At 37.9% G+C, this 72,089-nt stretch overlaps 1 protein-coding gene across 1 annotated transcript; it reads left to right on the top strand.

The window, feature by feature from the left end:
- The first annotated feature begins 29,123 nt into the window (after positions 1 to 29,123).
- On the top strand, positions 29,124 to 64,796 carry PWWP2A (PWWP domain containing 2A). Its single transcript, XM_020992360.2, is given in 5 exon segments — positions 29,124 to 29,475; positions 29,477 to 29,856; positions 45,839 to 46,806; positions 58,642 to 58,762; positions 62,370 to 64,796. Coding segments are annotated over 5 exon segments (1,779 nt in total). The 5' UTR covers positions 29,124 to 29,244; the 3' UTR covers positions 62,449 to 64,796.
- The last annotated feature ends 7,293 nt before the right edge of the window (positions 64,797 to 72,089 follow it).

The following is a 72,089-nucleotide window of genomic DNA, read 5'->3' as shown; positions in this document are numbered from 1 at the left end:
CTCCTTTCCCCTTTTATTCCATCTCACATTATAATTTTCGGTGTCCATGTCATGTTTCCAGTTTTCCTCCTTCCATTGGACTACACTATTCTTGAAGGCAGGGACCAGGTAGTTTTTTTTCCTGTTTGTATCACCAGCGCCTAAACGCTCTGCCTTGCATATAAGAAGTTTGTAACAGGATCATAGATAGAACCATAACCTCAGAGTTCAACTCCCTTGTATTGCAGATGAGGAAACTTAATCCCAAGGAGAGTAAGTGACTTGTGCAAAGTCATACAGGTAATAAACACCAGAGGAAAGACATCAACTTGGGTTCTCTCACTCCACTATAAATGTTTGCAGCTGGGTCTCTCTTACTATCTCTTCACTTATCTTTGTTTTCAATTCATTATTAACCACTTTTGTTCTATCCTTTTTCATCTGAAGATCATTCTCCTTGAAAGAGAAAAAAAAGTAAAAGTTAAAAAAATTAAAAACCTCGAAAATGAAGTTAACTAGTAACCGACTCCATTTAGCGAGAAGCTATGTGGTGTAGAATGTAAGTTCTTTGTGGGTAGAGTTAAGTCAAGAGGGAAGGCAAAAACTAAGATAGGGCCAAGGACAGACAGAACCTTATGGCACCCCAGGACAGACTTCTTCCCAGACTAACATCAGTCCATTAATCACTACTTTTGGATTTGATCATTTCATAGTTGAGGAAATTAAAACAAACAAGTTAAGTGACTTGTCCACAGTCACATAGCTAGCAAGTATCTGAGGTCACATTTGAATCAGGAGCTCATTTTCTAGTAGAACTAGACATGGATGAGATAAGCAGGAGGGAATTTTAGAGGGAAGGTATTAGCATTAAGGTACCAAAATTAACTATTCCTTGGTTTCCCCATCTATAAAATGGGGACAATATAACACCTTCCCCTGTGACCTCAGGAGGTAGTCGGAAGTTGATTCTATGCACATGTAAAATGTCAGTCATTATTAAAACAGATTCCTGCTTTTCGAAGGTTGGGAAAGGCTTTACATTTTTAGATGATTTCTTTTTTTTTTTTCTCAAGTAAACCGAGGTGCCCCTTGGAATTGCAGAGAAGATAGCTCTGGGGCATACCTCCTTTGTGTAGAATCGCTAGTGAAGGCTTCTGAAACAAATGCCTTAGGCCCGGAAGTTCCTGGGTCATAAAAAAAAAAAACCTAGCTGAGAACAAAGGACAATGACTACCAGCTGGTCAAGGAGCCCAGGGGCTTATCAAGAGGCTGACTCATCCAGGTGAGTTTCCAGTTTTCTATGGCTCACACAATAGCCACTCAGACTAGATAACTGAAAGTAGGCTTATCTCCCTGTTGGAGGCAGCCTACTGCCTTCTATATATCTCTGAAATCTGTGGTCTCTCAGGACCCTGGAGCTATTACTTGGGTCTTTTTGCATTGTGGGTGTCTCCCAGGCATCTGTGACCTGCTCAAGCTCTGGGGTCCCTGTTTGGGCTGAATAGTCTCTGAGGCCTTCTCCTTCTGTGGTTCTGGTCCTGGGAATGTCAGCTATAGGAAGCCAGGAGCTTGTTATGCTCCTGTGGCATGGCGGCCAGTTTCCCTCCCCAGCCCTACCCCCAGCTTCCACAGTCCTGGCTACGGAACAGAGCAGTTTCATATCTCTTCAGAATGGTTGATACGAGAAAGTAAGATGTTTGGGGAATGTCCCTAACCTTTTCCAGCCTTATTTCTCAATACTCCACTTAATGGGACTTATTCAAGCCAAATTGTACTTACTAGCTATTCTTCCATCTCTTTTTACTTATTATGGCAGTGGAAAGAGTCTTTGGAAATCATCGTACGTGGCACAATGCTACTCCTTCACTACCTGTTCTTTAGTGCCCTTGTAAGAGACCAAGTTCTCTGCTGGTTGGACCAGGGGCCTGCCCCGAGGATGGTATAGTAAGCATTTAATAAATGCTTGTCAACTTGACTTGGCAACACTTGAGTTCTTACAGTTTCATGGATCTACCTGCTTCTTGTGAACTATCCCTCATCTGAGTGTGGAATTTGGTTCTATCAGAGAAATTTTTGCTCACTGGAGGCCAAACTGGGAATGCTGCTCTAGTGAAGTGGTGGGGAAGCCAGCTCTAGCCTAAGGACATGAAGCAGATGTGGAACTGACTCTGGAGTAACTTTAGAGACAGAATCAGAGCTGGAAAGGACCCTAAAAATGACCTACCCCAAACTCCTTCATTTTTACGGCTGAGGAAGCTATGGCCTGGGGAAGATGAGCAATTTACCAAAAGTCACACAATCAGGCCACAAACATTTGTTAAACATTTACCATGTATTAAGCATGGAGATGAGAAAAAGAATGAAATGGACCAGGCCTCAAGGAGGGGAGGAAAATATATGTAAATAAATAAATACTAAATATAGAAAATAAGAATTGGTAAATGAGGGGATACTAGCAATTGAAGAGGCTCAGAAAAGGCTTTCTATAGATGGTGTCACTGAGCAGAGATTTGAAGGGCACAAGGGATCTTCAGAGGTGAGGTGAGAGTGTATTTTAGGCAAGTGGAGAAGCCAGTTTGAAGGCCCATGGAGGTGGGAGATGGAGTGTCATGTGTGAGGAACTATAAGCAAGATCAGTTTGATTGAACATGTATACTTTAAGATTTGTAAATCACTTTCCTTACAACTAGCCTATGAAGTAGATAACATGGAATTATTATCCCCATTTTACAGATCAATCAACTGGGGCTTTGAGGAGTACAGCAACTTGTTCATGGTTACATGGCCAATAAGCGTTCCAGCCAGGATTTGAACCTGCTATCCTAACTCTAGATCAAGTGCTCTTTCCATTATACCACATGGCTCTCAACTACTTGTATTTCTAGTGATGCTACTGACTGAGCTTAGCACAGTACCTGGCACATAATAGACCCTTAATAAATGCTTCTTGACTTGATTTGACTTGACTGGTGCTTATACCCTGGGCTGGAAGCAAATGATGAGGACTAATGACTTTCTCTGTAATCTCACACCACTCCGGAGGATTCCTACAGAGCTGAAAGACACAAATACTAACTTTGATTTAGAACGAACATTTTGGTTTTCAAAAGGCCTCACAACAATCCTTTGAGGTAGGTAATATAAGTGTTATCATCGTCATTTTATAGATAAGCAAACTCAGTCCCAGAAGACAACCTGACTTGTTCATAGTCATGGGGCTAAGGAAGGGTCAGAACTGGGACTTCCACCGAGGTTTTCTGAGTTCACTTTCCACTAAAGCTTGCGCCTGAAAAAATGTTCGGTTCATATTTGAAGTGATAGCAAAGAACTGGAAACAATGAAGATACAGTATCCATAGACTGGGGAATGGCTAAAAAATTGTGGTTCCCGAATGAAATGCAATATTGTTGCACTATAAGAAACAATAAAAACAGAGAGGCATGAGAAGACTTAGAGGAACTGATGAAAGGCTAAGTTTAAAAGAGCCAAGAAAACAATCTACACAATGACTACAACAATGAAATGGAAAAGAACAATAATCACAATGCAGTCAAATATGAATATTTTGAATAATCTTGGCCCCAAAGAGGAGGCAGGAGAAGACATCTCCCCACTCCTTCCTGCCTTCCTTTGCAGAGGTGAGGGGTTCTGCAGGTGAGGAGCATTGCATATAATACCACATTTTAAAAATATATTTATCAATTTTGCTGGCTTTTTTACTCTTTTTCTTTAAAAAAAAATTCTTTGTTAATAAGGGATGACTCTCTGTGGGGACAGGTAGGTGGCCCAGAGGATAGCATGCCAGGCCTGAAATCAAGAAGACTCATCTTCCTGGTTTCAAATCTGGCCTCCGATACTTACTAGCTGTGTGACCCTGGGCAAGTCACTTAACCCTGTTTGCCTCAATTTCTGTAAAATGAGCTGGAGAAGGAAATGATAAACCGCTCCAGTATCTTTGCCAGGAAAACCCTATGTGAGGTCACAGAGAGTCTCATCTGACTCAAAAATGTCTAAACAACAAAAAAACTTGACTCTCTGTAATTGAAGAATAGAGATCACAAGAGGAAATCTGAGTGATATGAAAAACAAAAGATATCAATTAAAAATCTATTTTTTTAAAAATTATTTATTTTGTACTGCAGTATCTTTATATTAATGAAAACATGAAATACAAAAGAATTTTTGCTTGACCCTACAAAATGTATAAGTAATTCCCTTTTATAACTTGCCCTAATCCTAGTCTGAAAATACTCTTAAAAACATCCAGGAATGTCAAGGTTCGTGTTGTTGATGTTATTGAATCTTTTTCAGTTTTGTCTGACTCTCTGTGACTTCATTTGACATTTTCTGGCAAAGATAACAGAAGTGGTTTGCCATTTCCTTCTGGAGCTCATTTGACAGATGAGGAAACTAAGACAAACAGGGTTAAGTGACTTACCCAGGGTCACATAGCTAGGAAGTATCTGAGGCCAGATTTGAACTCAGGGAGATGAGTTTTCCTGACTTTAGGCCCTGCTCTCTATCCACCGCACCACTTAGATGTCCTCTCAAGGTTCACAGGACCTTAAATTCAGAGCCTGGAAAAGGCCTCAGAAGTCATTTAGTCACCCCCTCATTTTATACACCAGAAACTGAGGCCTAGAAGAACTTACCCAATGTCTCACGTGGCAGAGCCAGGATTTGAATCCTCTGGCTCCCAACCTAGCACTTTTTCTTTGGTATTATGCTCAAAACAAAGCCAAATTAAATTCATTTTGATTTTTAAAAATAGTTTTCTGATGTAGAGTCAACACTGAAAATCTAGAATATGTCCAAAGAAGGACCACCAGGAAGGGGAATGGGAGATAATGCCATATGAGGGTCAACTGAAAAAACTAGAGGTAATAGCTTAAAGAGGAGAACATCCGGGGGAGGAGAAAGGTACAAGGAGGATCAGTATGAGGAAATGTCTTTTCTTGCTCTTCTAACCAAGCAGATTGTTCATTCCTTAAGAATGGGGACAGGGTAGCACCAGCCAAGATGGCTGTCTAAACAGGAGGGAGACAGCCCAGCTCCCACATACAAACTCCAAGTAAAACCTTGAGGTCAGACCAAATGCTGACCAGGAAATCCAAGGAGAAATCACAGTAAGTGGCTCTTTCTACCTCAGAGCTACACCAAAAAATCAGACAGAAGCCCAGAGGAAATAAGAAATATAAGAAATAAGAAAGGGTACCCTGCCAGCAAAGTAGACAAGCCAATGAATAACAGCCTCCCAGTGTTTCCAGGGACAAGTAACCTGCAAAGTAATATGTCTAGAGGCAGAGAGAGGGGAAGGGTCCTCTGAGAAAACCCTAGAGTGCCTTGGAAGCCCCAATACACAGTCTGAGACAATGCGCACTAACATGTATAGTCCACAGCCATAGTGCTTGAACTAACAGTGCAGACCTGGGGGCTCTGAGAGTCTTAAAATTCTGTGCTAACATTTCAGGCCAGAGAAGGCCTTGAAAAAACCAGGGATCTGAACCTCAAACATCAGGGTAGGGGCTAACCCAAGAGGCAGAAACTTAGGAGACCCAAGGTAAGACAAAGCAGGACTGACCACTCCACCCAAAAGCTCAACAGAAAGCAAAGCCTGGCCTTAGCACTAAGACCAATTCAAAAACTAAAAGTATAACGAGGAATAAATCAAAGAAACTTCAAGTAGTATAAAAATTATCAGAAATCTAAAGAAATGAGAAATTCTCTTAACACATACAAAAAAGATATTCAAAGGGGGAAAAAATGGATTTTCCAGAAAGACTTACATGAATACCTAGAAGAAATGAAGCAAGAGATTAAAAAGAAAGAAAAAAAAAGCTCTAAAGAAAAGAATTGGAAGAAGAACAAGTAGCTTAGAAGAAGTGGTAAGCCTAGCCTAAGAAATGGACTCCCTGAAAACTAGAACAGGTCAAACAGAAATGAATGACTTCAAGAAATAGTAAGAAATATTATAACAAAATTAAAAGCTTGAAAAAAATTGAAGAAAATGGAAACTACCTGAAAGAAAACACAACCAAACTGTAAAACAGATCAAGGAGAGATCATTTAACAATCATTGGACTCCTTGAAAACCATAATTTTAAAAAATGCCCAGATATTATATTTCAGTCAATCATAAACGGAAAGTGACCAGATCTGTTAGAACCAGGGAGCAAAGTAAAGAGAGAATCTACCAATCACACTGGATAGCAACCTCAAAGTGAAATTCCCAGGAATTTCATAGCCAAAATCCAGAGTTCCTACATAAAAGAAAAAATATTGCAAGCATCCAATTAGTCAGTCTGTCAGTCAGTCAAGTAGTTCAAGCATCAGGGAACTATAATTGGCATCATGCAAAACTTGGCAGATTCTATAAAAGAGAGATTTTAGAACACAGTATTCCAAAAGGCAAAAGAGATAGATTCACAACAAAGAATAATTTATTTTCCCCTACAGGGAAAAAAATGCACATTTATTGGAACAGAGAGCTTTCAAGCATTTTTTGACGAAAATATCAGAGCTGAGTGGGAACTTTAAATACAAACATCCAGAGAAACATAAAAAGGTAAATGTATTTGAATAATTGGATTGAGTTGTACGATGATATAGTTCAAACATTCTAATTGGGGGGAAAACAAGTGTCTCTTCTGAAATTTAATATTTTCAAAGGTTATTGAGCAAGTTAAGAAAAACAAAGATCTTGAGGTTGTATTGGTTCTATTCTGAGGGTTTTAAGATGGGAAAGAGAAGGGAAGATAAAAGGATTAATACATTAGTGTAGAAAGGAGGAAGAAGGGATTGTTATTTGCTATTTGTTATAATAGAGGTGTGTGATGAGAAGAATATACAAACATGAAGGAATGGATGGGGGGAATGGATGTCAGATAAACCTAACTCCTTCCTGAAATCAAAGCAGGGTTGAACGTACACAGAGTTTGTGCTAAGAAAAGAAAGAAAATCTAAGGGGGTGCCTTAGATAGCCTCTTAGACAACTAGGAAGGCTGAATAAATTGTAGTTAATAAATACATCCAAATATTATTACACTGTAAGTAGAAATGATTTCAGAATATCCTGGACAGTATGAACAAATGCAGAGTGAAATGAGAAAATCCAGGAGAACAATTTATACAAGGACAGCAATGTTATAAAGAAAAACAGCTTTGAAAGACAAGAACTCCGACCCACCATGTCTTCAAACCTACGAGGAAGCATGTTACCTCCTAAAGGAGAGGTAATGGACACAAGGTATAGAGACATACATTTTTGGACAAGGTCACTATGTAAAATCATTTTTGCTCTACTATACTTGTTAGGTTTTTTTTTCTCTTTCTATAAATTTTAAGAAGGTGGGGAAGGATAACAAGGGAATGAAAGTAAGCAATAGTAATTCCAAAAACCTTCAACATTTAAAAAACAAACAAATATAAGAGAGTAGAAGGGGAGTTTAGAAGAAAGGAGAGACAAGCAGGGCAGTTTTGAAAGTAGCATGTAGAATTTATTTGATATATCATGTATTATTAAAAGCAAGTGGTAAGAAATGGAGATTCACAGTTTCTTACAGAATCCTCTCCTGCTCTGTGTCTGGAAATGTTCTTTTTTGATGTTTAAGTTCTGAATTTTTAAAAAATTAAAAAAAGAAGTGCTCCCAGCACAGTCATCTGTAATATAAGTGCTTAATAAACATCTGCTGAGAAAAAAAGTAAGAATAGTAAGAGAGTAAGGAATAGGACTTTTACCTGCCTCTGTGTTCTCCACAAGAGCTAGCTAGTGTACACCTAGCACAGAGTAGAGAGTCAAATAATACCTGCTAATTAATATTTCAAAATACTTGGGAATATTCACCTTCCACTGACTAGTTATGTGACCTTGACCAAATCACTTAATCTCTATGTTGTTGTTTTTGTTGTCCTTCAGTGGTTTCAGTCCTGTCTGACTCTTCGAGACCCTGTTTGGGGTTTTCTTGGCAAAAATACTGGAGTAGTTTGCCATTTCCTTCTCCAGCTCATTTTACAGATGAAGAAACTGAGGCAAACAGGATTTAATGACTTGTCTGGGGTCACACAGGTAGTAAGTGTCTGAGGCCGTATTTGAACTCAGGTCTTCCCGACTCCAGGCCCAGTGCTCTATCTATTGCCACCCAGCTGCCCTCATCTCTATAGGTACCCCCCCAACATTTCCTCACTTATAAAAGGAGGGAATTGGGATTATCAAATCACCAAGGTCTCTTTCAATTCTCATTTGGAACACTTCTTCCAAAATCCCTGAGAACAATTGAAGTAGAGGGAGAAGGAGAGAGAGGGCTTTCAGACTTGTTATGGCTCCCACGCATTCCCATACCTGGAAGCCTGACCTTAGGAAAAAGGACCAGTCACAAAAAGAGGCAAGGTTTTACCGGGTAATGGAATTGCCAAAAAGGAAAGCTCACACTCCCCTGGGGGAAGTACAGTCACATTCCTCCCTTAGAACACAGCGACAGTCAGTGCCCCAAGACCTCAGTGCCCAGCTGACCAAGGGTTACCGTCACCATAGTACCTGGGCTCCCTGGTGGATACTGTTTATCCCTCAGGGAACTGGAGAGACAACTAACTTCATGCTGTTCTTTACCTTGGCTATCTCTGGGTGCAGCATTCTTATCCAGGCTTTGCTAGTCTCAAAACTGTTACCAGGAAAGGGTTTGGGGTTTGTGGGTTTTTGTTTTGTTGTTTTTCAGGCCTACAGGAGTTCTCTGGGGCCCAGCCTTAGTCTACACTCTCAGGCTCTATGTTTTTTCCACCGTAGACTTGGTTTCACCTAATCATGGCTGGGATATCCAGGGAATTCAGTGACCAGCTAACAAATCTGTATCCTAGCTACCTCAGGAAAGGGAAAGGACCCGGGCAAAAGAAGAGCTAGAAATAGACAGGAGAAAGTGTTCTGGGAAGGTGAGAGATGAGTCTATGCAGAATCCCACACAGCCCTTTACCTTCCTGAGAAAGCGTTAATTGGATATAGGATGCCAAGTTCAAATACTCCTTTAAATCAAGATAGGTTTAGGGAGAGAGAGAGGGAGAGAGAGAGGGAGAGAGAGAGAGAGAGAGAGAGAGAGGGAGAGAGAGAGAGAGAGAGAGAGAGAGAGAGAGAGAGAGAGAGAGAGAGAGAGAGAGAGAAAGACAAAGAGTACAGGAAAAGGAGAGAAAAAAGAGGAGTAAAGAAAGCAATAAATTGGTTATCTTAAGATTCTTTTTTGTTGGCTGCTGTCACCGAACACCAGTCCAGGAGACGGCTCCTTGCTTATTCACAAGAAGCTGAGGTAGAGAGAATGATTTAAAAAAAAAAAAACCTGCTACCAAGACACACCACTGTTTTTTTGATTGATGTTTGGAAAGAACAATGGGAAATGAACAAGCTCAGTAGCTCCCCGGGAGCATACCCCCCAGGGAGGAATTGGAGATGGGAAGAGAAGAAGGGGGGGCATCACAGTAAAGAAAGAGGAAAGAAGAAAGAGAAGAGAGAAAGGAGAGGGAAGGGAGGAGGAAGGAGAGAAAGCTCAAGAAAGGGAGGGAATTGATGTAAGGTAGGGTTCTGTAAACTTGAACTCGCTATATAAATGTAACCTGTTATTTAGTTTGTGGCAGCCCTGTGATAAGCCTCTGTTTGCAGAGCTCCAGAATTGGAAATGGCAAGGTTTAGCATCCGTGCCTCCAGGTAAGGGAGGGTGAAAAGGGGGGGAGCTGCGGTTGAGGGGAGGTTCTCTTTTTATTGATGTCTTTGTTCCCAGCTGGGCACTGTGGTATTTAGGGATCTGTCCAGGCATTCTCTGAACCTAGCAGGTCTGTCCTCCTAACCCCACTCCCACTCCAGTTAGTGCATTTAAGTCTACAATATTTCTCTAGGGAATAAGGAGGTATAGCCTAGCGACCACATTTAGGCACCAAAAATCTGGAGATGTGCGCTGACAAAAAACATTCCTTTTCAAAAGCCTACTAAAAAAGTACACTTTCTTTTAAATCGGGAGCTTCCTCCAGCTCTTAGGGTCAGAATACGGTCCACACTTTCATACTTTCTACATGGTTACATGCTATGTATCAATCAGCCATCATACATCATAGAGTTTAAGATCTGGAAGGGCTCTCACAGATCACTTGGGATAATTTTATAGTTGAGGAACCTGAAATTCATAGAAATTGTCTTATGCGAGGTCACACAGCCATTGCGTGGTAAAGCTGGGATAATAGGTCAGTATTTTTAGCATTTATACTATAATGGTAGCAATAGCAGCAGCAGTAGCAGCAGCAGTAATAGCTAGCACTTACGCAGTACCTACTGTGGGCCAGCCACTACACCAAATGATTTACACAAATTATCTCATTTGACTCTCATAACAACCCTGGGAGTGAGGTGCTGTTATTACCCTCATTTTATAGTTGAGGAAAGTGAGGCATACCTCTGTATGAAAGTTAAATGACTTTCCCAAGGTCATATAACTAAATGTCAGAGACTGGATTTCAGCTCAGGTTTTCCTTAGTCGGGGCCCAGCTCTCTATTCACTGTATCACAACTTAGATGTATTCATTTCATCTCTGCTTCTATCCAATCCCTTGCTTTTCTTCTTTAAAGGAAAAGTAGACTGATTAAAATTTTAAAAATTTTGAGACCCAATGAAAAAAGATAGAGTAGCTTGGTCATCTCCTTTAGATGGAAATGGAGCGTGGGTGCTCTTTCTTTTATCCATATGTAGCTAGTATTGAGCACCCTGAAGTTTTAGGACAAGGAATCTTTTCCTAAAAGAGAACTTTCCAGAGGATCGGTGCTGAATGCAGGTTGCTGGTAGTGAGGGGGGAGGGAAGAAGAGAAATCGTAGACTATGCTGCCCTCCCAAATGTCAGTGTCCTAAGGGACAATGCATGATAGTCATCTAGGAGATACACTGGGTCAGGTTTCAAGAGTTGTAGACCCCTGTTCTGGTAGCTGTGGAATAAGTGCGAAAATATATGAAAAGATGAATAAAAAATTTACAAAAATAAAAAAGAAGTCCTCAAAGAAAGACTAAATGAGTAGGTATGTCATAATATATATTCCTTTTCAAATATGAGAGAGAGAGAGAGAGAGAGAGAGAGAGAGAGAGAGAGAGAGAGAGAGAGAGAGAGAGAGAGATGATGGGTCTTCTGTTCTTTGAAACAGTTTTCTACCTTAAGACTTGGGTCTTGACCTTCAAATTCTGAAGTGACTTATCTGAAATCCCACAGAATAAGGTGCAACTTGACTTGGTAAATAAAAGTTGGTTAAAAATATCAAATATTTTCATGTTTAGGGTAAAACACAGGCTGCACAGATTCCTTGTCAAGGAAACAGGGAGGATTAGAATTAAATCAGAAGTGTCACATACCAACCCAAAGCAGATTAAAATATAATTTAAGAAAATAAATAAACATACAATAGAACATATGGTTTGCTAAGTCAATATTCAGCCTGCAGGGATCTTGATTTAGAGTTCAATGGTCCATTTTTATTTTAGCTGATATCATTGGTTTATCAGGGCTTCTTAAACTGTGGGTGGCAATCTCCCAGTTTAAGAAGCACTGATGGGGGGTCATGAGTGGAAAAAGTTTAAGAAGCTCTCCTCTGGATCAAAGATTCTTAATCCTTATTGTGTCATGTACTTTTTGGTCAGGGTGGCGAAGCCTGTGGATCCTGCCTCAGAATGATATCTTTTAACCTCACAAAATAATACATAGGATTACAAAACAAATCAATTATGTTGAAATAATTACAAAAATTTTTTATAGAATTCATGCATCCCAGGTTAGACCCTTGTCTAGATGGAGCTAGATGAGGCAACCCAGATCGTCAGGGATTAAATAGGAAATATAATCTGGTGATCTGGGGTTTAAAGTAATCTTGGCAGGGCTTAATTGAGATGCATGGCTGGACTAGCAACCTGTAAGAGATTAAGTGAAATCACTGTCAGCTGAAGCTAAAGTTTTGGTCATAGATGGAGGCTCACAACAGTATTGATTAGGAGGTAGGCTAAGGGTGATCACAGAAACAGATTAAGAGAATCAGCAAAAAAAAAAAACCTGTTTTATGGATTTGGTGATGAAGCAAGGTGAAGGTCAGGGTAAAAACAAAGCATCGTTTGGGCCGTGATTTGGGCAGCAATAATATCTATTATTTATACAGGACATTAAGTTTTTATAAAACATTTTTAAAAACAGCAAGCATTTATTAAGGAACTATTATATGCCAGTCACTGTGCTAGGCTCTGAGGATACAAATACAAAGAATGAAACAATCTCTACTCTTATATTCTATATGTTATTTACAATAACTTTGTGAGGTAATTCATCTTAATACATTTACTAGGGTCAAAGCGCAAGTAGCTTTCTGATTTTGTAGATATACAATCTGAAGCTCAGAGAGGTTAGGTGATTTGTTTAAGATTATACAGCTCTTGGTATACAAATGTAATGCAATACTATTGTGCCATAAGAAAGGATGAGGAGGATTTCAGAAAAACCCGGAAAGACTTAAATGAACTGATGCTGAGTGAAGTGAGCAGAACCAGGAGAACATGGTATACAGTAACAACAAAGCTAGTCATTGACAAGCTTTGATAGACTTAGCTCTTCTCAGCAACTCAAGGAGCTAAGACATCTCCAAAAGTCTCATGATGGAAAATACTATCCACACGCAGAGAAAGAACTATGGAGTTTGAATGCAGATCGAAGCATACTATTTGCTTTTTTTTTCTTCTGTTTTGTTTTGTTTCTTCTTTTTTGTGGTTCCTCTTATTGGTTCTAATTCTTCTTTACAACATGACTAATGTGAAAATATGTTTAATAGGAATGTATATGTAGAGCCTATATCAGATTGTACACCGTTTTGGGGAGGAGGAAGGGGAAGGAGGGGAGAAAATTGGGAAATCAAAAGCTTATAGAGGTGAATGTTGAAAACTAAAAATTAATTAATTTAAGAAAAAAAAAGATTATACAGCTCTAAAGTGTCTGTGCTAGGACTCAAAATCAAGTCTTTTGACTACAGACTAGTGCTCTTATCAGTATACCATTCCCTCACTTGGTCTTCTTGCTCCTTTGGGAACTCAGATACATTGTTGCCTTTTATTTAGGCTACTCAGGTCTTCCCTAGTTATTCCTTTCTTAGAAGTTGTCATTCATTCTAGGTCTTAAAGGCCTCAGCTAATTTGGATGAGTCCTAATCCTTAGGTCAGCCTCTAAGGCGTCCTTTGGTTGGCATATTATAATTCAGCCTCATTACACCTAGTACTTAATGAATTAAATTGAAGATCAGCATAATAACCTGAATTTACTTTGCTTAGCCCAGCCATTTCAATTCCCATCTTTTGCTAATCCTCCATCTTGCAAATTTGCAACTTCAGGATTGAGAAAGGTAGCTACTTCAGGTTCACCTTTAGAAGTTTGACAGCTAGTTCCCTGTGGGCTAAGCATCAGAGGAAACTGGGGAAGTATAAAAGTCAGAAATCAATTGTAGCTTATGCATATGAAACTGGTTTCCTAAATCCCTTGTCAAGCAGGAAAAAGAACTGCAATGTTCTAGTAACTGCCCATGCCCCCATCAAAGCCAGGCCCCTTTGTAGCTGTGCTCCTACCAACACAGTTAAGATCTCTGAGGAGTTTCCTGTACCTTTTGGAAGAATGCATATCTGCAAAATCTTTCTAGCATATAAGAGGAGACATATCTCAAAACCTTAGTACTTAGACTCAAATACTAAGCCTCGGTGTACTGCCCTTCTCTTCAGCAGGATTTTGCCACAGGAGCGTCTGGGTACTTTCTCTCAAGTGCTAGACTTGAGTCAACCTAGTTTGAATGTCCACCTAGATCAAAATCACCTTTCCCTGTTAACGTTCACTGTGGTAGGTACAGTGTGCTGACTTCCTTTTAAGTTTATGAGACATTTCAAGTATGTAATTAAGTTTTCCCAAATTCATTTGCATTCTCATTATTGGGAAAATACAGTTGACTCCCAAATCTACATATCCAGCTACGATTTCCCCGGAGCTCCAGTCCCATATTACCAATTGCCTATTGGACATCTGTACATAGATGCTTCTGTAGGTACTCTAAATTCAACATGGCCAAAACAGAACTCATTTACTTTCCCCCTAGATGCACCCCTCATCCTAACTTCCCTATTCAAGACATGGTTACCACCACCCTTTAAAAGCCTGAATTCTTCTTTGACTCCCCTCACTCCCTCACCATCCATAGCCATTTAGTTCCCAAGTCCCTTGTATCTATTCCTTTTCTCTCCGCTCATAAAGTCACTATCCTACTTCAGGCCCTCATCAACGTTTGCCTGGAATATTGCAGTAGCCTCCTAATTTGCTTCCTGTTGAAAGTTTTTCTCCTGTATAACACTTCCTCCACAGTTTCCAGAGATATTCCTAAAGCACAGATCTGATTATGTTAGTCCCTTGCTCAGAAAAAGCTCCTGTGGCTCCCATAGAATTTCCCTCATTTGGGAGACAGCTTGGTTGTGCAGTGGACAGAGCTCTGACCTTGGAGTTAGGAGGACCTGAGTTCAAACCCAGCCTCAGACGCTTGACATTTACTAGCTGTGTGACCCTGAGTGAGTCACTTGCCTAGCAAAAAACCAAATAAAAACCCAAAATCTCCTTCATTTGGCATTTCAGATCCTTCACATTATGGCTTTAGTCTAACTTTTCAAATTTGCTGTACGTTACTTCCAGGGGCGTGCTGATAAATGTTTAACAACAGGCTTACTGTGGGGAAAAATTTTATCTAGGACACACTCTAAAAACTGCAGTATGTATGAACGGTTTTCTCCATCACTTTCTTAAGCATTGACCAATTACCGAAATAGTCATTAAGCCCTGATTGGTAGCGCTTGCCAATTTCCAAGGTATAAACACTCACATTAAAAATTTAGCAATCTTCTGCTCTCTACTACAACTACCTCCAGCAGGAGCTGACTCCAGCCCGTGGCCAATACTTGCCATTCCAACCAGACTAGCCTGCTGGCTGTTCCCATATGGGGCGTTCCATTGCCTGTCTCTAATCCATTCTCCACACAGTTGCAAATTGATATTCCTAAAGCACAGGTCTGACCATGCCATCCTTCTGCTCCTGAAGTGTGAGTGGCTCCCCATTGCTTCGGAGAGAAAAGGCAGCTCGTCTCAACATATAAAACACTTCACCATTTGGCTCCAACCTGTCTTTCCAGATTGATTTCACATGGCTCCCCCTCATGCATGCTACATTCCACCCAAATTGGCTTAATTGCTATTCCCAAAACATGATATTCTATCTTCTGCCTCTGCATCCTTGTACATCCTGTCCCCAGTGCCTGGATGTCCCCCGTCCTCATTTCTCCCTCTTAGGAAACCGCATCTCCCCTTTAAGGCTCAACCCAAATGCCACTCGCTATAAGATCTTTTTCTGGATTCCCCCAGCTCTTAGTTGCTCTCCCCTACCCCTACCTTCATGGCTTACTATTTATGATGTATTTGTATTGTATACAATAATCTGTGTAGGTGTTATTTCTATCCAAGAGAAATTAAGCTCCTCCGACAGTCAGGTAGCAGGCCACGCCCAGCACTGTGCTCAATGCTGAGCTCTTATTGCTGTGTCTATTAATCTTTTGGCTCCGGTTTTTTTTGGTTCTGTATCACTACAATAATATTCCATCACATTCATACACCACATTTTGTTTAGCCACTCCCCAACAGCTGGGAACATAGATTGTTTCCAGCTTTTTGTTTTTATAAAGAACTTGACTGTGCTATTTTTGTACATGTGGGTCCTTTATTTCTAGCATTGTCTTCCACGAGGTTTTAAATTCAGTAATGGGACCATTGGATCAAAATGTATGATACATTTTTCTTCAGTTATTCCAAATTGTTAACCATGATACTTGAACAAAGTATTGCTCCACCAAGGCTTTCTTCTTCTTTTGGGGTTAAGGAAATAAATAATGAATAATTGATTACTGACTCTATTTTCAACTTAATTTTCAGTGAGCACTTGTTAAGCACCCACTATGTTCCAGATGCTGTGTTGGGATAGGATACAAAGCAAAAATTGTCCTCACCTTCAAAGAGTTTACATTCTACTGGCATTTTTAAGAAATGCTAAAGAAATAATAGTTAAGGTCATTAATGATTGGTTCATTCATTCGGGAAACCTCTGAATCCCCACTAGATTACATGCGTAAGACAGGTTCAATTTTTACCTTGATTGTTCCTTAAATGATCTACTTTTGGCTAGATAAAACTACTGTTCTCAAATCCTTTCTCTTTCCTTTTATCATTTGGATCTCCTTGGTCTTATGAAACAACAGTTCGTGTATAAATAGATGTATATATACATACCCATATAGTTTTGAGGTTTGTAGTACATTCTCTTATTTGCAGATATATTTGTTTTGAAACATTATCAAACCACCCAGAAGGTGTTATCTCCGCTTTACAGAAGAGGAAATTGAAGCTCAGAGAGATTAAGCACATAGATTTGTCAAGAGCCACCAGACTTTGAGTACAGTAAAAGCAATGATTTGATGCAATAGTAAGGCAATTGAGTGGGTAGCATGGAATATTGGATAGACAACTGGCCTTGAATCCAAGAAGACTGGGGTTCAAGTTCTGCCTCACATACACTGACTGTGTGACCCTGGGCAAATTACTTAACTTTGGAGCACTCTGTGCAACTCTCTTTAAGAAAAGGGGCTGACCTGCACGTTGGTAGAGAGTCTCACCTGGGAGTTCCCTGCAGCACTGAAATCACAGCTCCATCCCCAGTCCTTGGTGAGGATATTGTTGACTATTCAGCTAGCTTAATTCAGGTGGTTGATACCCTGTGGACACAAACACTAGTGTCACCATTATTACCGATATTGATCATAACCTGTCCCCTGATTAGGGAATAATTTTCTTGTATTCCATATCTAACATTAGAAACTTCTCTCTGATAGGAATCATAGTGGAATTTCTCTTAATTTTGGCCATTGGCTGCATTTGTACATTGGCCTCCCCACAACAGTGGTAAATGTTTTCTTCTTCCTACCCTTTTTTTCCTGGGGTACTGAGACTTTTAAATAGCAAAATCAAACCATGAAAAAGCCTTTCAAATTCACTTTGCTAGTATTGCCTTAGGAATACCTGGCTTTTGTTTGGCCCTAGATTTCACCAGAGACACAATGGAAGGCTTTAGACTAATAAACCCAACAGGCCTGAAGATTTTTGAAATGTAGATTGAGCTCCTTTATACTTGGTCAAAGATTCACTGACACCATCTTCTAGGGTCAATTATCTGTCTTCTGTGGATTGGAAGGAGAAAACAGGAAGGTGATTTAGAATCATGGCATTATGGAACTGGAAAGGATTTGGAGTATTTTGTAGTCCAACCTCATCCTGAGGAAAACTTGATGAGGAAACTTGATAAGGTAACTTTGGCCCAGAGCGTGACTTGCCCAAGGTCACAATGTCAGTGTAGAGTGAGACTAGAAAATCTCATGTTCTTTCCCCTATACCAGAATCACAGAGCCATAGTGCCACTTAAACGTTACCTTAAATTTGTTACCACATAACAAATCAATTTTTTTGGTTCACTGTATGCCTCATTTTCCTCATTAGCACATGAAACTTATGGCAATTACTGTCTCCTATTTCTTTGTGTTTTCCCCCAATAACATAAAAAAGTAGTGTTGACTGATAAGAACAAGACCTCTTATACCCATTATTTTTTAAAATAAAATTTTATGATATCTTTTGTTTTTAAAGTAACCTAAATTTCTGCCTGTTTCTTATCTTATCCTCTTTCAGAGAGCCATCCAGAGAGCATCTAAGAATTTCGTTAAGAGAAAAAGGAGAAAAAAACCTATCAATACATTAAAAAAAATCTGAAAATGTATTGAGCCTTTATGTTTGTCACCTGGGGACCTAAGTTTACAAAGGAGGGAGGCGGGGCAGGTATCTTCTCATACCTCAAAGAAGGGAGTATGCTTGCTCTTTACAGTTTTGCAGTGTTCATTTTCCATTGTGATTATTGTTCTTTTTACTTACATTGCTCTAAGTTGCTGTGTAGATTGTCTTCTTGACTCCATTTACTTCACTTTGCTTCAATTAATATAAGATTTTTCCATGTTTATCTGTATTCATCATTCAACCCCAAAATTTTTAAAAATCATTCCTTTAAAACCATCTTTTATTGATATCTTTTGTTTCTGTATCACTGTTATTTCTGGATAATACTTCCTTGCCTCCCCCTCTCTTTTTAAATCAACCAATCAACAAGTATTTGTGTGATGACCACAGTAAAAAAACAAACAAAAAGCCAAAGGCTTTGAAAGACCTCAGAATGATGATCAATGGTGTCCAATCTCTAGAAGAAATAATGAAGTATGCTTCTGACTTCTTTTCAGAGAGACAGTGTACTACAGATGAAGATATATATGTATGTATGTATGTCTACACACACACGCACACACACACACACACACACACACACACACACGTGCACATACGCAGAGCCAATGTACCGATTTGTTTTCCCTGACCATAACTTAGAAGGGAGATCACCTGGGTGAGGTAGGGAGGGAGGAGAGAATAGTTTGTAGGTCTTGTCAGAGACACCAAAAAGAAAAAGAAAGCTCTTTACAACTTCACTTTCCTTATATCTAAGCTGAAAGGGTTGGCCAAAGAAATCAAAGAAAAAGGAAAAGAATCTATGTGTACTAAAATATTTATAGCAGCTCTTTTTATAGTAGCCCAAAACAAACAAACAAACAAATCCACCCAACAACAACAACTAGAAACTAAGGGGAGAGAGGAGGAACCTACTTACTGGGGAATGGCTAAACAAAAGGTATATGAATGTAATGAAATATTATTGTGCCATAAGAAGTGATGAAGTGGACAATTTCACAGAAAACTGGGAAGACTTGTATGAACTGATGCAAAGTGAAGCAAGCAAAACCAGGAGAACAATGTATATGACAACAACATTATAGTAATATTTATATAATTCCTGTGTGTGTTTTGGCAGGTAGAGTCCCAAGTATTTTATACATTTTATGGTTATTTTAAATGTGATTTCCTTTTCTATCTCTTCTTACTGGGTTTTATTAACAGTATTCAAAAATGTTGATGATTTATGTAGATTTATTTTATATCTCATAACTTTGCTGAAATTACTTATTTTAATTGATTTTTAGTTGGCTCTCTACAATCCTATAAATAAACCATCATATCATCTGTAAAAAGAGATAATTTTGTTTCTTCTTTGCTTATGCTCATCCCCTCAATTTCTCTTTCTTGTTTGATTGTTACAGCTAACAGTGACAACATTATAAAGAAAAATACATTTGAAAAATTTTAGAATTATGGTCAGTACGATAACAAACCAAGATTCCAGAGGATCAGTGGTGAAGGATGCTACTAATTTCCTGATAAAGAAGTAATGGACTTAAAATAAAGAATGAGACATACATTTTTGTCCATAGCCAATGTAGGTATTTGTTTTGCTTGACTATGCATGTTTGTTATTAGGGTTTTCTTTTTCTTCTTGTAGTGGATGGGGAACAGGAAAGAGAAAAAATAGAAGCTTGTTAATTCTAAAAAATAATTTTTAAAAATGTTAAATAAACTGAAGTGGTTGGAATAGAACTTAGAATCTATCATATTCAAGTAGTGTATATGAAATGACTTCATTATTAAGTTGGCTGACCTTTCAGCACTATTTTTTAGCATACTTATTTGCTTTTGTTGTACTGACATAACTATATACATTAGATTATAAGCCTTTGAGGGCAGGACTGTCTTGCCTCTTTGTGTATCTCCAGCCTTAGCATAGTGCCTGGCATATGGTAGATACTTTATAAATATCGATTGAATGACATGCTTACTTATTGTTTTTGTGTTTCATAATATGCCATGGCCAAAGTATTCCTCAGTGGCCAACATATTAATGATGATTCTCTCTTGACTCTACTAGGCTGGTTCTTGGAAAATGGATACAATCTTCTGTGGGACGAACTTCTAAATCAGCTGTCTATATGCAGTCATATCATTGACTACTTATGATAAAGATCAAAATCAATACCAGATTAGAAGAAAGGATAAAAAGAGGAAGAAAACTCTTAGTACAATTATAATAGCTCCAACCTGACCAATTCAAATAGACAGTGGTAGAAGACAGAAAATGCATAAAGAAAAAGACATTAACTACAATTATAATTTCCTACAGAAATTTAACAAAAGGGATCTCTAGAATTAAGTTGGCAAAAAAGCAGATGTCTCAACAAGCAAATACTTTGGCAAAGGGAGAGATGGTAGCTACGAGCAACAACGTTATTTTGCAAAATGATTCAGAGGAATAAGGTAGATTGTAAGTGGTCAACTCACAAAACAGTAAAGAGAGGTGGATGGCAAAATGAATCTATAGAAATCTTGGCATGAGGCACAGCTAAGCTAGATTATCCAAAGAATATTTGTAGATGATACTGGAAAAACAACAAATAGATTAAAAATGAAATATATCTGTCAATGCTTCTATGGAATCACTAAATTTGAGCTCCAATATTTTGATCCCAAATGCCACATACAAAGAACAGAAAATGTAACTTAAGAAAACAGAGTTAGGAAGAACTAGACCAGACTGAATACACAGTGAAGGAAATCATCTTGGAGGGAAAACAATTTTCAAAACCCTTAAATGACTCATTTTCAAAATACCTAAAAGAAGGAAAAGGTACCCAATTATGGGGGGGGGGAAATTAATAGATGTGAAAAGGCTATAAGAGGACATAAGAATACTTGGAGCAATATGCATAGTTTTTATCTCGACAAAATCTTTATGAGAATGAGCTGTATATAGATCTATGGTACCCTTTATGTAAATTAAAAGCAGGGAGGATATGCAGGCTTTCCTAACCATTTTCTTCACTAGACCACATTTTCAGTCATACAGTTGATTATACAGTATAGGAAGTACAAGATCTGTGTTTACTGTTTGTGGACTTTCTAAAAATTGATTTGGTAAAACAAAACATACCTTAAAGACCTTCTTCCATCAAGATGTTAAGATTATACAAGATTGCTTGATATAATTAGTAGAATAGATACATAAGGTCATTTTGGTTTTTGCCTTTTTACAAAAAGACAGTGCCTAGCAGAGTTCTTTACACATAGTAAATATAGTAAAGCCTTATTAAAGTGAGTTTGTTCAATGTGCCTCTCTCTATCAATATGAATCAGCATACAAAAGAGAGTTTTGTATGTTTGTCAAGTTTGCCACTGTCATGGAGAATATTCTGTGTATAGCTCATGTAAAAGATAAATGTTCTATAATGAAAAGGTCCTTAAGATGGTCTCATCTGCAGGTAATATTGTATTAGGTGTATCAAATCTCAGAATGCCATTGGGCCCTCTTAGTGAGATTTATGGCCACTCAAAATAGTTTGGCCAAATAATCTGTAAGCCAAAGAAATTGTGAATGATTGTTGTCCAAAATACAGCATCCTTTCAGATGGGAGATCCACTGAATTAGTTCTTATGGATTAACTCAACATATGTTTTTTTGAACAGGCAATATAGATGGCCATCAATCTGGGTCCAGAGTTAAGAAGAATGAGGATTAGGGAGAAGAAAGCAGTCTGGACATCTCCAAAAGTCTCATGATGGAAAATATTATCCACATCCAGAGAAAGAACTATAGAGTTTGAATGCAGATTGAAACGTACTATTTGCTCTTTTTTTCCTTCTGTTTTGTTTTGTTTCTTCTTTCTTGTTCCTCCTATTGGTTCTAATTCTTCTTTACAACATGACTAATGTGAAAATATGTTTAATCAGAACATATATGTAGAGCTTGTATCAGATTGCACACTATCTTGGGGAGGTGAGGAGGGAGGAGGAGAAAATTTGAAACTCAAAAGCTTATGGAAGTGAATGTCGAAAACTAAAAATAAATAAATAAATAAAAGAAAGCAGTCGGGATTGTATTTGGAAAATTATATATCTTATAGTCCAGTTAAGGATCTGAAGTAACAGCAACATATACGTTCACAGGGAACTCACCTAGGTATAATTTATTCATATCAAAAAAGAGGTCACAACAAGGCTATAAGCCAGTTAAATAGATAGCCATCTCATGGACCCCTCTTATCCTGAAATGGGACAAGCCTAATCAAATCTAAGATCTACCCATGGAGAGTGATCTGCGTGCTTCCTAATATGAATTTGAGGCTTATATGTCCTTCTCCTTGGCTATAAAGAAAGGGAGCCACTATTTTTTATAAATACATCAGTCTAGAGTATGCAGAACCTTGGTAGCTCTAAATGTACTAATCAAAAGTAAACTAGATGAAGATAAGCATTTGGATTGATATCGTTTCTCTGGTACTTAGTGATTATACTTAGGTTCCAGGACTTGAAGTTAAAAGATACCTTAAGGGCCATCTAGTACTCTTCATTTTAAAGATGAGGAAATTATGCATAATACAAGTCATTCATTGATAAATGGTTAAAGGATATGAATAGGCAGTTTTCAGAGGAAGAAATTAAAGCTATCTATAGTCATGAAAAAATGCTCTAAATCACTATCGACCAGAGAAATGCAAATCAAAATGACTCTGATGTACCACATCACACCTATTAGATTGGCTAACATGACAAAACAGGAAAATGAGAAATGTTGGAGAAGATGTGGGAAAATTGGAACACTAATGCATTGTTGGTGGAGTTGTGAACTGATCCAGCCATTCTGGAGAGCAATTTGGAATTATTCCCAAAGGGCTATAGAATTGTGCTTACCCTTTGACCCAGCAATACCACTTCTAGGTCTGTATCCCAAAGCGATCATAAAAATGGGAAAAGGACCCACATGTACAAAAATATTCATAGCAGCTCTTTTTGTGGTGGCAAAGAATTGGAAATTGAGAGGATGCCCATCAATTGGAGAATGGCTGAGCAAGTTGTGGTATATGAATATAATGGAATACTACTGTTCTATAAGAAATGATGAACAGGCTGACTTCAGAAAAACCTGGGAAGACTTGTATGGTCTGATGCTGAGTGAAGTGAGCAGAACCAAGAGAACTTTGTATATAGTAACAGCTACATTGTGTGATCACTTTGATAGACTTTGATAGACTTGGCTCTTCTCAGCAATGCAAGGACCTAAGACAGTTCCAAAAGACTCATGATTGAAAATGCTATCCACATACAGAGAAAGAACTATGGAGTCTGTATGCAGTTGGAAGCATACTATTAGCTCTCCTTTTCTTTTGTTGGTTTGTTTTATTTCTTCTTTCTTGTGGTTCCTCCTATTAGTTCTAATTCTTCTATACATCATGACTAGTGTGAAAATATGCTTAATAGGACCATATAAGCACAGCCTATATCAGATTGCACGCTGTCTTGGGGAGGGGAGAAGAAGGGAGAGAAGATTTAAAACTCAAAGTCTTATGGAAGTGAATATGGAAAACAAAATAAATATAGTATTTTTTTTAATGAGGTAATTAAGGTCTAGAGAAGTTACATGACTTGCCTAATGTCACATAAGTAGTGACAGAGCCAAGATTTGAATCCAGGTCCTCTGTCTCCAAATTTAGCACTCTTTTCATTGACCTATGATTGCCAGAGTACTTCAGCACAACACTTTCAGTAGTGTCAAGTCACAGCCTGACACAAAGCCCAATTTTAAGGTCAATATTTTTCCAATGATGCCATGTGCTGAGAATCATGGAACATCACTTCCTCTTCTGAATCAAAATTGTGAGTGACCAAAAGGGCAATGGACAGACTCCCTGTAGGCATGAGTAAGCTATAGCTTGTAATCAAAGATGACTTTAGGTCAAAATTGCATCTCCCCCAAAAAAGGTACTATCTAGGAAATGCATAATCAGAAAAAGAGGTCGTCCAGCCATACAATAAAATCCTGGGGCACCCAGTGGATAAGCACAGGCCTTAGAGTCAGGAGGACTTGAATTCAAATCTGGCTTCAGATACTTCCTAGTTGTGTGACTCGAGGCACGTCACTTAATGCTGTTTGCCTCAGTTTCCTCCTCTGTAAAATGAGCTGGAGAAGGAAATGGCAAAGCACTCCAGTATCTTTGGCAAGAAAACCCCAAACGGGATCATGGAGAGTTGGACATGAGTGAAATGACTGACGACAACAATTAGAGCCAAAGATAAGAGATGAGGAGCAACTAAGGTAGACTATCCTGAAACTGTTTACAGGTAAGTGGAGGGATAACAGGACACTCAGCTGGTAGCCTTAGAATGTTAAAAGACCTAGGGAAAGGTCTCACAGGCCTTAAGTAGCTCATAAGGATAGAACATGGATAGAAATGAAAAGTTTGGGTTTTTTTAATTAAATTTTATTTTTTTTTAATTAATGAAAAACCATCTCCCTTCCTCCTTGCCATTAAGAAAAACAAAACTGGTTACAAATATTTATTGTCAAGCAAAACAAATTCCCAAATTGTCTAACAACATATACATATACATATATATATATATATATATATATATATATATATATAAAATTTACCCCCACACACATACATACAAAAACACAGAGAGATCATATGGGGATAGAGAGAGAGATCATAAGTTCTCTGGAATCTTGGGTGGTCATTAGGTCTCCTCTGTCTCAGTTTATACAAGAGGATGAAGTGTTTTCATCTGCAACATGAAGGGAGTATTCACATTAAGGCTATCACTGACTTTTTACCTTTTATTACGTCTACTCATTAGGTGGCTCAAGCCAATGCTGTGAGTCAGGTATTACCATTATCAACAATATATATTTGTTGGGGACAAATAAAGTACGATTTCTGTATAAAACATTGAAGTAGATCAAGTCCTTGATAAACAGATGAATATTTTGCTTCCAAAAACAGCTGTATTCCTTAATTACTCCATTGCAGACATTTCAGTGTTGTTTCTGGCTGTTATTCACTGTGAATCAATACAACCCAGCAATTGGTCAAAAAAGGGAAGGTGGGTGGGAAGGAAAGCACCATTAAGTCAGGAAATCTGGACCATAAAACTAGCTAGCTCTGTGTTGTTCTAAACTCTAGATATGTCACTTGATTTCTTCAAGTCTCAGTCTTCCCACGTCCCATATTCACATTCTCTTTAGCTCTACAAGAGTGAGATCTCAGAGGGCTCTGAGCTCCTCAAAGAATGAGAAACCCTAGGTAATGACATTATGAATGAATGGCAAAGAAGGTTAAATTATCGTTTTAGTTTCTTCTAGTTGTGAGATTCCATGATGTTAAGAGCACAGGATTTGGTGACTTCAGAGAGAAGCCACTGTGGCAATTGAACCCAGGGAGGAGCAGCCTCTGGCTCCTAACACTTATTTTCTTGCAATACTGTGAAGACTGCAGAGCCACTTCAAGGTCATTGGAACAAAGAAGCTATGGAGGAACTGGCATCTTTTCCCCTTCACTTCCTTTTTCAGCATCCACAGCATGTACCATCCTGGTTTACTGGGCTGAAGCTACTTGGGAACCAGGTTTTAGTGGAAATGCCACTTCCTAAGCAACAGTCCACCTTCTAGAATTTTCCTCTTCCCATCAAATGAAAAAAGAAAAAAAAAAGAAGAGACCTAGTTCCTGCATCTGTCCTCCTTGAATCTGAAAGCTCTTTATGAATCATTTAGAGTCCTTGCAAAACCTTACAGGAGTAGCTTCTTTCCTTCACTCAGCACGGGCATGCACACACACACACACACACACACACACACACACACACACACACACACACACACACACACACACACCAGAAAGCAATTGGTTGTAAAGCAAAAGAGAGCTGAAAATGCAGTCTTTCCAAAGACTTGTACATTTTGAATGGGGACAGCACATGCCACATCTAATCCTAGGAAACACTCAACTCAGAGGAGCATAACAGTTTCAAAGCTACCCTCACTGAATCGAAGGAAAAGAAATTCAGATCAAGAGGCAGAAATTTGATATAGAAACAAGAACAAATGATTTAAAATAACATTTTATACTCAGTTCCTGTGTTTGCTCTTAGCTGTGCAAATGCACAGGTAGCGAGTGGGGAATATAGGAAATGCAAAGCAAATTTTTATGGAATGGATAAATTCCTGCTATGCTTCAGTTTTCAAGTTCTGTATTTTCATACATCAGACATATTAGACAGAATACCTTTGTTTGCTAAGACACAGAACACAGCCATGTTAAAATAAATCTCAAATTTCTACAGTGCTTTAGAATTTACAAAGCACTTTTAAGTATCACCTTGTAAAACAGATATTGTCCCTATTTTACAAATAAGAAAAATAAAGCTAAGAGAAGTTAAATGCTTTTCCCAGAGAGGTTCACTGATTATATAGAAAGTCAGTAAGTAACAGAGTCAAGAACAACTCAGGTCCTTTGGGTCTTGTATGAGGAAGGCTTTCCATTCTATCACACTACATCTTTGGCTTCAGGTTTATGAGGCTGTCTCCAGCACTATTCACATCTCTTTAACCAAGGCTTCCATTTGTTGCTCAGAAACTTTGGCTTACAGCCCCTGGCGTGCTTAGGTGTCTTTTCAAGAGGCAATGCAGAGCACCTTCCATAAGTTAATGAATATTTAGTGAGTATTTGATACATGCCCATCACTGTACAGAAAGACAAAAATAGAAAAACAAAACAAAAATGTGATCCCTTCTCCAAAGAGGCTTTTAATATAATTAAACCAGAACTAGTCCCCAAAACAGAATAATTGGAGTACATAGAAAGGTTAGCCTGAGAATTGTTGACTAAAATGCTAGGGAAGTTCAGAGAATTATACAATTCAGAAGAGCAGAGGTAGATTTCATGTAGTTTGCTAAAAACAAAAACAAAAACACAACAACTTTATATAGGTCTTTAGGGATAAGATAAGGGAAGAAGAGGAAAGGAATCCCAGGCAAGAGGGAACAGTAGAAGCAAAAACATGGAGGCTGAAATAAGGATAGCCTGTATAGAGGACCATGAAGAGATTTTATGGATTTGCCTGGTCTGTAGTTTGAAAAGTAGGATTTACTACAATAGATCTGTGACCTCATGTGGGTACTGCCTCTAATGCAGTGCAGATGGTAATCAATGTCTTTCCATCCTGTGTGAATACTGCCCATGTTTTTCCAAAAAAACTCCATACCCAATGTACTGGAAGCCTTCTGGTATCCCACTTTTGTGGTACTTGGGTGGCATTGAGCATGTTATTCTTCATCCTTGCTACAGGCCATGAAATAAAGTTGGAAATAAGGTTGGATAATAATAATAACCAATCTATATAGCACTCTTAAAATTTACAAAGCTCTTTCCTTACAAAACAACCCTGTAGAGCATACAGTAAAAATATTACTTATATTTTACTAATGAGGAAATTGGGGCTCAGAGAGGTTAAGTGATTTAACCATGGTAAGATATTTAGTAAATACTGTAGTTGGGATTCCAACTATGATGGATGGGAAAGGATGTTGGATTTCAAGGTAGAGGAAGCAGGTTTGAATCCTGGCTCTGTGACTTACTAGTTGTTGACTTTGGGCATGTAACAAATCTAAGCTGCAGTTTCCTCATCTATAAAATGAGAGGATTGCACTAGATGATCTCAAAGGTCTTTTCCAGCTCTAATAGGTTATGGTTCTAGGGACTGACATAATAATAGTAGTGTTTTGGTGCTCCATTTTATATGTCCTTGGAAAATGATCCAAGTAAAGGCTTCATCACAAAGTAGCTGTTTAGTCACCACAAGGAGGTAACCAGGAAACTGCCTTCTCACCATGGGATACCATGTAGCATGATTCTGAATGGCAGCACAGAAACTTAGCTCTGAAAGCTTTATTAAAGAAAAAAGACAATATTTTATGTACAATTCATTAAGCATCCAGAGTGAAATACAGAATGATCTCACATTTTATCAAATTTAATTGTAAAAAGAACCTTAATTGTAGTAGTGATCTTTTTCAGTATTTCCCAGGGGCTGCAGGCCAAAGAATGAGTTCTCATACAAGTATCATGAAATATTTCTCTTACATAGACCATGATGCTCATTCTGAGTAAATTTTCAATTCAGAATTTTGTTTTCCTTCCCTGGAGATGATCTTCATTCTCTCTTTTCTATTCCTTCAAAGTGTCTGATTTAAACCGCCTCCTTTTTTTGGTGGTGTGTGTCACCTTAAAAAGCAGAGTAGGTTTTGAGGTGGAACTTGGAAGAAAGGAGACTTTTCCAGGCATATCGAACATAGGCAAAGAGAAAGGGGAAAGGGTGGTTAAGACAAGTGGGTACAGGAGACGAGGAATATGAGGTAAAAACTGTACACTTGATGGAGAAAGGAGACTGATGTTTCCATTGTGCTGTGAACCTGGGAAGCAAAAAGATGCCCAAATGCAAAGAACACCGTGTATACTTGGAGACTGAAGCTGGGCTTCTTGGGGACAGTCTTTTCATTCTGAAATGCCCAGGAACATCAGGCCCTACCCAGTTCATTTTTGCCCAAAGATTTGTGCAAAAACCCCCACTTCTTTCTCTGTAGAGAAATAAGACGAAGACATGTGTAGGGAGAAGTCCCTTTTTAAAGGTTTCTTCGCGGTCCTAAGATTACCAAACTTTGGCTCACTCCCCAAACAAGCGCATCGTGCCCCAAATTTGAAGCCACATAGATCCGTGCCTAGAAATAACATTTATTCTAAGGGTGTGGTGCAGTGCATCATGGGAACCGCTCTCCCTCCCCTCTTCTGCTACCCCACCTTGTCCTCCTACCCCTCCCCTCGGCGCCTCTGAAATGACTGGCGAGCCATGTGATTCCCTCCTTTGCCCCTCCGCTTGGACGCAAGCAGAGGAATGGACAGATACAGCGACAAACCACGAGACCCCTAATTTCTCTCCTCCAGCCAATAGAAAACTTGGCAGACCCTCCAGCCCCACGCCTTGCTTCTTTCCTCTCTCTTCTTTTCCCGTTTTGAGCCCGCCTTCCCACTCCATCGCTTAACCCTCGACGTTTGACAACTCGATCGGCCAATGAGAAGTTCCCGCTCCGGGTGGAGACTCGATAAAGTGATGGGCATCCAATCCGACCAATTGATCGCTCTATCTGTGGGCGGGGCGTGAGAGGCAGCCAGTGGCGCAGCGGCATAGAGGAACGGAGACGAAAAGGGGCGGGAAGTGCTTCTCTGAAGGAGGGAGGGGAAGGACCTGGAACCCAGCGCTACCGCTGCCGCCGCCGCCGCCGCCGCCGCCGCCGTCGTCGCCGCTGCCCGAGTCGGAGGAGGAGAAGCCAGAAAGAAAATGGCGGCCGTGGCTGCGGAGGCGGCAGCGACTGCAGCGTCCCCGGGGGAGGGGGGCGCCGGCGAGGCCGAGCCAGAGATGGAGCCCATCCCCGGCAGCGAGGCGGGCGCCGAGGCCGGCACCGATCCCCTGCCTGTGACCGCCACCGAAGCCCTGGTGCTTGACGAGGCGGACGGCAAGCCCGCTCCTCAGGCCGACGAGCCGCCGCTGCCGCTGCCGCCGCCGGGGGAGCCCGCCCGGAGTGCCGGGGCGGCGGGGGCCCGAGCCCGACTCTCCGAGGCTCGAGCCCGAGGAGAAACCTCCCGCCCGTCCTGAGGAAAGAGAACCGACGGAGGAGGGGGAGGCGACGACAGCCCCGCGGGGACCCGAGCCCCTGACGCCGCCGCCGGAGGAGGGGAAGGAGCCGGCTCCCGAGGAGCCGCCGCCGCCACAGCCCCAGCCCGCGGCCCCGGCGCTGCTCCCGCCGGCGGGCGGGGACTCGGCCGTGGCTCAGCTGATCCCGGGCTCGGAGGTGCGGGTCACCCTGGACCACATCATCGAGGACGCGCTCGTGGTGTCCTTCCGCCTCGGGGAGAAGCTGTTCTCGGGGGTCCTCATGGATCTGTCCAAAAGGTACCGCTCCCGGGTGGGGGACCCCCGCGGCGGACCCGTCTCCCGCCCCCTTGTCTGCCCATGCGGCTGCGGGCGCTGCCCGGGGCCGGCCCTCGGGCAACGTGCTCGGAGCGCCGGCGAGGGAGGCTGGGCTGCGAGAGCGCGCCCGGGAGGGAAGGCGGGGGAGCCCACCAAGCTTGGGCTGCCTCTTGGCCCCGGCCCCCGTCCTCGCCGGGGCTCAGCGCCTAGACCTCCTCTCTGCTGGCGCTTTTCACACCCCGCCCGGGGAAGGGGCGGGAGGACGGGGGTGGGGGCGAAAGGGGGGGGCTGGTCAGTGGGGAAGCTGACTCCACAAAGCCACTTTTCTCTAACCCCCTTTCAGGAGGGGCTCAAGAATGTTTCTCTCTCCCCTCCTCCGATTTATTCTGTCTTGGAGGCGTCTGGAATGGGACAGGTACGGCATCTCGCCCTTGGAAGAGGGCATCTCTAGGGGGGTGAAGTTCTGAAGTACCTTCATTTAGATGGTCTTGGGAGGACCTTTGGGTGGGGTAACCCTGGGTATGATTATGATGCAGTTGAGGTGATTTGATAGACAAATATCAAAACCAAATCTCTCCCCTCATCAACCTTAAATTATTTAGGGAACATAAGGTAAAATCCATTTAATAGGCTGGAGATGTTAGCTCGACCGAACCTTGGGTGGGGATTCTTATAAGTTGAACAAGGTACTTCTAGATTTCAAGTGGATGTTTCTGTTAAACTAGATCTAACTACAAGGAAAGGAATTATGCACATGTGTATTTATGATGCAGACTTAACATTTCTGTAAGCACTTTCATTTTATTTGGCCCCAAAGAAAAATTTAAAATGATGGTATTCCTTATGGAAAGATTTAAGAAAAAAGACAAACAGATATGATAAGATTTCTCTGGGCCCTCTAGAAAGCTATCTTGTGAGCCTCCATGAGGGCAGGGATCTCGTATTATTATTTAACCCTTACTACCTCCATCAGTGTCTCACAGTGTTCAAGCACAAAGTTGTGCTTAATAATGTTGAAATTGAAGGAGGAAAAGAGGAAGGATTGGCAGTGGAGTAGTCATGGTAAATGTCTATGCGTGTTGAAAATTGTGGTTAAGGGTGCATATTTTTAAATTGGAAGATTGAAATTTTTGGACCCGTAACTTCAACAAAATCTAACTGTAACCAGAGCTTCTAATTTACATCTGTTTGTATATCTAACTTAAGTATACATTGTAAAGGTGAAATAGGTGATCTATTTACAAGTTCAGTGTTAACTTTTTTATTCCCTTCTTTTGCAGATCTGAAGTACAGAGCCTCTCATTCATGGCTCTCCATTCTATTTCTTTCAACAGCATACATTCTGTTGATGGTATCTCACCTGCTTCTAAATGGCTCATGAGTTTGTCCCTTTTCATTAGAATGTCCATTTCTCCCTGCCCTCCTACCCAAAATCCTCTTCCCCCCCAACAAAAACCTGACATAAAACTGCATTTTAAAAACAGACGTAAATTATGATCTTGAAAATAGCATGAAAAAGCCTCCCGCAATATTAAATTTTAGGTAAAGACCAAGAGGCTTCACAATTATTTGCTGTCTTGTAGTAATTTTAAACTTTTAAAAATGCGACTTTTTACTTTGTTTCTGGTGTTGGAAAGTAGGCATGGTAGAAAAAGAGACTGGAATTGTTGCAGATTGATTTACTAGCTTTTGCAGTAGAAATCAGTCAGCAGTGTGTATGCTATTGAATAAAGCAGAACAGAGGACCAATGATTGTGAGACTCTGGACTTAATATCTGCAAAAGGAAGGTACAAAAAGGTAAGTTGCTCCTGTAAACAGGATCCGTGTGTTTTTAGGCCTGAGATGGTAGTGATTATTTTGGTTTAGTCTTTTTAAAATATTAGGGTAATATATTTTTTAGTTTAAAAAAAATTCTTGAGTATGTGCTTGGGAGAATCACTTTCCACTTCTAGCTTTTGCAGTGGACTATTTTTTTTGAGATTGGTGAATAAATTTTACCAGGAAATGTTGATGTAAAAACAAAAAAGTCCTCTAGCCAATGAACCTGGGGAATTGAACCAACTACGTTTTCAAATGTATTCTTTCAGTAATATTTGGAATGCGTAGTTGGTGCCAGGTTTATAGGATCGAGTTGACTGCCCTCTGGAAGCTTGGTTTGGGGATGGAGGTCAGTGGCAGGGAAATGACATGGTTTCTAGTTAAGAATTGTTCTGAACAATCAGCACCTTGGACAAAGTAGATGTCTGATAAATGAAAATTGAATGAGTCTTGATGCAACCACTAAGAGGGCAGACCCAATCCAATGGGCAGTTATCAAAAGCCTCTTTACTAAAGCTTGGTGTTAGACCCTGGAGGGGGTATTGAAGACTAGCAAAACAGGAGGGTTTTTTTTTTCTGCTGGAGGGAAGCCTATGGATAAGTGAATGTAATATGTTTACTAAGTAAATGGGGGGGGAGAGAATGCTCATTCGTGTAATTTCATAGCGAAAGCCTATAGGATATGGTGTTTGAGCTGAGTTTAGGGGTACAAAATAATCTTGGCTTAAATTCTGTTGGGGGAGAGGTCATCAAACATAGATAAGGATATACAGGATAATTTAAAGATTTAGGAGGTAACATTATAACTTTGAGAATGCACTTGAGCTGAGCCTTTAAAGAAGCTAAGAGGTCAAAGTGAGGAGTGTAGCCCTTTATTTTTTGGGGGGTGAGTTGCTCCATTTAAAAACCAATATGAAAAAGTTTTTTTTCTTAATTGATTTTTTAAATGCTTAAATCCTTTAGCACTTTTATATATAGCCATCTGTGGCTACAGCTATTTTATGTTAGTGAGTTATTTTTCTTTAGTTCCCACCAAGACTATAAACTTTTAGTCAAAATTAAAAACAGTAATTGGGCTTCCAGTAGAAATAAGCATGAAGTAATGGGCATAAGGAACTCTTCTTCAAAATAGCAAACAAAGCAAACGGAAATTCACTGGGGACTGGAAATGGTGAAACGGTCTATTACATGTTGTTTGTTTTGGTGGGGAGGAGACTGGATCTTTTTGTCTCACCTAGGCTAAAAGTATCTTTCCCTATGTCCTTAGGCAGCCACTAGTTGCTCCTTGGAGGGAGAAGGGCTCACCATATTAGTGCTGGACTTAGTGTGAAGACCCATTCTGTTTTGGTCCTACTGTAGCTCAGAACTATAGAAATTGGGTATTCCACTGGTCCCTTCCTCCATGTAGCATGGAATACAGTTAGGCATAAGCCACAGAGCCAGGCCTTTCTGTTCCATTTTGCCATGGCACTAAGGGCCAGATAATGGACAGATTTCCCTTCAGATAGAAGGCAACATGAATGAAGTTAGTTGAATGCCAGTCAGTAAAAGAAATTTCTTGAGTTCATTCAGTGAGTAAAAGCATCAAATTCTGTATGTGTGAGTATTTCTGTTTTTCTCTTTAATCTTCCAAAACCAATGGCTGCCTCATTTTCAGTGAGCTCTTCTCACTGAGTAAATCTGAATAAATAGTTGTGCCAAACTGACCAATCTCTTGTAAGCTACTTTTTGTTTTTTTCTTTTTTAGGAGGGGCTAGGGGAGAGAAAGCGTTTGTTGTAATACTGTTTCATTTCTCATGGACACTTGTCTCTTTGCTTTTTTCCCTTATCCCATCCATTGGAGTACTCTTAATGCAATGGGGCATAATCAGCCGTTGAAAAGCTGAAAATGAAATGTATAAATACGGGGTAATATCTTAATGTTATCTTCCCTAACACAGATATTGAATACTTTGAAGGCAGAATGGGCTGCTTATTGTGTGAAAGAATGATGCTGCTGTGTATCCTTTAGAACTTAAATACTTAGGCTACCTGTGGTCCCAGGTTACTTTTATAGTAATAATTTTTTGAATTTATTTATATGAGGAAACAACTTTCATAGTAGTAAACTCTGCAGGCTTAACCTTGTGAAAGTAAGAGCAAGTAACTTAAACACTTTCTTTTTAAAAATAGCATATATACATGTTGGAATTTTATAGTAACACAGATGTGGTAGAGCAATAGCCTGGTATCCAGAAGTTTGAGTTACAGTTTTATTTATGTAACTAATTTAGTTGTTTAGCTGTTTGATTTTTGGGTGAGTCATAATTAATACATATGGTCCTCAGTTTCCTTCTGTGTGATAAATGGCCTTACCTAGGTAATTAGCAAGTCCTCTTTCAGCTTTTTAAATTAAAAAAAAAATTTCACCTAGCATAAACTAAAGAGTTTACCAAGGCAATTCCTGTCTAAAGAATCTTAATTCCATTATACCTTAAATGAGACCAAAATTTCTACCTTTAGGGAAGATTCAAATTTTGATTGGCAGGTTTTGTATTTTAAAGAGAAGCATTGACATTGTAGATATTTTTAGATATCATTTGTAGCAGACTCAATTTTAACAAGTTTGTTAGGTCACATATATTTCAAAATAATAAATCAAGAAATGATTTTTTTTTTTTTGCAGAGACCATGGTGCACTAGCCTTACTTTTGGTGGGAATTATATGCAGCCAGTCTGGTGAAGCAGTGAGTAGTAGTATCCCTAGTGTAAACTAAGGCAACAGCAAGGTTGAGAACATGGACCTTAGTTTGCTTGAATTTTATCGTTGGGTTTTGTTTTAAACCTTTAAAAAATTACTGTTATTTTGCATCCAGATCTGAAACTCCTAAGTTGTCTTTTGGCATAAAATATAATGGGCACATGCAAAACATTTTCTTGTTCAAAAATAGTCTTAGGACCCACTGCTAAGACACATTGGACATCAATGCGCTTTTCGCATTGAGCATGTAGTCATTTTGTACTATGGATGCTACTATTTTATTATTACATGTGACCATTTGTTGGAGGCGGAATACTCAAAAGTTGCAAGGGCCTCGGCATGTAGGTGAATTCTTGGAATTTTAACAGTATTTTAAAAATCTAAAATAATTTATAAAAGTAAGAAAATGATATTTTATTGTGCCAGGCATAGTACAATGGGATGAGTGCTGGCTTTAGAATCAAAACATGCATTCATGTGCTGGTTTTTGCCCCTGAATGCCTGTGTGACTTTGAGGAAGTCACTTCACTTCTGTGGACCTCAGTTTCTTCATCTATAGTATAAAGGCATTTGGATTAGATGGCCTCTTAAGGTCCCTTTCAGTTCTAAATCTAAGACCCTCTGTGTGTGTGTACATGTGAGAAAAACAGAAACAAAAGCTTGAGGGGAGATATCTAGACCTATGATTTCATTGGCTCCTTTTCTGCCGATGCAGATCAGCTAACATCTTTCCTGCAACTTGGGGTCATAAAAAACTGCCTTGGTGCACTGGGAGCATTCTGTATTGTCTAGAGCCACATAGCCAGTATGTCAGAGGGAAGAGACTTTTGAACCTAGTTCTAATCCTGACTCAGAGGCCTATGCCCCCTCTACTCTTAGTGTGATGTAACAAAATTGTTAGGATGATAATTTGTATTCATTCTCATTACATAGAGCATTTTATAAAGTAAAATGATTAGCTTAATCACATTAAAAATTAAACAAAACACCAAAGCTTTTTGGAATTTATATTTGTTATGCAGTCCATAAAAGAGACTTTGAAGTGCAAGTTATTTTAGAATTTCAGTTGAATACTACTTTTAACAAAGTAAATTGAAATTTCTTGTCCTGTCTGATTTTTGTCAGTTTTCCCATTTGTCCTCCATAAAGTATGTTTGAGACCTCCTCGTTCTTTAAGTATCTCAGAAGTACCAATGTATCTCATTTAAATTATTTATCTGTTGTTGTCAGTGATTGGCCATGACCCATCTCTTCTTCCATTAACACATATCGCCGATAGTATCTCACAAAATGTTTGTGGCATACAAATTTGTCACAGTGAATTGATGAGCCCTTGTGTATGTCCACGATGGATCTTCCATTGCTTTTTGAGTTATTTATATTAATTTGATGTCGTATTCCACAATTGAGTCACCATAGGGATAATGTTTATGTTAAAAGAGATGGATTTTTTGCACTAGCAGGCATTTTTGGATCAGTAGAAAACAAAATATGCATTTGTCCAGATCCAATCCAGCTAGGTTTCCTATTTGATTCACAGAAGATCATTTTTATTGTAATGTTACTCATTTCAACAAGCACTTAAGAGAGTAGTGATAAGAACTAGACCTATGATAGTGAATATAGAGAACTCTGAGAAGAAGAGACTACCCCTGCCAACTTCTGTAATTTTTAGAGTCTGAGAGTTGCCTTAATTAACTTGAGGTTAAGGGACTTGTCTCGAGTCTTATAACTAGTTAAGTGTGCAAGGCTGTACAATGAATATAGGTCTTACTAGCTCCAAGGCCACTTCTCCATCCTCTACACGATGCTGTTTCTTGAGACAATTTATACCAACTCATTTTTTAAAAATAGTATTTACACTCATTGTTAATGTGGCAGGTTTTTCAGTAAATTTATAAAAGTGAACAGTGTGAGAGTTTTTGAAGGTCTGTTAGTTGTATTTATGAAGTGGATTATTTTCTTTAAAACATTTAAAAGTCAACTAAATTTCTCATTTTCATTGACCTGCACATTGCAAGTCTTAAAAGTTTTGCTCCAGTGGCATATTTGTAAAAGAAATGAGTAAATTCCTAATCCTCAGTGGAACTTCAAGTAGTAAGGGAACATATTTTAGGTTATCATTTGCAAGAATACTGAATAACCTAAATGTTTTAAATTATACTGCTTTGAATGTTCTTGGATGTTTTCTTGGATGTTTAAAAGTAATACAAAAAAGTATAGAAATTTAGGGTGGCAGATCTTATTTTAGAAGTAGGTGAATTGTAATCTGTACTGTGGAGTTGAGTGGGAGTGTTCACATCCGTGAGATGAGCATTCAAAACAGGTCTTTGGTGAATTTTCTCAAATGTGGTTTGTCTTATTCTATCTTTTTCACTTTACCATTTACCTTTCTTTTAATATACTTACATGTACCTACATGTACTACAGTTTAGACAGCTTCATTTAGTTACAGAACTTTTGGTTGTGAGAGCGTTTGGTACTTTCTAGAAATGGCACTTAGATCTACCTAAAGGTAACTTAAAAAAATTTTTTTCTTTTGCTTTTTGGTGAGGCAACCCGGGTTAAGTGACTTGCCCAGCTAGTGTCAAATGTCTGAGTGCAGATTTGAACTCAGATCCTCCTGACTTCAAGGCCAGAGCTCTATGCACTGCGCCACCTAGCTGCCCAGTAACAACTTCTTTTAAAGTCTCGTAGTTTGGAGTTATTTTCTGTAGGAATTATATTTCCTATTTCTACAGGAGTTGTAATCCTTCCCTTTCCCCCTTGTGGCCCTGCATTTCCAAGTAAAATAATTTCAAGGATAGAAGAATTCTACCTTAACCATTGAAGTTGGCTCTCTAGTCATCCAGTAGCCAAGTTAAAGGCTGCGTAGCTGTCATTTTCTGAGTATAAGGAAGAGATTTGAACACCTCAGTATTTGGTAAACTGTAATCCCCATTTGGTTTTTGGTTCTTCAGAGAACCTGTAATTTTCATTGCTGTCTAGAAACTAAGGAGTGCATAATTTTAAAGTAAAACATCAATGACATAATTAGTTTGAAAAAATGATGATGGTTTATTTTATGACCACTTGCTGAGGAATATTTGATCCTTTTAATGGTTGGTATATTCATCCAGTCATATCTTAACTCTTGAACTGAGCCCACCTACATTGTTGTAGTAGATTAAAACTAAAATGAAAGGCCAAACTAGTCATTGGTAACCAAAAGTCCAAAGTTAGAACTTAATGGTATTTTGTCCAAATGTTTGAAAACTCTTGTGAATGTTTACAGTTATTAGAGAAGGTCCTTTGTGGAAGTGTTCATTTTTCAAAAGAAATGTCGGGTACCTAGTTAATAATCAATGATGTCCTCTTCTGAATTAGTGTTTTCGTTCTTGACAGAAAAGTGGAATCAGGTTTTACTTACCTAAAGCTGATTTTATAAGAACCCACAACTAGAAATAGCAGGAAATACTGAATGAAGCACTCTGGAGAGGATATTGTTTGAGAAAGACTAATGTAAAGTTTGTTTTGAGGGATTATTTTTGCCTTAGTGTCTCTTGCACAGTCCTGACACAAAGTAAGTTATTTTATTTCATTTCCTAGTGTATCCTGTTTTCTTTAAAGGGTTGTTCTGAAATCACATGTTTGGGAGCTTTAAACCAATCACGCTCTTCCACTGTCTACAAATGAGGTCTGACCCACCATTAGCCATCTTACCTATGATTCCAGTGGAGGGAGTAATGAAAAGAAAGCTTTCTGCTTTAAAATAACTTCCCATGGTCAAATAGATTTGCCCTGAAAGTAGGAGCTCTTAGTTTTTTTTGTGTGTCACACACCCCTGTGGCAGTGTGGCAAAGCCTATGGACCCCTTTTCAGAAGGTTGTTTTTTTTTAAATAATTCATAATTGAAGGAAACGATAAGTATCAGAGGTTAATGAAAATGTAACTTTTCCCTCATCCAAGTTCATAGACCCCTGAAATCTATCTGTGGATACCCCTCTCCAGTTGCTGTGCTCTCCCCACCCTTGCCTTAAAGGGTGGGGTTATTTTTTTGGTTATAGCTTTTTTGCTTTCTTGGGAGACAGTGGAAACAGTCCTTTCAAAGAGCTTACATTTTAATAGAGACAATATGAGCACATAAAATATATGTGCAGAATGAATACTGGGTAGCTTTGTGAGAAGTCCTTCTCCCTGAATGATTGGAAAAAAGCCTTCTCAGGATATTGTTTATGTTTAACAGTAAAAAAAAAAATTTGAGTTCCAAATTCTCCCTACCCCTTCCTCCACCTTTTGAGAAGGCAAGCAATATGATATCAGTTATATGTGTGAAATCATGCAAAACATTTCTTAGGAAATTACATAACTGGTTCATTGCATGTACAACGAGGAGGTTGTGGAGTGAAAATTGGAAGGTTCCCATCTTGCCTTAACCCCCAGTTTCTTAGGCAGGTACAGTGTATATCATCAATGATTGAAATTACTATTTTTTCCCTAAAGCTTAGTATTAGGAAGACAGAGTTTGTTATTAGGGAAACTTAAGCCTTATTCTATGTATTTTTGTATGAAGTTTAAAATGTCCCACTCTCAATTATAGTTATTACTTTTACTAGGCACTTAATACATAATTTATTTAATTGTTGTTAATCTCTTAGAATATCTGTGTATCCCACACTCCCCCTTACTGCAGGCTCCCCAAGGGCAGCAACTTGTTTCAAAGCCCTCACACACCATGCCTGCTTATCTGTTAGGTGCTCCTAGGTTTGTGCTTTGGTTGTATGTTCCTCGTTTGAATGCCGAGCTTATGCTAGTAGTCTACTCATAATAGCACCTATATATTTAAGGTTTACAAAGAACTTCATCTATATTTCCTAGCTTTTTTTTTTGCCTGTAGGCCTATATAAATGCTAGCTATTATGATTATCATTATTGTTACTAGGACCTTAGCACTATGGAAAAAGGCACTTTTGGTTAGCAAAAATTTCTATCAAGACCAAAGTGTAGACTGTGAAAGCTAGGAAATATACAGGAAGTTCTTTGCCATAGGAAGCAGATTTTGTTATTATCCACTTTTACAGTTGAAACTGAGGCAGACAGTGACTTGCCTCAAGGTCACAGCAAGTAAAGTGTCTCAGGCCGAATTGGAGCTCTGGTCTTCCCGACTCCAGGCACAGTGCTCAGTCTATGGCTCTATCTAATTGCCTTGGTAAATAGATCTGAATTAATAACATTCTGAAATAATATTTTGGGGTTTTTTTTCCCCTGGAAATGATTTCTTTTGAAACTGTAAATTTAGTTTGTGAAATTTGGTCATTGCACTTTCAGAAATTTTGAGTTTTAAGTAAAAAAATGAGATAAAGTCTTTGGCTTAAATATGCTTAGCATAAATGCAAACCTCCTTATTCAGGGTAAGCTAAATATTAAAGTCAGATTGCCTTTATATGCTTCAGCTAATTTTGTGATGTTTATTATTTTTAATGCTTCTAAATAAATGAGGCAGTTTGTAGAAAACTTCTTGAAAGGGAATAAATCAGGAGAAAATTTTTAAACAAGGTTTCAATATGAAATACTGCTTTCCTACCCAGCTAGCTTTACTGTTTGTACTTTCTCTTAAGAGCAGTGAATTCTGGGAGGAAAATATGTTCCTTTTGTGTTCTGTTGATCTTTCTATTATTTGCTGAAGGGAGAGGTGTGGTCTGCTACCCACTACCTTTGGGAAGCCTGCAAAACCAATCTCTTAATGTTGTTTTTGAGCCTTGAGCTGTTTACTAACCTCTGTCCATTTCTTAATAGTTAGTTTAATACTTAAAAGAAAATTGTGCTAACTAGAAAAAAATGTTTTAATTGGGGTGAAGCCTGTAAAGATAAATCAGTTCAACATGGACAAATTGATCTAAACAGCAACTAGAGGAAACTAGATCCAGGTCTGAGAGTATGATTGGATTGAGGTTGCTTTGGGGCTAATGCTAATGAGCAATCTGAACATACCAGTACCTTACCATCAATACCACTTAAGACTTTGAGTCAGGAGCACACATCTGTGGTTGTTAAAGGCATACAATAGTCCTATTGGCTGATTGTGTTTTGGTTTGTTTCTTTTTACCATTATGTCAGTAAGTGTATTTCAAGTGTTACAGACTATCTCCAAAAGTAAGTGTTGTGTTGACCTTAATAATGGGGACAGAGGAGGGAGTGACACGTGGCTAGAATTATAGCCCTTTATCAGGGCTGGTTTGCTTATAGAAACTCTGACTTGGGAGACAGTGATAGAACCTTCTGGAAAGAATTATGTGCCCATCTATTGAGTATCTTCTTCTTCCCTCTTTTTACCAAGGTAGCACTAAGACTTAGCTTCTTTCCATCTAATTGTTAAAAAATAGTTAACTCCAGAATAAGTATTGAATTTTAAATTAATTGGATTAGTTGGAAGGTTATAGAGGTATACTAGACAGACCTTTTTTTTTTAATTTGACATAGCATATACTGCTTAATCATTTTTAGTTCTCTCTTTTTTTCCCCCTCATTTTTCCATAGATTCATTTTTCCTTTTCTTTGCCTTGCCTATCACTTCTAGGCCTTTACCTCTAGCTTTGTTGCAAAGTGTCTCTTAGCCATATAAGCCTTCCCTCTCTGAACGTAGGCTCTACTAGAAGACAAATGCTGCTTAAAGTACAAGATATCTTAGGAACAACAGAAACCCCAAGGGTGTGTTTCATCTTATGTTACAAGTAGAGCTGAAGGCAATTTGACCTATATTAAGCACTTAACCATGTCTGCCTTTCCATTATTTTACCATTTGTCCTAAAATGGAACACTATAGAAAAAAGGAGAATTGCTGTTTTTTTGGAGGTTATAAAATGTTTTTAAAAACTGCTATTTATAGTTATAAATACTCTGTTGAATGCCTTTTATATAAAGATCTCTGGAATGATCTAATCCACGGTACTTAGACAACTTGGTAATGCTTTGTGTTTTGAGTTATATTTTATATGATTGTTAAGGGTTCTAATTGGATTTAGAAGGCATTCCTTCTAGATTTTTCTATGCAACTTAAATAATTAAGTGATATTCATATTATACAACACACTTAATTCTGACCTTATAAAGATGAAGCAAAACTTAGCTGCTGGCAAAATAAGTCAGTCTTTTCCAGTCCTATGTAATTTGGGAAGAATACCATTAAACCTCTTTCTTATGTTTGGTCATTGGGTTTGTAAATGCTATTTGCAGGGGGAAACTAGGTGAGTTCACTAAAAAAATTTTTTCAAATTTAAAAGTTAATTTTGATACTCTTGGATAATTTTAGCATTATTAAAATTCCAGTTTTTGAGCAATGTCTTCAGAGCCCATATATCCAGTCAGTTGCTAAAGCTCATATGTTCTTTCTCCATGTATTCCTTTCTGTTTCTACTTACACATCTACTAACCTAGACTCAATTTTGTTTTTACTTTTTACCTGAACTACTATTGTAACCCCTTAATTGGGTTCCTTGCTTCAAAGTCTAGCCTTTATGCAATGCACAATACTATGCACTGCTGAAAAATGAATATTACTAAATTGCAGGTTACTCCTCCATTAAAAAAATCTTAAGTGGTTTCTTTTCCTCTAGGATAAAATGTAAACTGCTCAGCCTGGCATTTAAAGCCTTTCACAGCCTGGCTTTTGAGACTTAATTCATGTTATTCCACTACACTCTGGTTAAAATGGCCTACATGGATCCTCCTGAGCATTCTTTCTGCAGACTCTGGGCTTGGTACAGGCCTAGCACCTGGAATGTTCCCCCTCTTTCTGACTTTTAGAATATTTAGCTACTTTCAAGGCTCACCTTAAGTACCACTTCCTATAGGAAGCTGTTTTCTGAGTTCTCCAGACCGTGTACTTGCTCTTCTCTGAAATTGCTTTGTGCTTATTTACTGATACCAAGATTGTGCCTCTCAGTAGAAAGCTAGCTTTCTTGACCTTGTAATAGTGCCTTGAACATAGCTGGCACTTAATGATAATTATGCTAAATTGAATTAATGCCATTTTTGTCTTATTAAGCTTTTAATACGCTTTTCAAAGATATTAACAGCATGACTTTGTGGAGAAACTGGAAATTGCTGGTCTTGGAGTCATAAGACTAAATGAGGTTCAAGTCTTGGCTCTGACACTCGCTATAAGACCCAGGGCAAGTCACTTTTCTGTGTCTGTTCCTTTGTCTGTAAAATGGGGATGATGATATCTCAGAATGGTTGAGAAGGAAGGGCTTTGTAAATGTTGTTTTCCACTTTAATAGTTTGAAAGAGATGGTAATTTTATTGTGAATGCTCCTTCCATTGACACAAATCAGAACTTTTCTATATATCTTCAGTTGCCATTGTGTTAATGAGCCATCTCTTCATTTACTCAGATTAATCTTATTGCAGTAGGCTGGTACTTGAACCATTTTATGTATTGTCATTTGGAAAATCCAGTCATACTCCCATTCTTATGGTATGAATGACCACATGGGAAAAGGTCTAAAAATAGTAGGAAAATTATCATTACTTGAATGTTTGTGTCCTTAGAATTATGGATAATCTTGTATTTTTATTCTAAATGAAAAAGATTAGACTGTTGAGCAAATCTTAGGATTGTATTATTTCAGAGAAATTAGGAGGTCCTCCCTCTCCCTTTTATATGATTTTTAGAAATCTTGAAAGTTGAGTTAATGGTTCTATGGAACCATTTGCCTATAATGGACACATGATATACTAGTAATTACCCTGAGATTAGGTAACATGTATAGTTTTTGTACTCCAAAATGGGCAACATTTTGGTTTTCTAAAGTTCCTTAGGAATAAGAGGGGAGCATGATATATTGAAAGAAGGACCTTATTTACCTGTGAACCTTAATTTATCTGTAAAATGAAGGCAATAAACATTGAGCTGCTGCCTCTTAGTCTTATTTTGAATGTCAACTTGAGATGGTATGTACAGTGCTTTTTAAAAGGTAAATGAAGGTTATTTCCACGTATTAGTAATACAAGTGATATATTTAGTTATATAGTACCTATTTATTTCTTCAATGGAACACTACAAAACTAATAACATAAATTTAGTGGCATGGAAAAACTGAGGCTTAGGGAAAGTTGTTTCAAATAATAACGGTGTTACTGCAGAAACCCATAACAGCATAGATCGTTTTATGGATTTCATGGCTAAAAATCATTGGCTAGATTACCTTTGGGATAAAAGAGTAAAAGTTTATAATATGGGAAAGATCTTAATATCAAAATATCCATTGGAAGAAAGCTCACAAGACCTTAAAAAGGACAACTTAGGCATTTTAGAAAAAATAACTCCCCAAAGTTCTGCCCATACCATTTCTTTGCTTTTATGAACATGAAAAAAAACTACTAAAGTTTTATTAGTTCATTTCCATCCTTAATTGAGTAAATGACAGCTAATGTGAAAGTTTATTGAATTTCATTCCAATGTTGTACTAGGACCCAAAATGTAAAGTTAGGACTTAACTATATTTTAAAAACTTAAATATCAAGATTTCATAGTCCATTTTTCATGAGTGAATCTTTGTTTAATGTAGTCAGAAAATTAAAAACCTTCTACCTTCTATATTTTTAAATACCCACTATGAGTAATATATTGTAGCACTTTGTTTATTCCTTATAAAAAATGGTGGAAAAGATTAATTGGTAAGATTACAATCAGGGAAATATATCTTGAGGAACAGATACGCAGACTATGGCCACCTATTCCAGATTCCATTTTGCCACGTGACATGATGTGTATAATGGCTTGCTATAGTGCTGTCATTTGAAGACATCAGGACTTTAACCAGGTAATTTGGTGGACCAGGCTTAAACAAGGCCTCATAAACAACCTTTTCACTTTTTGGTATTAGATTTAGTCAGCAGGTTCATTTGGGTATCTCTCCAGTTTTGGCTATGGACAAGAATACTTTTCTACTCCCCCTTTTGGTTTCTTTTTGTGTGTTGTCTTCATTATATAGGCAGGGACTGTCTTTCTTTTTTGTATTTGTATTTCTAGCACTTAGCACAGTGCCTGGCATATATTAGGCACTTAAAAATGTTTATTGACTGAAAAGTCAAAAACATGTAGGTAAGGGCCAGATTTCAAGGTTGGAATATTTTTATATATCCGTGTGGGTGGCAAGTAAGAAAGATCAAATTCTGATATACCAAATTCTAAGTTATCCAAAATCCTTTTCAGAATGCTTTTATTATGGAGGTTCATTGAGAGGCATAACAATATAGTGTTAGGCCTTTGGAGCACTGTAATTATGGCAAATCATCTCTTACCATGGAACCTAGGTTTCCTCCTTATCTTTAAAATGAGGGATAATAAACATGAAATTCTTATTAGCTCACAGGGTTGTTGTGAAGCTAAAGCAAGATAATGTATATAAAACGCTTTGCATATCTCTAAGTGATACATAAAACTAGCTATTGTATCAAATATTGCTTTGAAAAAGTGAAACAGACTTTTCCCCCATAGAGAGATTTTGGTTGTCATAGTATTTGTTGTGATTAGATCCATACTTTCCAGTTTTTTAAATGGAGAAGAGTAGGAAAGGGGGGGATGATACAGGAGTGTGGAATTGGGTGGGACTGGAAGTCATGATATTTGATGTTCAAGGATCTCAAAATCATAACATACTATATATAAAATTGCCTTCTACTGGTATTCGAAATTTTAATTTTTGTTTAATTAGGGAGGCATGTTAGCAGCTTGGACTGAATTCATATTCAGAGGTTTGGGCTTGTATCCCTGCTCTGAGGTGGTTATTTCTGATTTCTGTTATACTCATGTAATCACAGGGTTAAATATTTTATGTCGATCATTAAATATTTTATGCGATTAAGGGACTTAATTTAGAAAACTTGCAAGCTGTGACTGAATTCTCTGATTTGTTTTGAGTAGTCGGAGGCATAATCATCTTGGAAATATTATTGTGAAATGATAAAGCTTTTAGATGATATTTCTTAAATTTGTAGGTGTACTTCTAGAGCCATGTTTCCTGCTTATTCAGTGAATGTAATTCTCCATTATAGCACAGAATGTTAAAGTTAGGCACCATTGCTGTGGAAGGGGAACCATTTACAATATTAATCACCTTAAAATGCATGCTTAAAGGTTTTTAAATTTTGGAGTAACATGGGAAATCTGAATACTTTTTAGCTAGCTATGCACAGGAAAATGAGGTGACATGTGGAGGGAAGGGAGGGTGGTGTTAGAATGAACAGCTTTTTTTTTTCCCTTAATGAACAAGTAAGAAAGGAATTCTTGCTTATAATTGTATTTTTAAAAACATCTTGTTATACCTTCCAGGACTGACCATTTTAAGTTAAAATGTAGGTTTGAGAAGTTGCATTCTTTCCCCTTAAGTATTAACTTAATTATTTCTTTTTTCCCCCCAAAGGTTTGGGCCCCATGGAATCCCTGTGACAATTTTCCCCAAAAGAGAATACAAAGATAAACCTGAAGCCATGCAGCTCCACAATAGATCATTCCAAGAAGGAACAGAAATCAAGTGTGACTTGAATGGTGCTGGTCCTGATGACCATTCTCCCATTCAGCCACCAGAGCCTAGCCTTGCTAAAAGCCTGTGGACTTCTAAACCACCTCCTCTCTTTCATGAAGGAGCACCTTATCCTCCCCCTTTGTTTATCAGGGACACGTATAACCAATCAATACCTCAGCCTCCTCCTCGGAAAATTAAACGACCCAAAAGGAAAATGTACAGGGAGGAGCCCACTTCTATAATGAATGCTATCAAACTACGACCCAGACAAGTCCTATGTGACAAATGTAAAAGCAGTGTTGTTGCAGAAAAAAAGGAGATTAAAAAAGGTGGCAATGCAAGTGACTCATCTAAATATGACGATAATAAAAAGCGGAGAAATGAAAGTGTAACTACTGTGAATAAAAAACTTAAAACTGACCATAAAATGGATGGGAAAAACCAAAATGAAAGCCAGAAAAGAAATGCTGTGGTCAAAGTTTCAAATATTGCTCACAGCAGAGGCAGAGTAGTAAAAGTGTCTGCTCAGGCAAATACTTCAAAAGCTCAGTTAAGTACTAAAAAAGTGCTCCAGAGTAAGAACATGGATCATGCGAAAGCTCGGGAAGTGTTGAAAATGGCCAAAGAAAAGGCACAAAAGAAACCGAGTGAAACTTGCACTTCCAAAAATGTACACTCTAAGGTTCACTTCACCCGGCGGTTTCAGAACACCAGCTCAGGTTCCCTTCCACCCCGGTTGCGTTTGAAGCCACAGAGATACAGGAATGAAGAAAACGACTCTTCCGTGAAGGCCGGACTTGAGAAAATGCGGAGTGGCAAGATGGCACCCAAACCCCAGTCTCGTTGCACCTCTACCCGCTCAGCAGGTGAGGCCCCTTCAGAAAATCAGAATCCCTCAAAAGGTCCTGAAGAGGCCAGCAGTGAGGTTCAGGACACAAGTGAAGTACATGTACCTGATGAGCAGGATGAACAGCAGACATTGGGCAAAAAGGGCAGCAAAGGCAATATCACTGTTTACATGACCCTAAATCAAAAGAAATCTGACTCTTCCAGTGCGTCAGTGTGTAGCATTGATAGCACAGATGATTTGAAATCTTCCAATTCAGAGTGTAGTTCTACTGAAAGCTTTGATTTTCCTCCAGGCAGTATGCATGCACCTTCCACCTCTTCCACTTCATCCTCTTCAAAGGAAGAGAAAAAGCTCAGTAATTCCTTGAAAATGAAAGTCTTTTCCAAAAACGTCTCTAAATGCATCACACCAGATGGCAGGACCATATGTGTAGGGGACATTGTTTGGGCCAAGATTTATGGTTTCCCGTGGTGGCCAGCCCGTATTCTTACTATAACTGTAAGCCGGAAAGATAACGGCCTGTTAGTCCGACAGGAGGCCCGTATTTCGTGGTTTGGGTCTCCGACAACATCTTTCCTTGCACTATCGCAACTGTCCCCCTTTTTAGAAAACTTCCAGTCACGCTTTAATAAGAAGAGAAAGGGCTTGTATCGCAAGGCTATCACAGAGGCAGCTAAGGCTGCAAAGCAGCTGACTCCTGAAGTGCGGGCCCTGTTGACACAATTTGAAACGTGAACATGGACAGTAAGGTAGGCAAGAAAAGTGTGGAGGCTCCACAAAATTTTATTAGGCTAGTTAGAAATAACTTACACAAAGTAGACTTGGCCAAAACCAGGAAGAGAAAAAGAAATTGCACTCAGCTGGCTGCTTTTTTAAAAATATTAAAATCGATCTCATGATAACTTTCTTGACAGGCAAATGAAACCAATTGAACATGCAATCAAAATTTTTTCTTGACATGAGAAGTTTAGCAATATTTCAAAGTAAAATCTTGCATTTTAAAATTCCTCAACCTTACCCCAAGGCATAGGAGCCATAGCCTCAATTGAAAGGCATTTTTTTGCAGGGAATATGCATCAGTTTCTTCCGAATGTGTAGCCTATTACTATGTGACACAGGTTACAGACGTGGGTAATAGCTGTGAGTGGGGTGGTCCAGTAGAAACGTCTGGGATTTTAGTGACCACTTGTTTTTATTTTTTTATAAATTAAAGAACACATAAGCCTTTCTATGCACACAAGGGCATAAGTTTGACACTTCAGTTTTTGACAAGCTGAAATAGGGATGGATGCTCACTGTTCAAGAGGCAGGCTACAAAATTGCTCAAGAGTTTGGGATCAAGGGCTGTCAATGCTGCATAGTTGTGAATCATAACTTCCTGTTTTTCTTCCATTAAAAAAAATCTTCCAAGATTCTGACTTGGGAGTTTAGATAAAGAGGTTTGTTTTGAAAAATGTAAATAATTGATTGCTAAATTGGTCAGATTTTCTCCTGACTGGCTGTTCCTAAATTTTTAGGATACGTCCTAGTAAATTACACTTTGTGAATTACTTGTCATGTGTAATTGTTGCATTTTGGATGTACCTAATTTCATAATTTTGAAAAAATATTTCCGTTTAAGGTATCTGTTTGCAGGTCAGAAAGTAAGAAAATGTAATTGTGTAATGCTCTGATATGTACAAAAAATGTAAATAAAATTGACTAAATCTGAATTATTTGTGTGTGTTTCTCAAAAAGCTTTGACAATAAATTTCAGAATATTAGAAAATGAGTATTTTCTATGTAGTGCTTAGAGATAGTAACAGATCAAAAATTTAATTTCTCATTTGCCCTACCACAGAATATTTTTTCAATAGGTTCACAATAAGACATTATTCAATACATAGTCATTAAAATTGGATCTTGTGTAGTACAAAGAAGGGTCCAGTATATTTTTAGGTTTTGTTAGCTTATAAAGGTGTGAGTTTTAACATTCTCATTGATAAATCTTAATTTTTCATCACATGCTTAAGTTTTCACAAGGAGGTATTTAAATTTAGTCTCCTGGTCTGTTTGGTACTTTGCCCAATACTATGCCCATTTGGGGCTTTTTTTTTTTTTTAATGCTGGTGACTCAGCTCCCTCTCTTTTGTTATTCTCCATTCATGCCCATTTGACTTTGTTAATTGTTTTCTCCTTTTTCAGGTTTGCCCTGTTAGGGAAATTTCACTTGCCTATGTATCAGAGCAAGTTATGTACCGTGTTTTCCGAGTTGCTTCATACAAAGGCAATAGTTTTTTATGTGATTAGTTTTTAGCTGTTGTTTTTAACAGGTGCATTATGTAATTTTAAATGATAGAGGAATTGACACTTTAAAAGACTTTAGTGCCTATAGGATGACAGAATTAGATGCTTTAATTATTTTTGTGGATTTCCAAGTAACCCAATTTGAAACTTGTTTTCTTACTATTTAATTGCACGTTTAATGTGCTGCCTATTGGTAGCATTCCTCTGGATATGATCAGTTATCAGTTTCCTTAAGCTTACAGTTATTTACGCACAAACTATGAAAACTAGGTTTTCTGCTGGATAATTTAAGTGACTTCCAGGAGAACTCAATGCTTTTTGATTGTAGTAAACACACAAGTTGAAAATTTTTGATTGTGAGATGTTGTTTCACTTCTATAAGTTGTATTCTTTCCTGCAAACAGAAACAACTACAATATTTCAGGAATTATTATTTGCGCTGCATTTATAAATCTTTAATGTCGTGACTATGGTGCAGTGGAAAGAGTGCTGAATCTCAGGAGTTAGAACCTGGGTTCAGATCTCAGCTCTGCTACTTTATCTTCTGAGTGACCTTGAGAAAGTCACAACCTTTTTGGGCCCCAGTTTCCTTGTCTATAAAATGAGGGTTTGGACTAGATGACCTCAGAATCTCTTCCAGCTTTAAATCTATGATCCCATAATTAAAGCAAGTTGATGATCTAGAAGCTGAACCCATAGTAGTTTTGATTGCCCTGTGGTCATTAGAATAATTTGTTATTGGGGGCTATCAACAGAAATTTTGTGAGGAGTTTTGGTTTGAATTTAGTAAGACTGTTGACTGAATCTAAGTTCCTTGATGATTAAGGGCAAAAATAATCCGCCTTTAACTGTTGATTTTATAAACCTTTAGTGCCCCAGATACATCATGTATAGAGTGATTAGCTAATGTCTCTCACCTTAGTAATGGTGTTTTGATAGGTATTTGCTTAATGTGAAACAAATTTGTTTTAAATTTTGGAGGATTAAAATAGAAGTATCAGTTACCGTCGACCAAACAAATGAGTATTATATGTCGAGTGTGCTAATACATTATTGGAGAAAGGGAAGATAAAAGTGTCCTAAATGAGTGGTACATATTCCAGTTTTATATAATCATCTCTGAGGTAAGCAAAGAACTATATATATCCACATAGTTGCAGTCTTAATTGCCAAGTTCGATGATTGCCTGTTAGAAAGTAAAGCACTAAGATTTATGTCCTTTAGGATGTTATTTTCATCTCAAAAGTTTTTTGTTAAATTGACACTGAAATAGCTTATTATGGTAAATATATTAAACCTGTACACCTCTACTGTGGTGTGTTTTCTCAAAAGCATTTTGTCCTGATAGGTATAGATAGTTTTCTGCTCCAACAGCTACAGTTTTCTTTGCCACAAAAAGAGACTGAGCTGGATTAGGTAATCCTAGTGAATTTCTTTTTAGAGTTCATTTTGGAGTGTTACAAAAAAATTAATTTTATTTCCTCTCCCTATATGCATTCATAGTTCCACGGGTATTTTTCCCCTGCATAGAAAGAAAAAAATATGCTTACTAGGCCGGGTGCTGAGAGTGTGAAAGACAGGGACAAGTAAGGAATTAGAGGGGAGCTAAAAGCTAAAAATGAAACAGGTCAAGGCAGGAAAGAGAATCATTGTTTTGATTTTGAAAATGTTACTTTCCCAGTTGACTCAGAACTGAATGATATACCTTCTCAATGAAGTTGGAAGGTAAGGAATGACCTGATTTTGGATTTAGAGGTTGCTGATAAATATAAATCATCTATTAATACCTTCATTTCACAGATTATGAAACTAATAACTCAAAGGTTGACTTGTCCAAAGTGACAGCTAAATATTCTAAAAAAGGAGGCCTGATTCCTAGGTCTGTATTGCTACCAGGCTATTTCCCATTAATCTCAAGATCACTGTTTTTGACCAATTTTGCTCTTAGGGGCAGGTACTGTTTTTGTGTTTTTCTTACAACCCCCATGCTGAGAACAATGTCTGGTACAGTAAGTATGTAATAAATACTTGTTGACTGATATATAAATCATTGTAACAAACATTCGAGAATTGTAGTTTTATTAAAACATGATGGTGTTGAAGAGCTGTCATCTGTGGTCATAGCACTGTAGAATAAGGAGAGAATACATTGTACGCGAGTGAAAAGCACATGCTTTCTGCAATGACTCTTATAACCTATTAACACCACATAATGATCCGGATGAATTGTGTGGCATATTTTTATTCTCTTGACAATTATTTACTAGGCCTAATTTTACCCAGTAGGTCATAAGTAATATACCTTAAGTTTGAATTAATATTATCAAATATGAAATCTTGCTTCTGGAATGTCCTAAAAGCAGAGCATGTTAAAACTTGAATTCAAGGAAGTCTCAGACCAGGTAAACCTAAAAGGGAAAAATATGGTAGCAACACAGTACTTTGATGTCAGATTATTTAAAGTGTGATACTTTGGATGCTGCTTTTTTCCATTTAATGACGAAAGACTAGTAGGAAATGAAATGCCCATTTCAGGAGACTAGCATTTTTGAGTCATATTATTAGGCTTATATCAGAGAATTGTGATTTCTCGGTGTGTATGCTAATATTGATGAATTTTTAGTTGGCATAAGACCTTTGAAAAACTAGGGTAACTTCAATTAGATGATCTGACCTGGAGAGAACTATTAGTTTAAGTCAATCAACGAGTATTTAATAAGTATTTACTATGTGCCATAGAATATTAAGCTAAATTATAGCGTGCATGCATGAGTTGCTGTGCTAACATTTAAATGGGCTTTAATTTTACAAAATTGCTGATATCAAAGGAAAGACATGATACTTACATATGTTCCTTTGCATATTTTCATGTATCTTGTGATTTTATCTATTTGGGTACTTCTGCCACTAATGCTAATTTTAACTTTATCAGATGTTCTCATATTTTTTCTCACATGGGTAGAATTTCCAAAGGGAATGATTAACAAACATGGGGTCACTGTGTAATTGGCAATACCTTTTAATAGGACTGATTATAAACAATCCTAATTGACATAGACACTTTAAGAAATATGAACAATAAAGTTGGCATAAGGAAACCCATTAACAATTAAAATCAAGTGAATTAGGTACATTTAAATTTTTGCGGGGGTAGGGGCCGAGGCAGTGAGGTTGAGTGACTTGCCCAGGGTCTCACAGCTAATAAGTATCAAGTGTACATTTAAATTTCAAATTAGTTTCTGAATACTGAGGTCCATAGTTTTCTACTTTCCAGTTCTTGCCTTCCTTTTTTCCATTTTACTCTTTAGTACCTTTACTAATGACTGGGTACCATCATCTCTGCTAAAAGATAGTAGGACAAGTTAAAATTCTTGGCAAAATTGAGGTTTTCCTATTATGTGTAGATTTTTTAGCTTCTTATGTTGTCATTTAAGAAATTTGACTGAAAAGGTCAAAAGAATTAGATTATTCACATTTTTAATTTTCTGTGTGCAAAAGTAACATGCATAATTTGTAAATCAAGATAGGGAGTTTCTCTGCACCCTGCCCCAAGTTCTGTACCATTAGTAAAAAATACTCCTTTCAGAGCTTTAAAGGTCTAGAATTTATTTAGCTACAAATTCATAATTAAATTCATTTTGACTATGTATACTTTACATGTAAATTATATATGTAGGTCCAGGTATTTTTCTTTTTCCTTTTTAAAAATATTTATTTTTAGTATTCAACATTCACTTTTATAAGATTTCAGGTACTTTTAGTTTTTAAATAGATGAACTAACTAGTGGCAAATCAAGTCTTGATTTTTGGTATTTAGGTTGAAAATTTTTTTTTTAAGCCCTGCAGTTACTGAATTTAAAATAATTTAAGAGATTGCTTCTTATACTGAGAAGAATGGAAGATTCCATCAAGGGTTAAAAAAGAGCTGTAGAGGGGGCAGCTAGGTGGAGCAGTGAGTAGAGCACCGACCCTGGAGTCAGGAGGACCTGAGTTCAAATCCAGCCTCAGACACATAACACTAGCTGTGTGACCCTGGGCAAGTCACATAACCCCTATTGCCCAACCAAAAGACAAAAAAAAAAACCTAGAGAAGACTCATGCTAATGAGAATAGCAAAGTTTTATGATATCTAGAAAAGAAAATGTTGTCAGGTGGGGCACTCTTCTTTGATATTAGTATTTTTCTCCTTAAATTTAACGTACATAGTTCTGTTCTTCAAAAAGCATGCGCTGCCATCAAATGGTGATGGGAATGGGAACAATTAGGCAGACTCTTAAAAAAAGGTGGCTTCAGAGGTGAGAATTAAGGACTTGCCCCAAGGATTCTGAGACGATGGGGAAAAGAACTTCTGACTCTGTTAGTGCAGTGCATCCATCACTGTAGAGGAGCGTGTCTGTCACAGTCTTCTGATTCTTCAGAGTCTAGCTGCAAATCTGAGAGAAGGAATGTCCTTTGTTAACTTGGTTGGGATGGTTTTCAAACTTGCATAGAAATGATCGAATCACAGTTCAGGTTTTCATGCTGTTAATACACTTCCCTTTCCCCTTGGAATTTGAAATATAGTTCATGTTTTGGCAGAATTTTTGTAGTTGTTTATTAAAGCAACTTTGTAAAAAGTATCTAAACTTATTGACCTTTTTGGCAAAGATTCAATTTTAAAGCCTTTGTAAAGTCTGGAAGAAATTTTGTTTTTCCCTAGGTGGAATATGTTAGAATTTGTCTTCTAGGTGAATATATATATATATATATATATATATATTTGGCAGAAAACTAATCAACTGAAGCCCAACCCGTTAAGTATAGAAGTTGGAGGTGGATTGGCTATTATTACCTGTACAACATGAGCTGTCATGGATACTCTTTCATTTAAAAGACAGACAGTAGTTACTTGTAAGCTTCTGCATTAGTTAGTAATTAATTTCAAACCATTTATAAATTAAGGTAAATGATATTTAAGATTGTAATATTTTGGCTTGGGGGCTATGAGGAATAAACTAAAGTGGGGAGTAGTATGAGATTTATAATTAGGCAACCTAGTTGGGAGCACTGATTTTGTTAATTGTCTGACCTTAGATAAGTCATTTAACCTTTTGAGGCCTTAGTTTCCTTGTCTCAAAAGTAAGAAGATTGAACTAAATCACCTATAAAATCTCACCCAAAATTATAATCCTGTCATACTTGCCCCTTGGAATTTTTTTAAAAACCGTTCTAGAATAATAGTTAAGGATACTTCTCCCAAATAAGGTAGAATTTCTAGTTTATCTGCTGATTTGTGTTAGGCATGGAATGTTGTATTTTGTTATACATACAGCATATATATCATATAGAGTGTGTATCATATAATAATGTAAAACTACTTTAATATTTTCTCCCTTACATACTTGGATATTGTGTAGTAGTTTGTATCATTAGTATAATGGGGAAAATATATCCAAAATGTCCATATGATTCTTTAACTGCAAAATTCCAGTTATTCATACAGTTTAACAAAGAACCTGTGTTTTGTTAGAGTGCGAGATATCACAAATCTGGAGTAAAGTTTTGGATGTGTAATGGGTAAAGATGTGGAATCTTTGTGAGGTGAAACTTGCCTTGAAAAAGATTGACATTGCAAGTCTCAGTTTCTGCCTCCTTTCATTCAAAAGATATTTGTTGAACATAAACTATATTCAAAGCCTGGTTAGTTTGCAAAGGTGTATATGATACTTTGTCCAAAAGGAGTTTATAGTCTAGTAGCCCACTCATTAAACTCTTTCCCCACATTATATAAAATATTAATTTATAACTACAAACTTAGATCAAATAATGGGTTGCATATATCCATAGAGAGGAAGAACATAATCTGTCTGCTTGCGAAATGTTTTGGGGCAAAGCCTATTGTGTATTATTTGATCATTGGATAGATTTAGAGCTAGAAATGACCTTAAATGTCATCTGTCCAATCTTCTCATTTTACAGATGAGGAAGCAACTCCAGGGAGGTTTAGTAACTTGCCCAAGGTCAAATAGGTATTTTCACCTGCTTTGGTCCCCTAAGTCTGAGGTATTCCCCTTCCTCATCTCTGCTTCCTGGCTTCCTTCAAGTCTCAACTAAAATCTCAGCATTTCCAAAGTCTTTTGCCACCCCTCGTTAATACTAGTTCATTTTTTGGTGTCTCTACAATTAGTATCCCTGTGAGCAGGGATAGGTTTTTGCCTTTATATTCCCAGAGATTAGCACAGTGCTTGACACATGGTAGGCAATTAATAGATATTGATTGACTGTGATAGAGAGTAAGTGATAAAAATGGTATTTAAGCCCAGTTTCTCCAAGTCTAAATTCATTGTGCTTTCTCTTCATGGCTGCCTCATATTTTCCTGATACTGTTTTTAAAGGGATCATATATGCAGACTTGGGACAGATGAGGAAACAGGTCCAGAGAAGTTAAATGACCTGTCTGTCCAAGGTCATAGAGATAGCTGAAGGGTTAGGATTCCAACTCTATATCTAGCACTCTTTCTATTGTACCACACTTTCTTTTTTCTTTTTCTTTTTTTGTTGAATTATTTTTAGTATCTTGACATTTTATCAAACATCTACTCTGGAAACCTGAAGAGAAAAAAAATTAGAGCTGAAGATAAAATCCTACAAGTTGAAATAGAAGCTAAGGATTAAAAAAAGTTGGCTATACGGCCAGTTGCAAAGACTGCTGAAGAATACAGTGGGTAGGAACAAGCAATTGAATTCTGTTGCATAGATTTACAGACCACCTGTGCCATCTAGGTGTCCCATTTCAGCCCTTTAGTACCAGACTGTTTCTTTAGAGTCCATTGTAAAATTGGAGAGAATGTGGGATGGTGATGGAGCTCCTTTCAGCACATTGAGCTATCAAATGTAGTACCATTGTTGCTACATGGATGAATCAGTTCATTTCAGTAGATGATGCATTTCAGCAGGAAATCTAGCATTTTATTATTTTAAGCTACATTACTAGTTCAAGAGTGATTGAAAAGCAATAGGTAACTATTCTTAGGAATTCTTTGTAAACCCTTGCAAACTCCCTTCCCTCTTTTTTTGATGGTTCATTGATCAGGATTCAATGGGAGATTTCCCCTTTCCTGAGATACATCTATATCACAACAACTTTAGCCTCATGGATTTAGGATGGAAGGGTTGACAAATAGGAAAAAGAAGGATATTTTTCTTCATGGGAAATGGTAGTTATTAGCAAGGGCCTGGTCCAATTTTGAAACTACTCATTAAACATTTGATTCTCTTACAAGTGCTTAATTTCAAGTTAGAACCTGGGCGGGTAGAATTACATTCAATGTTGTTTAAAACCATGAGAAAATAACTGATTACTGCAGAATAGAAAACTTCTTGACTCTTCTAAAATGAGTTGTATATTAAAGTGTTCCCTTTGCTTGCCCATCTTCAATTATACTCTCATGAGCAGAGAAACTTTGATCTTTGCATTTAGTTGTAACAGGATGAATTCCTGTATGTGTTCTAAATTTTTATTTTTATTTCAGAGCTTACTCCAAAGATCTTGGTCTTCTCTTATTTTCTTTCTTTTCCCAGCACCATTGGAAGGAGATTGATTAAGTCTTTCGTTGTTTTCTACTGCCCCTTTTTCTCTTGCTTCTTCCCAATAATAACTGCCATTGTTGTTTTTTTGTTTTTACTCTGTAGGCTGTAATATGTAGCATCTATGAAATCAGCATTTTTCTCTACTACAGTTGCTTTTCTCCTCCCCCAACCCTTGTGAAGAAAAGAAAGGTGGTCATCTCACACTATTACCATTTTGCCCAGTCGTTGCCATCCAGAGGGTCTTTTTCCTTTTAGTGGCCTACACAGGAGATTACCCCCTGGGCAGAGTCTTTATGGGCTCAAATTATAGTGAGGAGAAATCTGACACAAACATTAATAGAATAAATCTCATCTTCTGTTCATTGGGCCTATGCCATTTCACTGTTTTACTCAGAGAATGAGTTATAAAAGATTTGAGGTATCATTTAGGCCTTCATTTTTAGGTTTTTAGAGATGAGGAAAAAAAATAAGTTAACAGGGAGTGGAAGTCATTTGAGGCCAAGAGGTTACCTTTATTCTTGTTTCCCGTGGTTTGGTTTTCCTTTGTGCTTATGGCTGGGCAGGGTGATTCTCTTGTTGTCTAGCTCTATTTAACTAAAATTCGACCTGTACTACTATATAGCTAGTGATCACAAGTAGATTTCACTTTGTATATTGCCAACATTCTAGATCAATGGCTTCTTTTTTTTTATTCGGTAAAATTATAAAACCAGTGGGATGGCGATTGAGTTTAACAATTCAGTGAATATTTGTGGAGTATCTTAAGTGCTGAGTATTGTACTAAGCACCATTTGTTAGTGTGAGGAGGACTTGTGAAAACAAGTTTGGTAATAGCTGTAGAGTGCTTCAAATCCTTTCCACCTCTGTTGTGATTATTCTTGGTTTAGGGAAAATAAGATACCTAACCGAAACTTCCTTGATAAAACCTGGTTATTTTTCTAGTCGCTTTCAGAAGATTGCTTTCTTCCTAGAATCTGTATTATATGATAGCAAAATTCCATTTGTAGTTGAGATTGAAACATTTTTTCCTTTTGAGGTGCTTTGTCAGGAATGTCTTGTGGGGGATAGAACCTTTTTCTCTCGAATTTCTGCTGCTACTTTTATTTAGGACTTTTAAAAATAATCGTCACCTTATCTATGGGCAGTAGTTATTTTAACTGGGGTTCTAAAAGGCAAATAAATAATCTGAAGGAGGCAATGAGTTCTTAAGGAATAAAAATTTTGTTCATTTGTGCTTGTTTAGTAAGGGTTACATGCAAATTCATGGAATTATGTTTATGGAATGTTTTACAAATTAAAGCATCAACATCAGCACCTTTATTTAGTGTCATTTTAATAAAAATGATTAGCTTATTTTCATTACTTTCATTTAGTAGAGGTTTGTTATTTATTCTGAAAAATTCAGGGAAACCCAGTAATAACTGTTACTTCATGTGATAAGAATTTTAGGCATGGAAAAATATGCTTATGTGGTTACTGGAATTAAGAGGAAAGGGGCCTCAAGTAGTCAGGACATTTTTGTGCAACAGAAGCTCTGAGCGTATTCACGGATATGTAAGACCTTCTATCCTGTGTTGATATTCTGTAATTATTCTCAGGTTAAAACAAAGCCCAGGTCAAAAGTATACTTTAAATATGACATTCACTCCTTTCCCTGTATTTCTGAGTTTGCTTTGTGAGCAACTTAGCATGCCAATTGTCTTGCTATGGAAGCAGATTGGTCCATGTTATTTTATAGTTTAGTTGGAACTGTGTACATAGGTCCCTTCCAGTCTTTTGTCTTCTGTTAGTGTTCTATATAGCATCATGCTTTTTAGTTATCCATACATTCTGTGAAGCCAAAGGGTTATTCAGCATAAATGCATAATGACAAATGAAATCTGGGCACTTAAAAAAAAAAAAGGAAAAAAGAAAAACTTTATTTTTTTTTGGAAAATGGGTTTAAAAAACTTGAATGACTACTTTATTTTTGTTAACTTGATTTTTTCTACCATAGGTCTCAACAAATGGCAGCATATTACATCAGACAGTGACGAGTCCTGCTGCTCCCTTACAGTGTCTGACAGACCACTGTGGATTCAGATGGGGAGCATTGAAGTTAACAGTGAAACGGGCAGGTCTGTCTGTTTTAAGCCCTGCCACAAAGTGAAGGGGGGCATCGTGTCATTACTTAATTATTCCCCAAATAGTCTAGGTTAGAGTTGATGAATTCATCCGTCATTTTTCTTGTTTTCGTTGGTACCTGTGTACCTCATGTTGATTTTAGGCTGTAATTAAAGTCTACTTGATGATAACCTGTCCTGCTCAGAGAGCTGGCTAGAGTCTTCATGTGTGTGCTTTTGAAACTCTGGACTTATTTCTTTTTCAGTTGGCATACAGGGCCGTGGGTTGTATAATCATAATGAGTAACGATGGGATCCTGGTCAAGTGGTGGTTTTTAAATATTTTCAACTCTCTCAATGGCCTTTTTAAAAAAAAATTTGATATTCATTATATCATTGTAGGTTTAGTGTTTGTTTGGATTACTTCTCATTGTGCGTATTCTTGGTCAATTTATCTTTGAAAGTCTACATACAAGGAATAGAAACTGAGGGTGGCAAAGGGTAATGCCAAAATGCCGTTGTAATCTAGTTCCTTAAATTTTATTATATTAAATGAGACGCTTGATAAAACCTGAAAAGTTTTGATGCAAGAGAGTAATTCTTATTCTGTTAGAATGATTTTGGGCTCTTGCTTTGGTAGAGAACGGATTTGGATTGAATTGTTGCCTTTAGATTTGGATATGTTTTATATGCTTGCTTACTTTCTGGGATTTTTGAGAATCTGTTTGACAGTACCATTGTTATATTGGAGGTGTAGAAGCGTCTCGGCTCTAATTGTGAGCAGATGATTGAATTAGAACATTCTGGATCAAGTGTGATCAAAAGCTTTGGATAGTCTGGACTTTTGCTCACATAATGTGGCTGGCTCCCCTTTAGGCAGCCTGTTGTGGCGTAGAATGGACGAGTCTGTTTAGTTGCCCCCAAAGAGTATTAACTGCATGAATCTTTTGTACCTTTGCTCGATTCCTTCAAGTGAATTTGAAACCAGATGGTTTGTAATACTGGAAGAAGGCGGACACAGATTCACGAGGGACAAACCTGCAAATGCACAACTGGATGTAATTTTTAAGCAAAATGGGGGCACCATTAAGAATAGGGTCCAGGAATCACTAGCTTTGTGGTTGTGGTCCTGACTTGCTAATGTGATTTCAAGCAAGACATTTAACCTCATTGTGCTCTTTTCTCATTTGTGAAAAAGAAATAATAGTTTTCAAGGCCTCTGAGGCATTTGAACCTAAGGTCTATATGAATAAAAGACTATTAACATTATAATTATAATAGTGGAGCACCTAATTTCATAAACTTGTGACTTATATGAGTGCCAAAGGACAACAACCTTTTGAACTGTCCAACTCATATATTTTTTTCAGAAGCAGTGACTTTTAATAGGCTGTCTGTGAACTTAGCTTCCAGAAATAATACTGCAGCCAGATACGGAGTTGTCCTTTTGAGTGGGCTGGATGTGTTGGTTAAACTTGGACCCAAATATCTTCATAGTATTTGAAATATTTCTGGCAGAAACACATCTCTCATTGGTTGGGCAAAAAACTGGCGCAGGGTGTTATGATATAATATTTCTCTCACATTAGCCTTATTTTTTACAGGCCTTGAGCCAGGAAGTGGATGAAGCACAAGGCCTCTGTTGCGTGTTAGCAGTAACACCAAGCAATCTGGCAAATAGTGGAAATGATAAATCATTTTTGAAATATAATATTGTGGGGTGTTTATTTTTTGAATTCTGTTCATGATATCTAGTTTATTCTTAGGCAACGGCAAATGTTATTTAATTTTATTAGAAAATAGGCCTCACAAAAATTTCTTTCTCGTGGACCATCAGTTTTGGAGTTCAGCTTTGTGTGGATCATCATATCTTGGAAGGGGTAATGATATAGCAATAATTTCCTTAAATATCTGATTTCTTGTGTTACTGTCTTGACTTCAGTCTTCATTCTTCTAGATTATGTAAAGAGAACCATTCAGTGACCACAGTGGTTTTTTTGGGATATTATAAATACCCATGGTGTATTTTTTTTTCCCATGGGGATGAGGTGGAATAGAGATAACTTTTAGGCATCTAGTGAGGTCCATGAGAAAGCTACTTTTTTTTTTTTGCTTTTAGGCAATTGGGGTTAAGTGACTTGCCCAGGGTCACACAGCTAGTAAGTGTCAAGTGTTTGGTATGAGGCTGGATTTGAACTCAGGTCCTCCTGACTTCAGTGCTGGTGCTTTATCCACCGTGCCACCTAGCTGCCCCTGAGAAAGCTGCTTTTGATAAGGGGTGGTTCACCACATCAGAATCAAATTTATCTTTCGTGTAAGGTATACATGTGCTTATGCCTTCTGCTGTTGTGTTTGTTATAGGCAAAGGTTCTCTATTTTAGAGGATATCTTTGCTTGGACAAAATGCTTTCTGATTAATGAACATGCAAATACAGTAGCTAAAGAAATTTAGCCTGCTTTCTAGATATTCTTATGCACTCTCAGCCTTGGCATTAGAAGATAATGTTATTAGATGGTGCTGCTTTTGTGTATGTTTCTGTCTGTTGCAAGAGATTGATAAGCAACCAGCCATCCTTTCTCCTTATCACATGCACAAGGACCTTTCAATTTACAGCTGATTTCAGAGAGACTTTTGCCACTTGTTTGTGGCTCTGCTTTTAAGATTTATGGCTAAATCTTTTTTTAAAATGAAAAATTCAACGAATATCACAACCCAGCAAACGTGTACTAAGTGCCAATTGTTGCTACAATGTAGGGTTGGTGTGTTGCTTTTGCTTCCCAAAAGTACCAAGCAGTTGAGCAGCTCTACTGTGTTTAACAGCTTTTCTGTCTTGGGGAAGGGGTGTGTGTATGTGTGTGTGTGTGTGTGTGTGTGTGTGTGTGTGTGTGTATGTGTGTGTGTGTGTGTGTGTGTGTGCGCGCGCGCACACACCTATATATACAAACATTGTTAAAAGATAAATATTGGTAAAATATATATATATATATATATATATATATATATATATATATATATAGTTTAAACAAGTCTACATATATATTTACATGAAATAGATGCTCAGACTTTCAGGAGGTCCTATTTTTAGTATCTTATATGTAAGGATAGGATGAATTCTCTTTTAAATAGCATTTTAGATAGTATTTGAACAAATTTTTTTTAAATCAAGTTTTTAATGATAGCTAATAATGGTGGCTTTTAATAGGTAAAGATTCATGTAACAAATACTTTAATATAGGAAACTAGAATATTTATTGACTAAATGTTGAGATGTTGACATAAAAAACTACTGCAGGAACAGATATTTTAGTTGTTTGGTTAGATGCATGTTAGCAAAATGATACCTCACAGTGCAGCTCGAATATTTGTTCTATCTTTGTTGATATCTTTTGTTCAGAGTACCAGTAATATATGTTCTGTTTTATCAGTTGTGTATTGTTTAATGTAAAACCTAAAGACCTGAAGTTTAACTGAAGACACGTATTATTGATTTTATACATCAGATGACATTAACATGGGTTGTTGGAGTAAAAATAGAGCTAAATCTTGAATGACATAGGACTTTGTTTTTATCTAAGCTTATAATTATACCTAACAACTTTTTTTCTTCTTACTGTATTTCAGCACAAAGGCATTAGCAGCAGGCTGGCTGCCTGAAGCTCGCTACACCTGCCACAAAAAAGCATCGGCCCTTCAGGACTGAAAGAAACTGGAGACTGATTTGTTTTTTCCTTTTTCAAATCTTCAACAAGGAGTAAACGTTAAGAGCCGTTGGCTGAGACGGATCCAGCGTGCCTGGAAGGGGTACTTGCAAATTGTAAATTGTTTCTATATTAAACTGAAGAAATGGTATTAGGGAAATATTTGATAAAACTTTTTGCAATAAACAGTGCATGAGATGAGGAGGAAAATGATGTGAAGTGCACGTGCAAGGACTCACTTGAATTTTAAATCTGAAGAGTAACTGACAAAACTTCTTTTGATTGTGAAGTTATCAGTCCATTTAGATGTAAATCCCTGAAAATCAAGACATGGGATGATGGCAGGAGCTGTTAGACTTTTGTCTTTCATTTTCAACCTTCTTCGATTTTGTTGCATTTTGTGTTTCTTCCAATGCTTATGTTAGTGCAGATGTGAGCAAATGGTGCTTCTAAAACTACTTGAAGCTGTAAGTCAGTTTAGCCAAGACCAAGGTGTCCTAGTAGAGAGATAATGAACAACTTTACATCTCCTGGGAATTTTTTTCCCCTAAAGCAGGGATGTAGCATTCTAAATAGAAAGGTCTGCTTGTTAAGAAATATTAAAATTTATTTATTTGCCACCAGTATTTAACATTTTTGTGCACCTTGTAACGATTGAATACCTTTTTTTTTTCTCCAAATTAGGAATAGGAGTAAGGAGGTGGCTTTTTCTCACTGTTGAGAATTAGTGTTTAGGAATGAAAATGTGTACAGGATTAACTTCTATTTCTGTGGAGGGATTTGATGATTTTCTTTCCTTGTTGATGGTTCCACCTAGTTTGGAAAATAAAGTTACATTTTCTAGGTTTTGGAGAAGACATCTAGAAAGAACTCCTCTTGGGAAGAAGTCTGTCCAGTCTCAATGCAAGAAAAATTCCTACTAACATCAGTAGGAGTTAAGCCTGGTGGAAAACTTCAAGAATGGGTCCATAGAGATGGCCTCAAACCTTTCATGAATGGAGCATGAATCCCTAATGATAGTGACCCCTAATTATTTGGCTTTTTTTTTTTGGTAAGTATATAGATGGAAATCCATTCCTTCCCCCCACCCCCTTTTTGTTGAACAAGAAAAGCATAATATGCTATGAGAATAACCAGATGGACCTATTAGAGGTACTAAATTTCTAAAGCAATTTTATATTTAATGGTGCCATGCTTTATAATAAACGTGAAATTTTTTAGTGGTAATAACAAATTATTTTTAAAACCAAAAAGAGAATCTGTAGCACCTACTGATGTACACATGCACATATATAAATATAGATATATTTAAAACCCACCTCATTTAAAGCAACATATCAGATAATTGAGCGCTTAGCTCAAATCACTTACTTTTTCATAATTCAGTGTAAATTTGGAAATTGGTTCTTTTGGTCCACGTGGCATTCCTTTAATAATGCCCAGGTGCTCAGGATGAATATTTAAGGTTCTGGGTGAGTTCTGGAGCATCTGTTTTTGCATCTCAAGGAAGGTATATCCAACTTTTTGCTTCTGGAAAGCTTAGAGATTATAAAACAAACAAAGCTAAATTTTTGGGTTTTGCCCTAGTCCTGGTCTCCTGTGTATTTTCTCATATTACAGAAGTGTCCATTTGCACGTAATGGAAGGTAAGCTCAGGGTCTAGAACAGCAGGGATGTTAACATATTACAACTGAAGTGCCCTGGCAAAGTCATGCACATTTTAGGAAAGCAGCCCTGCAGTGCACTTCCCCACCTGCTTAACTCCAGTCAGTCTTGTTCTGTCACCAGCACTAACCAGTAGCACCTACTACTGGGTCTCTGTCTGACACCTGCAGTTCTTTACACAGGCAGAACTCATATGGACTTAAAGGAGGTTGACTTGTATGGAGACTGCAAAATCATGGTATTTAAGGGAGAATAAGAATTCTTTATTAGAGGGTTGGGTGGGGGAAATGAACAAATAGTAAAGTAAAAAAAAACCTGACAAATTAGATAATAAATATTCACAAGTTTTTCTAATGATCAGTTACTGAAGCTGTTTTACTGCAAACCGGATTTTCATTTTCTTCTTTAAAAATGAAATTCAGTGATATTTAAAACGTAGATGTACTGTATTGTTGGTTTTTTCTTTCTTTGCTTTAGTTGCTTAATATTTAAGCTTTGCTTCATGCTAACTTTTATCTGTATTTTAAATGGTCACATAACTATTTCATGTTAGACTTGAATGGAAAACATGCATCACCTCTCAAGTTTGCTCAGAGTTTAATGTTAAAGAATGTCATGTAACATTTATTCCAATAAAGTCTTGGATTTTTTATATTTAAAAAATTAAAATTAATGTTTTTTGAAAGTTCCTTCTGTTTTTTTAAAAGTTGATTTTAACTCTGCATCACCTGAAGTACATTCAAGTATGAAACAGTCTTGAGATTGATCTTTTTAGGAGCTGCCTTTAGGAACTGAATGCTAGAAATACACATTGCAACTACAGACAGTTCTGGCTTTATGTAAAGTTACATTATGAAAATCCAACTTTACATAAAGAATTCTGTAAGAAATCCACATTCCAGAAAAAACACCTATGCAACTTTACTGTGCAATACTGTGCTCACTCTCTGCTCCTGTCCCTTGACCCCCCCACAAAAAAACCCCCCCAAAAACCGAAAACCTAAAAAGAAAAACCCTTAAAAAATCCCTCTAAGTAAAAATAGAATGGGCTTCTGTTGCCAGTGGAGGGGATTGGCTTAAGACCTGCAGCCTGAGAGAGGAGACCTTTGCTCCATTCTGTCCACCCTCTTGAGTGTTTGCTCTGTGTCTGCCTTCAGTCTACACTGTGGTGCTGTGCTCAGGTATAGCGTTTCTGCTCCTGGGCCTCGTGTTTGCCTCTCTGTCCCCTCCTGTCTCTCCATGTCCAACCCCCAAGTGTTAGGCCATATTCTTTCTCTTGGTTCTGGCCAGGCCCCCCAGGTGGCTAACTCCAGCTCTGCCCTCCACCCCCCCCCCAATGTCCAGGAACCATGTGCTGGCCCCCTTACTGCTTCCCCCCCCCCAGTTTGAGGGCAAATTTGTATTATATAATATGTAGATCAGTCTACTTATGTAAAGTGAGAACTGTCTATGACATTAAAGTCCTACAGTGACAACATTCAGAACTTTTGAGCTATAAAGAACCTTAGAGACCATCTGGTTCAGAGGTTAAGAACCCCCTTTTGGCAGTCTGGTATAGTCAGGACACCTCAGAATTGTGCTTTTAAACCCATAGAACAAAATAGAATTACAAAGGAAACCAATTATATTGAAATACACATCAAGATATTTTAAAAAAAAGTTAATGGATCTCAAGAACTGAGGATCTAGTTCGACCCTTTTATTTTACAGAGATGGAAACTAAGGCCCAGTGAAGCGATCGTTTTACTATTAAGATGTCTTTGAAATAGGAAATAGGAAAATGACTATGTATCTTAGGCCCTTAATTCAGCCTTTGTGATGGATAGGATAAATCTAAGTTTATTTCCATCAGAGCTGAATATAATGAGGTATCTCTCCTCTTATTAATACTCTGTTTTGTTATACAATATACCTGGTGATACTTTGGTAGATCACTTCCTTTGTCAGTAAACATTAATTAAATACCTAGTATGTGCCAGGCTCTGTGGTAACGAATAGGGTCATCAAAGAGAGGTCAAAAGGTTGATCTCCAACCACCTCACTATCCCTGCCCCCCACCCCTAAGCAGAATGTATGTTTGTTGCCTAAAAGATCTATTATTTATAAACGTATTCTGTATTACAGAGTTTGCACTGAAAATTTGCATTCAAGCAGTGAGGTATTATTGAACAAAGCCCTTTAAGACTTGGCCACTTCTAATACCTATACCGTGTATCCCTCAGCAAGGCATTTCATCTCTCTGACATTAATTTATAATACCTGTAGTACCTATCTCACAGGATTGTTATAAAGATTAAATGAGATAGTGTATGTGAATATAAGCATATTGCAAACTTTCAGGTGTTAGGTAAATGTCACATTGTTGTCTTCGTGTAGAATAAACATTCTCTTTCGCTAGTCTGTACTTTATCTAAGGTACATAATTAGCCACAGTAAAAGAGGTGAAGTCTGATTGACTATTAGTGTATCCTAGACAGCCTTGAACTCAGTAAGTCTCAACTCAGTCTTTCACTTCTCTGGCCCTGTGTCTTCTATAGGGTATGAGGAAGTTGTGCTAATGCAAACAAAAAGGACCTGTGATTTTTTTGGGGGGAACTTGTCATTAGAAAGGACCTGTGATTTTATTTTAATCATAGGATACCCATGATTAAAGTTCCAGTAGTTGATAGTTTAGTCCTAAGGAGACCCTGAGAGAGACTTGAATTGGGTCATCTAATCCTACTGCCTAGTTTTATAAGCATGAAAACTAAGACAGAGACATTAAATGACTTGTCCAAGGTCGCCAACATTCACAGATTTCTTGGTAATTTAGTTGTGGTGTAATCACTTGTGCTTTTTAAGACCAGAGTTAATTGCAGTAGAAAAAGGCAAATGAAGAATCTTGACTCCCTTTCTAATGTTAATCTTTAACAAAGTAAATGAGATCTATAGTATATTCATCATACTATGCATATGTGCGGATATTTACACATGTACTTGGAAAATGAGTCCTAGAGTATCATACATACAGTTGTTGATTTGTTTTATGCTTTCCCTCAGTCAGTTGGAATGACAGGCACAGTTTCACTATCATCTGCCTTTGAATGTTGTGTGTGGAATATATCATTTTGTCCCTAGGCAGAGATCTCTCCATTAGTGGCAAAAATTCCCTGCCAATGTGAAAATTCTGCTTCATTTACTTTTATATTTGATTACTAGCGTTTCTCAAATGACATATTTTGTATTATCTTCCAGAGTCTAGCATTTTTTATTAAAGTTTTTAAAAGTCCCTGCTATGTATAGAGGACGCTTTCTGAAACTGGTATTTGTGAACTTATTGTTTTGGAAATCTTTTCTCTTTTTGGTAGATTTTAAAGTTTATTTTAAACTTAAATGCAAAACAAGAAAAGAAGAAATAAATATTACCATGTACACAGCAGAACATAAGAGAGGATTCAATATAAAACAATAAATTTTTATTTCAAGAAAACCTATGTAATAAATACCACACACTGTTTTCAAAGCTGCCCAGCTTTTCTTTGCTTCCTTGTAGGTTTTCTTTTGTTCTCTACTGTGCACTTTTTACTTTATTTTTCCCCCTCCCTCCGTTCTCTGCCACCCTAAAGAAGGCTCCATTTAAGCATGGCTACACACACACACATATACACACACATATTTACACATATACACACATATGCACACAGATTTCTCTATACCTATAAATATACACATATATACTCATACACATATATGTAAGACCATACTGTGCTTATTTCCACTTGTCATATGTTTCTCTGAAGGTGGATAGCATCTTCCTTCATATGTCCAAGTCTTTCCATGTTTTTCTAAATCAAGCAGCTCATCATTTCCTATAGCACAGCAGTATTCCAACCCAATCCCATTCGGTCTGAGAGATTGTCTATGAAAGTTTTTTCCCAATTTTCTGCATTCCTTCTATTCTTGGCTACATAGGTTTTATTTACACAAGAAAATTTTAATTTAAAGTAACCAAGATTATCCATTTTACATTTCAACAATATAATATAGTTTAAGGTCTGATACTGCTGAATCAGCTTCATTTACATCTTTTTTCCCCCCTGGTTTCTGTGAAGTTCCTGACCTTTTTGTTCTTCCAAATGAATATTGTTATTATTTTTTCTAACTCAGTAAGATTTTTTTAGTAATTTAATTGGGACGGCATTTAATAAATAGATTAAGTAAACTTGTCATTTTTAATTATATTGGTTTTACCTACCCAGGAACAATAAATATTATATATTCAATTATTTAGATGTGACTTTATTTGTATAAAAAGTTTTATGTTTATGTTCATATAGTTCCTATGTCTGTTTTGGCAGTTATACTCTCAGGTATTTTATACTGTCTAGTTATCTTAAATGGCCTAAAGCAATATAGAATAATATTGCTGAGTAGTTTTCCTATTTTTCTCTTTTGATTAAATCTATTTTAGCTTTAACTTTATCTGAGATCATGATTACTACCGCTGCTTTTTCTACATAATAAATTCTACTCCTGCCCTTTATTTTATCTTCGTGTGCATCTCATTTTTGTAGTGTTTCCTGAAAGCAACATATTGTTGAATTCAAATTTTTAATCTGCTATCTGTTTACATTTTATGGGTAAATTCATCCCATTCACATTCTAAGCTATAATTACTTGTGTATTTTCCTCCTTCCTATTTTTCCTCATTATCCTCCCCCTATTTGCCCTATCTCTCCTCATTCCTCTGCCTTACTTCTACCCACTACCTGGTCCTCCTGTTCCTTAACCTACCCATCCCTCCAAGAGTCCCTCCCTTATCCTCTCCTGTAGCCCTATTTTGGATATTTTTATTAGCATTTTGATATTTTAAAAAATATTTTATATCAGCCTAGATCCACCTTTTCATCCTCTTACCTTGATCTACCTACCCCTCTATCTCCCGATTGAGAACATGAGAAAAACAAAATCCATTGCAAGTATATATAGTTGATCAAAACAAATTTCCACATTGTCCATGTCCAAAGAAGCATTTATCTCATTCTGTGTCCTCCTCTTTTTTATTTTTTTTTGGTTAGGCAGTGGGGTTAAGTGACTTGCCCAGGGTCACACAGATAGTACGTGTCTGAGCCGCATTTGAACTCAGGTCCTCCTGACTCTAGGGCCAGTGCTGTATCCACTGCTTTCCATTTTTTCCACAGCCTTTTGACTCTGTTTTAACAATTTTTTTGCCTCATGAAAACATTGGCTTTTGTTTGGTCCAGGCTGATTTTCGGGGTGTTGGTGGGCAAGGTTCTGTTCCACGCCATTCACTTCCTTTCTCATTCTGTCCTCCTTAGCTATCATTTCTTTTTCAAATTTTTCCTGAAGCACTGTTATTCCACTTATGAAGACATTTTTTTAAAACTCTAACCTTGCTTCATCTCTTCCAGGAATTGTAGTCAAGTTTGTACCCAAGCTGTGTTTTCCTCTGAGGCATTGCTTGTAGGTGTTTTGGAGTCATTCCCTTCTGCATTTATATATCTTGAGTGTCCCTGCCATCATAAAAGCTCATTACGGTCAGGTTCTTTCCCCCACCCCATTTTCCAGCCTGCTTCCTGACTTTGGACTTGATGTTAGGGCTGGGCCCTGCCACCCTTCTGGAGGGAATGTCTGGGCTAGCCCTGATGCTGCTTTCTTGGAATAGTGAGGGTTGTGTTATTCCAGGATCTCAGGGATGGGCTGGGGACTGGCAAGCTTTCAGTGCTTCGAAAGAGGTTTGATCCAGGACAAAGTAGAACTAATCGCTGCCTCTCTGGTCTGAGCTCTGCAAGTTTCTGATCTGAGTTTGAGGCTGCAAGAGTGTGCTGCTACTAGACCCTGCCCTCTCACCCAGTAGAAAAGCTCTATTGGTTCAAAGTGGCATAATTATAGGCTCCCCTTCGGTCTTGGTTTCCTGCCTGGTTATTCCTCTGCCAGCTGGGCAAGATGCTGGAAGCAATGACCTGCCCTGAGCTTGGGGTCTGAGGCACACCATTGTTGCCTCTGGCTTTTGAATTTTCTTTCTTGCTGCACACTCAGGATCTCCCCACCAGGGAATGCCATTGCTGTATGCAGGCCTCCTTCTCACTCTGTCTTGGATCTGTGACCTGGGACTGCAATAGTGCAAGTTGGCACCTTCTCCCATTTGCAGTGCCCCTGTATGGGTCTGAGGATGCGCTAGCATGGGCCTGGGACTTTGTTTTGTGCTGATGCTCAGCCTCTCCCTGGGCCCTGGAGTGCTCCTTAACATTTTTGCTCCTGGCTCAACCGTGTCCCTGCTGCCCGTAGACCTCTTTGTTTATCTCCTTATGCCAGCTTGGACTGGCGAAAGGACTTACTGATTTTCTTTCTGAATTTCTCCATCAGGATGCATTCGGTCTAGTACATTTTACAGGTCTGTTTGGAGGAGTTGTGGATGGGAGCTCAGCTGCATTGCTTCCTTCCGCTCCACCTTGGCTCTGCCTTTTGGTCAAATGATATTTGCATTTCAATATAATTGATTTCCTTTGGAATCCTGCACATTGTAGTTTGTGCATTTAAAAACATTATTCTGAGAAGTTGATAGCATTCAGGAGACTGCCAGAAGGGTCCATGACACAATGGGATAAGAATCCATTCTAGAGGATGAGTACAAAGATATCTTGTCAAACCTTTCTTACCAGTTAGGATAGATCATTGGTCATGTGTGAATTTGATGGTAATATGTGGATTAAAAAAAATCAGCTTTTTATTTAACCCTGGTGCTAGGAGGCATGATGTTGGACCATAATGAAAACTAGCGTACTTGATGTCCCTCTGGTTTGATACTATTTGGACTTCCTGGAGAGCAGCTTCCTTATCGCTATCGTTCAATGAAATAAGTATTTATTATCAACTCCATGTTAGATGGAAGTCAGAATGGGCCTTTCCTCAAAGAGCTTATATTCTATTGAAGAAGAACAAGTGTATGGATAAATAAATGCAAAGTGGATACAAAGTCATGAAGGGAAGCCCAAACAATCAAGGCTTAGTGTGAGGTGGTTCAAGGACTGAGCCTTTCAAGGAGGTAAGGCTTCCAAGAGGCAGAGAGGGACAGCATTCCAGCTCTAGGATACAGCTTGTCCAAAGGCATGCAGGTAGGAGATTCAGTATGGGGAATAGCAAAAAGTTGGTTTGGCTGGAGCTTGAAGGGTGGGAGGCCAAATAATAGCTCATACATGAAGCGTTAAGATTTACATAAATCATATTATTTCATCTTCACAACAGTCCTGTGAGGTTTAAAGATGAGGAAAGTGAAGTACAGGGGTGTAACTCAAATCCAAGGTCTTCCTCACTCCAAATCCCCTGCTCTGGCCATTATACCTCACTGCCTTTCTACAAAGATAGATTGGACCCATATTGTGTGGAGGTCTTTAAAATGACAAAAGGTTTATATATTTTGTCTAAAGGCAAAGGGAACCATTAGATCTTCTTAAACAAGGGTATGTGGGCCAGTGAACAAAAGAAGAGATGGGAGAGGAATATCCATCCACCCCTCACTTTGTCTCAACTTTATGCACGATTACTGTGAGTGCCAAGAGATGGAAGGAGCATGAAAGGAAGAGACGGAAGTTGACAGGAAGTCTGTTACTGTTAGAACTGGGTTCGAGACAGCACAAAGGAAGAGGAGAGCAGAGCTAGCTTGGGACTTAGGAGAGGCTGGGCTGAGGTGGATAGGAATGAGAGTCCTAGAAATAGTGGTGGGAGTTTGCTAGCCATACAGATTTTGTCCATGGGGATGAAGTACTTCCCCCTTTTTTTTTTAAATAGTATTTTATTTTTCCAATTACATGTAAAGAAAATTTTTAACATTCATTTTTTTTAAACAAAAGTTTGAGTTCCAGGTTCCCCCCCCCTTCCTCCTTTCCCTCCTCCCTAAGACAGTAAGCAATTTGATATAGGTTGTATATGTGTAATCATGTAAAACTCATTTCCATCTTAGTCATGTTGTGAAAGAAGA

The sequence above is a fragment of the Phascolarctos cinereus genome, unplaced genomic scaffold (genome assembly GCF_003287225.1).
Source record: "Phascolarctos cinereus isolate Bilbo 61053 unplaced genomic scaffold, phaCin_HiC Scaffold_2;HRSCAF=192, whole genome shotgun sequence".
Taxonomy (NCBI): Eukaryota; Metazoa; Chordata; class Mammalia; order Diprotodontia; family Phascolarctidae; genus Phascolarctos; species Phascolarctos cinereus.
The sequence above is the reverse complement of the archived record's forward strand: the minus strand, read 5'-3'. Positions and strand labels throughout refer to the sequence as shown.